This window comes from Carassius carassius, chromosome 4, assembly GCF_963082965.1.
Source record: "Carassius carassius chromosome 4, fCarCar2.1, whole genome shotgun sequence".
Taxonomy (NCBI): Eukaryota; Metazoa; Chordata; class Actinopteri; order Cypriniformes; family Cyprinidae; genus Carassius; species Carassius carassius.
In genome coordinates this window covers 15,256,014-15,319,739 of record NC_081758.1, presented here as the reverse complement: position 1 = coordinate 15,319,739, position 63,726 = coordinate 15,256,014, and the positions used below count along the sequence as shown (strand labels likewise).

At 38.1% G+C, this 63,726-nt stretch overlaps 2 protein-coding genes and 1 long non-coding RNA gene across 6 annotated transcripts; 2 read left to right on the top strand and 1 right to left on the bottom strand.

The window, feature by feature from the left end:
- Nucleotides 1-5,171: 5,171 nt before the first annotated feature.
- Nucleotides 5,172-6,372, top strand: LOC132129799 (uncharacterized). The gene is made up of 3 exons (XR_009428583.1): nt 5,172-5,723; nt 5,892-5,951; nt 6,124-6,372. It is a non-coding gene; the product is annotated as an uncharacterized LOC132129799 (long non-coding RNA).
- A 2,517-nt stretch (nt 6,373-8,889) lies between these two features.
- On the top strand, nt 8,890-31,069 carry LOC132137502 (hemicentin-1-like). Of its 4 annotated transcripts, none has more exons than XM_059547543.1 (19): nt 8,890-9,007; nt 11,460-11,641; nt 13,361-13,624; nt 19,642-19,793; nt 20,484-20,637; nt 20,742-20,931; nt 21,140-21,234; nt 21,330-21,516; nt 21,722-21,819; nt 22,396-22,549; nt 22,633-22,751; nt 26,230-26,625; nt 26,744-26,799; nt 27,038-27,164; nt 27,261-27,822; nt 28,635-28,795; nt 28,909-28,978; nt 29,081-29,279; nt 30,137-31,069. In XM_059547543.1, the coding sequence occupies exons 2-19, from the start codon at nt 11,527-11,529 to the stop codon at nt 30,560-30,562; spliced, it is 3,525 nt and encodes a 1,174-aa protein (XP_059403526.1). In that variant the 5' UTR covers nt 8,890-9,007; nt 11,460-11,526; the 3' UTR covers nt 30,563-31,069. The 4 variants fall into 4 exon arrangements, with proteins under 4 accessions (XP_059403526.1, XP_059403536.1, XP_059403520.1 ...); XM_059547546.1 differs by lacking the exon at nt 8,890-9,007 and having other exon boundaries at nt 11,260-11,641; nt 26,230-26,421; nt 26,512-26,625; XM_059547537.1 differs by lacking the exon at nt 8,890-9,007 and having other exon boundaries at nt 11,229-11,641.
- A 2,301-nt stretch (nt 31,070-33,370) lies between these two features.
- On the bottom strand, nt 33,371-54,296 carry LOC132137494 (prostaglandin G/H synthase 1-like). Its single transcript, XM_059547525.1, has 11 exons — nt 53,939-54,296; nt 53,758-53,847; nt 50,743-50,859; nt 49,878-50,018; nt 45,048-45,191; nt 44,675-44,856; nt 44,354-44,437; nt 43,081-43,327; nt 40,749-41,035; nt 37,809-37,956; nt 33,371-33,896 (listed from the first exon to the last, which is right to left on the bottom strand). The coding sequence occupies exons 1-11, from the start codon at nt 53,943-53,945 to the stop codon at nt 33,550-33,552; spliced, it is 1,794 nt and encodes a 597-aa protein (XP_059403508.1). The 5' UTR covers nt 53,946-54,296; the 3' UTR covers nt 33,371-33,549.
- Nucleotides 54,297-63,726: the final 9,430 nt, after the last annotated feature.

Genomic DNA, 63,726 nt, shown 5'->3' with positions numbered 1-63,726 from the left:
TCTCCATCAGTGACACCATCTAATGACCACTGACAACTGTTCTGTGTGGCTTATATCTGGGGTGCAATCCAAAATTATTGAAAAAAACTTTGCCTGCTTGATGTCATCCACTATAGCAGATATGATTTTGCTGCTCAACAAATCAATCAGCTCATTCTGCACATGATGGCCTAGGTAGCTGTTATGACTTGCTGTTCCTCTTTCGACACGGTTAAGGTGATCTTTCATGATGGGATCAAACCTGGCCATAAGTTCGACATCTTTGAGGAAGTTCCCATTTGATGGTGTGAACAGTGTTTCTGTGTGAACAAGTAATTTCGAATAACCAGTGACTGCACGATAGCAGTGAGACGTGTCAGCACTGCTCTCCATCTCACCCTTTCAGCCTCCAGAAGTGCCATCTCCTGCTTATCAATAGTTGTCCCACTTTTTAACCTCATTGACAGTTCCTTCCATGCTTTCATGCAATTGAGGTGTTCTGTACTGTTTTCATGTGATGTGAGATAATTGCTTGCATGTTTCCAATTTGCCATTCCTGCACTTGTTAAATTGATGTTCCTCTTGGAAAACAATTTGCAGCAGAAGCAAAAGAGGCTGTTGTTCTTAATTGAATAAATCAGCCAACTTCTTGCCATCTTTTCACCACTTACTAATGTCTTCTTAAAATATTGTTGGTGGCAACTTCTCCCATCACTCTCATTCATACGGAAAACAAAGCCAGGTGGCACCTTACTTGGTCCTCTGCGAACCAGCTCAGTCCGAAACCTGTCAGTCAGATGTGAGGGCCAGTTAGCAGGGTCGATTGACAGAGGCTCATCCTCACCAGTGGGGCTCAGTGGGGGTTCAGCTCCAGGCATTTCTATCAGACAGCATATTGGCATATTACTCAAAACACATAGCAGTGAAAAAACATAGTCCTACTCATAAATGAGCAGAAATATTACAATTACATTAAATTGCAGTTGTCCAGTTGTCTTGTAGCTTACATACACACACACACACGATATGCACACCTGAAAGCTCATGCTGGGGAGAAGTAGAGGCAAAGAGGTCTTCATCCTCAATATCAGATATTTGTGGAGACATATGTGTATCGGAGGAGGTGGTTGGCTCATCCTGACGGGTCGAGACCATTCCAGAAGAGGCCTGTGTAGCGGGGGAGGTTGTTGGCTCATCCTGACCAGTGGCAGAGGATGCTCCAAAATATTTTAGAAGTGCCCCTGAAATTGCAATTGAATTGCATTTGAAATCAAAAGACCATAGGATAATGTTTTATAAAGCTAAAACAGCCTGGGGTCAAATTGACTCAATACATAATAGAAGAGTTACATAAACATGCTCTTACACACTAAATGTCTGTCATTACACGCTATATCCTCCTAGACCCGGAAAAAAACATTTATTTATTGTAATAAATAAATATTACCCCCCCATGTCATCACATTGTTTAGAGCATAGAAACAAATGGTAAAAAAAATTATTGAAAAATTATATTTTATTCATGTTATGCTATGGTCACTGGGACTCAATTGTTTAAAAAATAAAATGACTTTAAATTATATGTACAGGCAAAAACAATGGGATTTTATTTTTTAATCACCAAAAACGTTTTGGGTTTCAGGATATTTTTCAACCAAAATTTGTATATTAATCTAACTTTCATGGAGGAACCATTAGCTCTTTGGTTACTGCCTCAATTTCTATGCATGACACACTTTTAGTTATGACTTGTATTCTTAGGAAACTATACTTAGCATACTGTGTAGCAAATAAATAGCAAATGTTCGTCTTTAACCTACAGATTTGAAAATGCTGTTGGTTATTTACAGGGCCTAACGTTAAACCAAATGATGGAAATGATAACTGAACTTGTAACAGTTTTATTGCAAAGCACAATATTATAAATTAGATCTCGTGATTGAGTTGAAACCAAATTATTGTTGTAAGCATAGCAAGCATCATAGCAAAAAGGCTAACAAAGAGTTATACCCACCACCAATTAACATTAGCCCTTCATTCATGAAATGGATACTGTAATCATACAGAGAGAGAGAACATAGTTGCATACCTTTATCTTTTGCTCGTTTCTCCTCTTCTTCTTTTCTTTTCGAAATTGGGCACCTGATGGCTTTGACCTTTTCTTCTCCATCTCTGTTTATTTGGCACTCGACAATCAACAGATTTCCCATCCCCCCAACTGTCACTCACGACCAGAAGTCAAGACTAAACCAATTCACCTTGATGACCGCATAATCGTTTTGTATTACCTAGTTTCATTTGCAGGAACTATATGCCTGTATTATAACATTATGAATGAAATGTGCGTTATTTGGAAGAAAGTCGAGGTGTGTGACTGATTTTAGCCTATTATTAATTATATTAATAGTGTGGATTCCCCCCCGCCCTGTCCATTCAATTTGAGAGACCCAGAGGTGAAATGTCGCCAGCGCCTCTACCCCGCCCCCTTTTACACTTCTCTCACAACACACAGCTTCTGTGCATGGTACATTTTCAGCAAGCAGGGGCGCCGGCAGCTGCAGGGAGCGCCAATTTGCCAATTCCACACACAGTGAAATGATATAAATGATGAAAAACCGTTTCGCGACGCAGAGGATTTTTTTTTTAATCTGCTCGTGCTGCCGCCCCCAATGTGTCACATACATACACATACATACATACGTACATTTATTCACTTAGCTGACGCTTTTATCCAAAGCGACTTACAATTGCCACATATGTCAGAGGTCGCACACCTCTGGAGCAACTAGGGGTTAAGTGTCTTGCTCAGGGACACATTGGTGTCTCACAGTGGATTCGAACCCGGGTCTCTCACACCAAAGACATGTGTCTTATCCACTGCGCTAGCACCACCCCGAAACCATGAAAAAATGACGCCCTGGGCGGCTGCCCGGTTCGCCCGTGCCTAAAACCGCTACTGCTGGGTCGGGCTCACGCAGAGGCGGCATTCGAAGGTTCGGGATGTCGTGCCTGTGAGGAGCTTCCCATCAAGATCCTTCGTGCAAGGCTGGCCGTTACCCGCAACCGTGGCCCTGTATCTCCTGCCTCTCCCCCGTCCGCCGCCGTCGAGCCGCAAACCGGGAGACTGCAGAGAGCTCCGTCGACGGATTCTGTCGAGGTACTGGCGTCAACCCAACGCCCACGCCACCCTCACATGGAAGATCCCCTCTCATACTCTGAGGCCAGTTACCGCCCTCCACTTGAAGCGCGGGAAATGGTCTCGTTTGGATATGACGAGGATGACGCCATGTCTACTAATGCCTCAGACCCGGGAGCGTGGTCCGAGGCCCCGTCTGAAGCTGCCCCCACATCGCTAGATGCCGAGCTTATGGCGATCCTCACGGAGGCGGTGGCAGATATGGAATTGGAGTGGACAGCCCCCAAGGAGCTGCCGTCTAAGAGATGGATGGACGGTTCAGCCAGTAAAAGAAATGGACACAGGAGCAATTTTGGTAAGTATTCTGATTAATTATCTCCCTTGACTCCCCAGGCTACCAAGCAGGCCACCTCCGTCATAGGCGGGACTATGGCAGCCATGGTGGTAGCAGAGAGACATCTGTGGATGAACCTGGTAGACATTCGGAAGAAAGAAAAGGCTTTCTTCTCAATGCCTAGATTTTTCCCTCTGAACATTTTGGTATTTCCGTTGAGACGGTGATCGAGAAGTTCAGGGAGATGAAGGCGCACTCCGCTGCTTTCAGATCCTTCGTTCCACGAAGGTCCAGATCTGAGCCCGAACCACATAGGGGTCCTGGCCTGTCTCGATCTGAGAATCAAAGACAGGCACAGAAGGCTAGTGTCGTGACTCGCGCTCCTCCTCCACCTGCAGGCAGGGGTAAGAGGAATCGTGGGTCACAAGGAGGTAAGCAGAACCTAAGGGATGTGATCCAGACAAGGCAGCATTCTCATCTGAATCAGAGTGATACCGAGGTATCTACTCGTTCCCTTTATGGATTTTTAACTTCTGCTTTTATCCTTCCCTTCCTAATTCCCCTGTAACCACCAGCTCTCCACCTGATCGAGGTTAGGTGGAAACCTCTCACACAACAGTCTCCTATGCTGGACCTATAATGTTTTTGGCTGGTTCATAGCAACCACCTTACTGATTGTCCGGATTAAAAGGAGGCGCCCCTTGAGAGGGGCTCCAGCGCAGGAGGGTGGGTAAGTATGTGACCCTTTCTGTGTATACTTGTGTATTAAATTGCTGGTGGTTATGTGTCTACTAATAAACTCGGTGAGTTTCCTTCGCAGTGCTCAGTTACAGTGTTTACTAAACACTTGTCAGCACCAGCCATCCGGCTTCATGTTCCGGTATTAGGTGTAATTATGGCTCGGTGTTCATCTTCAGTTCTCTCTTCACGGCAGTTCAGTCAGTGTACTGTTTGAGTAAATGAATTACTCCGGGATATTGGTATGTTTGAACTCAGAGGGAGTGTCAGCCACATTAAAAAAGGTAACAGCTTAAGTCATTTGTGGATTAATGCGTATTAGAGATGCGAACCGTTTAAAACGATTCCGTTTGATTTGGTGAACTGAATGATTCGTTCGGGAACCGGATATCCAGACTGCTTTGATTTTAACTCTCACAACAGACACGGAAGAGAAGACAATGCTGAATAAAGTCGTCGGTTTTGCTATTTTTGGACCAAAATGTATTTTCGATGCTTCAAAAAATTCTAACTGACCCTCTGATGTCACATGGACTACTTTGATGATGTTTTTCTTACCTTTCTGGACATGGACACACGTACACACAGCTTCAATGGAGGGACTGAGAGCTCTCGGACTAAATCTAAAATATCTTAAACTGTGTTCCAAAGATAATTGGAGGTCTTACGGGTTTGAAACAACATGAGGGTAAGTTATTAATTACATAAATTTGCTATCTGGGTGAACTAACCCTTTAACTTGTAGGGGGAACTAGTTTTCACAGTCCAGTTACACTTTTGTTTTTCTTTAGCAGAAATTTTAAAATGAAAAAAAAAAAAAAAAGTAAATAAATACATAACATATGTGAATGTCACATATCTATTTGTTGCAATTTTATACAATTAAAAATGCATTAAATAGTCTAAAACAGATCGCAGGGTGCCATTGTGACAACTTTCATCATGTGTGTGACTAATTGATTAATTTCCCCTGATGAGCAATAACAATGGATTTTATTTTATTGTATTATTTATATAGGGTATTTATACAGAAACAGACTTTTAAATTTGAAAAATATTCACTACAGTATAAACCAGCTTGAGTCTGCCTGAGAGTTGAATAAAAGGCCACTAAAGTACAACAAATCTGTTGAGACAAATGCCTGACATGAAAGAAGTAACATTTTTAGACTTTCACACCAGTTTTCTTTCACAAAAGTTTAAGAACTTGTCTCTATGTAGAACAGTGTAACATCTTGTATTGCAACCAAAATAAATGGTGCATGAGAACTGGATTGATTTCTAAATGCAGGCAGTAGCTCTAAGCTCTTTTTTGTTCATGGCCACACAATAATTATTTCACTGAAAGAATGATGTTTTCAATGCATCTGGCTCTTGTTTTGTTGGCCATATGTTTAATACCACAAATTAGCTTTTCGTATGAGCTTCAAGATACAATTCACACTCTGAGAGAGGAGAACGTGTACCTATATCACAGACTGAGAAAGCTCACACAGACTCTGCGAGAGCTGAGAAAACTTCTGGATCACTCACATGGTGAGAATAACTTAGCATTTAATTAACTGATGAGGACATTTGATAATATATATAAATGTATGGGCTAGTGTTTGTTTGTGTTGTAAAATCACATTTTATTTACATTTTGTTTAAAGATTTCTGTATCCATTTCTTTATTTTATTAAAATATAGTTTATATTTCCACAGAGTCTGCTGCGGATCATGATAGTGACAAATTGCATGCCTGGAATGAATGGATTAAGAATGGTAATATGAAAAGCTTTCTCAAGTTATGTTGCATGTGTGATGAACTGTTTTCTGACATAATGCAGTATATGATTGAACATGAGCTTAATCGTGTTGGCTTACAGCTACTTGAGTGTATCAAAGCATACTGGTCCTCACTCTGTTACAAACTAAGATACTGTGGTGTTTTTAGGTATCAGCACAGAGATTCGTCTCATGTTAGAACAAGCTTTCTGCTTGCCAGATCTTCATGCCAAGGCTGATTTATATTTCCTAGAAGAAATTCTTCTTGTTCTGTCAAGTCTCATTTGGATTGGGATTCTTCTCATGTAAATATGGTCATAATATCCTAACCTAACCTTCTTTTTTAACCTTTTTGTTGACTCCTTATATTCATCAGAAAAGCTCATGCTAATGGATTGCTAACATTAGTTAACTACAATAGTTATCACAAGCAGCACTTCTACAGCATATATGAATCTGTTCAAATTTTAACATCTACTAATCTATTTTTTTATTATTATTAAAAGTTCTATTTGCTAACATGAATTAATGCAAATAAAGCACAAATGTATTTTATTAAAAGTACTCATGTTAGCTAATGTAATGTTAACATATGATATAATATTGTAGGGTCAAAAATTATCAAAGACTTCTGTTTTCCTCTCCCAAACTATCTTGAGTAACAAAAGGGCCATTTGGCATTCCTGAAGGCACAAAAGTGCTGATATTGATCAAGGCCTGTAAGCCAACAGGGGTATACATCGGGGGTCTGCTAATTGTCAGCTTTTGCACAGTGGGTGAAGCTGTAGTCTGCTGATTGGTCAGTTTGAAAGTCTCACGTTTGGGTTTCAGTCACATGGTCAAGGAAGGGATAAAAGAAGACTCTTGCTCTGTCTCTTTCTCTCTGCTGGCTTTTCTTTGCTGGCTCTTTCCTCTGCTGGAGCTCTCTTCTCGGGGCCTTGCCCTCTCTCCCACTTTTTCTCCCTCTCTCTTTCCTTCTCAGGTAATATTTTACATATTGGGTACAATTAACTATATGTTTTACCATCCTTCATCTATTTTGTAACCAATTCAAGTGTAACCATAACAAAATTTTGTTATTAAACCTTTTCAATTATTAATTATGTGCTAACTAGTCTTGATTCAATATTAACTTTGAAATGCTACCTATTGCAATACAATATAGTCACTTAATAGCAACGCTCTCTCACATATTTAGCTATTATACCTGTGCTTATTTCCGTCATTGGTATAAGTGGCAGTGGGTGGTAACAGACTAGAAATGTACAGTTTTATGCGATCGTGCTGACAACGTTTCTTTAGTCCCTTGGCAAGCGTGAACCACTGTAGGGAAACCACCCTTACAATATTGTTAGGTGGTACTATATAAACAAATAAATAATGCTTTCACATTTTATATAATCATTTCAATTAAATAGCAATTTCACTGATTGGTCAGCTGACTTACACTTATGTGATATTTTACAGTGGGTTGTCTATTTAGGTCACAGAACTCTGAGAAACAATCTCTTGCCTGCTGGATTGGTAAAACTCGAGTGAAGCCTTGTTATATAATCATATATGATAAGTGTAAACAAAAGATGTTCACTGAAATGCCTGCACACACAATGCTTTATAATGGGTGCTCAAGAAATGAATCTTATTATCAATGTTGAAAACAGTTGTGATGCCTTTTTATTTCTTACGTTATCTACTTTAACATTCTTAAGTTTGGAGTAAGATTGTATTTCTTTTGAATATTTGGGGGAAAATAATAATAATTCTGTGGGGGGGGGGGGGTTAAATGTGTAAGCTGTTAAAATGAAGTCAAATGTGATAAATTAGTTTTCTTGTCATTTTTAGTTGATTTGTTGGACAGATGTGGATTTCAGATCATCAGTAACAGGTCTTTATGATTTAAACCACAGCTTTTGGTCTCAACAAAGATGTTTTGTCTGTTGATTCTGATTCATGAAGAGGTTGCTTCTCGCTGATAATTACTGTAGCAACATGAAATGATCCGGAGCCATTCGCAGACTTTGGGTGTTTGATGTTCCACACTGCAAATATCACATTAGCCAAAAGAATTGGCCTTTGTTCAGTTAATTAAAATCACCCTCTTGCATAGATTAGAAATCAGGCTATTTGTACTTTAATTTACATCTGATTGTGCTGAATTGATAAAAGAAATGAAGTTGATTTACATTTGCAAAGACTTGCTACATTTGCTCAAAACCACTAACTTTTTTTATATTCCTAAAATCTTGTCAAAACATGTACAGTAATTCTACGAAATTACTCCTATTATTAAAATTGTGTATGTCTGACTCATTATGGTTTACATTTAAGATTTTGCATTTAAAATCAGATTATTTATTACAATAATCTGATTTTAAAGAAATGTGTTCTATTAATGGATGGAACATGTTGTCCTTCAGCTTTCTTTGTGTTTTTTTTTTTTCTTTCTCTGATTTTTGAACCAGTTCTATATATGGAATGGAAAATTAAATCATTTTGAATCAGGTAATTTAATATAAAGTATATAAAAAATATCACTCTAATTAAACACATGCATTATAAAACATGTGTAATATTAAAAACCAATATTGTTATATGTGATAAGTATTTTAGTACTTTAAACAGAGCCTATGCTATAATATAATTGATAATGCTGTATGCAGCCAAACACACATACAGGTGTGAAATGATTTATGCCAATGTGTACAACAAACGCTATTAGACTTGTGGACACCTTTTATGAATAACCATTAAGGGGGAATTGGAACACAATTGTTCTCATTTTTCTCCAACTGCATGTTTTAGGTTTTTTTATTTGTGGCCTCATTCATTTTGCTCAGTGTCAGAACACATGCAGAGTGGTGCTTTAGTCCTCTCATATTGTTTGTAACGGTGGAGGGGTGGTGCTCTGCCACGGAACCCATCTGTGTGCTGTATGTGTGTCTGCTGCTCCATCATTAGATCAAGCCTGTTGCTTTGATAAAGCAGAAGACACACAAGTGCTCTCTGACAGAGATGCTGCACTGCATGAGGCTTGACACTTCTGCTCTTCATGGGTAAGTGCAGTATTTTTGCAATTGTTAAAATAATTATATATGCATAGGCAATGCAAAATAGTTACATTGATTTATTTTACATTTTATATAATGATGTATACAAACATAAATTTACTAATTTTCAATTAATCACGACATAAGACTTCTCTTGGTACTGTAAATCTAATGATTTTTCATGTGACAAATGTTGACACGCAGGTGCAGTGTGCACAACACAGTAACAGAAAATACAATCAACACAATTATGTATATACAACAGTATACAACAGTTTTTTTTTTTACCTTGACAGTGAACACAACTCTAACCGTTTACAGCTACACTGTAAAAAAAAAAAAAAAAAATATATATATATATATATATATATATATATATATATTATGGGAGTATGTCTTGCTCAAAAATAATTGAAAAATGGTTGAAAGTAAATTTTAGATATTAGAAAAGGATATTAATCTTTGTTTAGATTGAAAATCAATCAAACTGGTTAAAATGCTGAACAATTCAGTTCTATGAAAAAGTTTCAATATCCTTTGAGAAATAGTTTTTCTCACTGTCTGTCTACATGGTAAAAAATTACATAATAAAAATAATTACAAATATTCATAGATTAATAGTGTCAAACAGCAGTCATTATCAATAGAATGAACATTCAGTATACATAAGCAAATCTTTAAAATCAGCTGCTAACTGCTCAAATTGCAAACAAACAAATACATTTAGAGATTTATTTTAGTATTCCAGCTGGATACTTTTCTATATTTACATTTTTGAGAATGGCTGCAGGTGGATTCTGAATTCAACTAAAAGTATATGTTATCAGTCATTAAAGCTAAACTTTAATTCAGAGATTTACATAAATAGGTAAACTATGAAATGTTATTCTAAAGTTTTATTTTAATCCCCCCCCCCCCACATATCCTCATTTGACTCATGCCAGACATATTAAATTCCTTCTCTGTAGTGCTTAGATTGTATTTGTAAGGGGATCAAATATTTAATACTTTAATGAATTGCTAAACTGCTTCTTCATTTAATGGGGTGTTGTTTGGCTAAAGAAAACACACCCCCGGCTCCTGGCATTAGATCCCATTAGCTCACCCACCTGCTGTCTATGGGCCATCCAGATGAGTCATAAGGCTGAAGCACTCATTCATGGGATTTCTGTTTGCTCTTGAGTACTCACCTGCTCTCCCAATACTCATGTACCAATGTCATAATACACTGGACGGTCTAAAAATGTCAAAATGTATAACAAGTTATAAGCAGAGAAAGATGACTTCTATGGCATGTAAAGCATACACCTAAAAATAACTAATGAAAAAAAAAATTATAATAAAGAAAGAAAGACAAAGCAATAATAAAACAATGCCAGCATACTCTTCCTCCCATTTTTTTTCTTAATTTTCCTCTTAGACCATAACTTAAATTAATAAAATGCTAATAAATGTTTAGCAATGCTAAACTACCATGAGAATCGCCCAAATAGCCCCTCATGTTGAGGGCAGCAATGCTTGAAGTGTATAAACAAATACAAACTGGCCGAATGGAGCCCAAGGAACCAAGGTCTAATCATCTCAAGAAAGGGAACGAGGCAGAGCGCGTAATATAATTTTTTTTTTTTTTTTTTTTTTTTTTTTTTTTTACACATTATGTGTAAATCCGAAACCCATATTGAGTTATAATTTTGTTTTTTAAAAATTGAAGGACCGGAAGACTGCACTAAAACAGATGAAAACCTGTACCAAATTCCCACTGATTACTGATTTTTCCACAAATGTAAACTATGCACATTCATTCAGTTTAAATGATAAGCTTCTGAAGTCTAATTATGGATATCTTCACTATATTGAACTCATCTACTGTGGTCTCTGGTCTGTTCAGAGAAAATCATATTTACAGCATCATAGCATAACTCATTCCTCCCATGTACTAGGCATATTAGGGAAACAATCAACTAAGACCGCCCTACATGGACACAGTGGCAATGAAAGCTTATGTGATAAAGTTCAAACCATTCCTTATAAGCTTTCCCACTGATCCTCTAAGTACAAAGCGCCCCTGCTCTTTTCATGTTACGATCAGTAAATGGAGGGTTTGCTGCTGTGTGGTGTAAAGTGGCCAGTCTATTGAAGAGAGTAAAGAGATCTGTAGTATACAAAGGCTGGCTGTGATGATAATAGTGGTAATGAAACACAACCAAAATAGGAATATGCAGTGTTTGTGTGTGTGTGTGTGTGTGTGAGAGAGAGAGAGAGAGAGAGAGAGAGAGAGAGGGAGGGGAGGTGCTGGTGCACTGTGTGAGAGTTGTGATTTCTTTAAAGACACGCTCACACCAGTAAATGTTTTGATATGCACTACTTTATGCTTGCTATCTGTTTATCTTATCTTATGAAAGGCAGTTATGTTGAATACTGCATTTAATATGAGAACTTTGGACTTTTTGTTTTGCAGTGCATGAATGCATTTGGTCAGATGAGGAATTATGCTATGGACTATTATCTTAATTTGAAAGGCACAGATGAAGAGGGCTAGCATGTCTCGTCCTGTATGGAGCTCAGTTCAGATGTCCTGTTCACTCTGGCTCCTTCTGTCCTCTTCTATAAGGTTTATTAATCCAGCTGTGTCTGAATTAGGTGAGTGTACCTGTGTATTGTAGCTGCAAGTGTATTTCTGTTGTTTTGCTAGATTTTATTCTGCTAAACAGGCCTATAAACATGCATGTGTGCCATGCAAATGTTTTATACGCTTGCATAATTTGACAAAAGGCTTGACAAAACATTGTGCTGCTCCACGTGTAACCTAGCAACAGTGGACTTCAAACTAGCCCTGATTCCTCAAAGTGATCCCCATTTAAAATGAGATTTAATGTGCTGAAACATACACTGAATATATGGAATAACTGGTTATTACTTTGTAAACAGTAAGCAAATGCTAATGCAATATAAAATTATTTAGACTACAGTTGATGCATACATTGTGTTTTCTGTACTATATTCTAAGACATACAGAAGACACCTGACACCACATTAAAATGTGGGTTAATTTAAACAATTTAATTTAAACAATTTTATGATTAAAAAAGAAACAGAACAAAGTAATGTAAAGTGAAGTGTCAGGATCTCCATCTGGAGTGTCCATGAGATCCTATAGAGGGAACTCCCTCTTTAAACTGTACCATTGTTTCATGGACTACATCTCCCATAACACCCCATGCCAGGAACTGATTACCCCTACAGCTGTTTCCAGTTCACACCCAGTCACAGTCACACACACACACACACACACACACACACAGTAACACACACACACACACACACACACACTCACACACACACACACACACACACACTCTCTCACACACACACACACACACACACACACACACTCACTCAAGCAATCATGTTGGCTGTCATGTATGTTTTGTTGACCTTGGTTATTTTGTATTTGATTTGTCACCGGTAAATTGTATATCTGTTTGTATAATAAATAAATAAATAAATAAATATAAGGACTATTTAAGTTGCACTCATTCACATCCACATGGCAAAGTATTGTTTTGCTGTTGCGGGCTCTACCATGTGTTTTTATTTGCCACTGCCATTGCCTTGTTTCATTGTTTTGATAATTTGTTACTTTGGACTGTACACTTGGATTATTACCCTTGCCTGTTCCTTTGGATTACTCTTTTGCCACTGCCCCGGATTACCTTGTTTGCTGGATTGCAACCTTGCCTGTTTGACTACGCCTTTGTGTTGATAAAGCTTGCACTTGGCTCTGTCTAAAGAGTCCTGCTACAGATGAGACATATTTACACTTCTCTTTTTACTAATTGCTAGGTTAATGATATCATTTTTATTAAATTATGATTAATAAAATATATATATATATATATATATATATATATATATATATATATATATATATATATATATATATATATATATATATATATATATGTATATTCCAAGTAAATATGTGGAAACACATTGTTATGCAAAATGCAAGAAAACCTGCAAACATAATTATTTAATCTTGTTTTACACTGTATATTAAAACATCTAAAACATCTAGCATCTAAATTAACTCTTTATATCCAATTCAAAAATATTATTCAATATGTCTAAATCAGCCTGATTACATTAGGGTGCAACAACAAAAGTAATTTTTCAGAGCTGGTAAAAATGGCTCCCTGTAAAAAACATTTCACGCTTTACAATGTTTTTATAACAAATGTTGTTTACTTTATATCTCTAAAAAAACAATATATTATAATCTTCTTTAATTATTTTTACTTTATCACAATTGTTTCTTTATTTTATTTCCATGCTTGCACACTTTTCTCTTTTGCTCAGTATTTTCAGTGTTACCTGAAGATGGAGTTGGGATTATAAATATGTCTCTGATGCTGAATTGCACAGTGCTTGACTCTGGCCTGAAGGATCCTCTATCAGTGAAATGGGAGAGAGACAATGGAAGTCTGGACAGAAGGGTTCATCAATTGGCCAATGGCACACTTTTCTTTCCCTTCTTAAAAGAGGAAGATTTGGGAAATTATTCCTGTAGTGCAAAAAGAGGCAACAAACAGATTCAAACAACTGTCATGGTCAGCAAAGCATGTATGTATATTGTATACTCCTATTAATTATTGAAACAATAATAAGACATATGCTGTTAAAGGGATAGTTCACCCAAAAATGAAAGTTCTGTCATCATTTGCTCACCGTCAAGTTGTTCCAAACGGAAATCTATGGCAACCAAAACTGTTTTATTAATTCAAAATATATTTGCGGTATTTTGTTCAGCAGAAAAACAAAAGTCAAACAGGTTTGGAAAAACATGAAGATGAATAATTTTCTTTTTTAGGAGGACTATCCCTTTAATGGTTACACACAAAAACCTGCACACAGGACGAGTCAGGTGTTTAAACTCTTAAAAATAAAGTTGCTTCACGATGCCATAGAAGAGCTTTTTTGTCTAAATATTTCCATAAAGAACCTTTAACATCTGTAGAACCTTTACATTTCACAAAAGGTTATTTGTGTGGCACAATGATAAATGAAGGATCCAAAAGCAGAGATGAAAAATAAACAGTCTTTAATGGAATAATCTTAACAAAGGCAGTCTGTAGTAGAAGCACACAGAACGGGATCTTGAAATAATGAGCTGACTCCTGTCTGAGGATTAGCCAAGCAAGGCTTCCATGAAGCAGGCAGTAGCAGCACAGGAGTTGAACTCAGTCAGGTGAGCACCGCAGGTTACTCACTCATCGGTACAGCAGGAAACAGAGACAACAGGAAAACTCGACTGTTCCAGACAAAAAAGACAGAATAAACGTGAGTACAATTCTTAATTCAAACTAGCAGCAATACGAACGTGTGACATACAACAATAATCCGACAGAGAAACTACTAAAACCAACACCAGATAAAGGGTGAACACTCAGAGCAAAGTAGGAACAGGTGTCAAAGCAAATCAGCACGAGCGCTAATAGTAATGACTACCAGGTGAATAATGAGGTGTGTGTGTGTGGGTGTGTGTGTGTGTGTGTGTGTGTGTGTGTGTGTGTGCGTGTATGTGTGTGTGCGCGAGTATGCGTGAGAGAGAAGAGACAACCTGACTCATGACAGTACCCCTCCCTCAACGAGCGTCACTAGACGCTCGAAGAAGGGGCCTGGCGGGACCGATAAAAGTCATCAATCAGCGAGCGGTCCAGGACGTCCCAGGCTGGAATCCACCGCCTCTCCTCCAGACCGTACCCCCCCCAATCCACCCGAAACTGGTGGCCACGTCCCCGAGGGCGAACATCGAGGAGCTTGCAGACTCTGTAAATAGAGTCCCCCTCATCAATAGGAGGAGGGGGAAGGACGGGACGAGCGGGAGCACGAATAACGGGCTTAATACAGGACACATTAAAGACCGGGTGAACACGACGCAACTGACCGGTCAATCTAAGCTTAACCGCGACTGGACTGATGACCTTAACGATAGAAAAAGGTCCGACGAAACGAGGCATGAGCTTGCGAGACGTCTCCTGAATAGGGAGATTGCGGGTGGACAACCACACCCTCTGACCGCAAATATATCTGGGAGATCTAATTCTGCGGCGATTAGCGGCCCTACGAGTTCGCTCCCTGGTCTGACATAAAGCAGCTCTCACCCTCCTCCAGGTACGCTTGCACCTTTGAATGAAAGCCTCGACAGACGGAACTGAAACCAGCGGCTCTTGTGCTGAAAAAACAGGCGGCTGGTAACCGAGACAACTCTCAAACGGGGATAACCCAGTGGCAGACGAAGGAAGAGAATTATGGGCATATTCAGCCCAGGGCAATTGCTCGCACCAAGACGCGGAATTCTGAGCGGTGAGACTACGCAACATGCGACCAAGAATCTGATTGGTCCTCTCGGCTTGCCCATTGGTCTGTGGGTGGAACCCTGATGACAGACTGGGGGAAGCCCCAATCTGACGACAGAATTCCTTCCAGAACTGAGAGGTGAATTGGGAACCTCTGTCAGACACAATGTCCAAGGGAAGACCATGGATCTTAAAAACGTGATTCACCATAACCTGCGCAGTCTCCTGAGCCGACGGTAATTTAGGAAGCGGAATAAAGCGCGCAGCTTTAGAAAAACGATCCACGACGGTGAGGATGACCGTATTACCAGCCGACGGGGGAAGCCCCGTGACGAAATCCAACGCAATATGAGACCAGGGACGCGAGGGAATGAGAAGTGGTCTGAGGAGACCCGCCGGAGGACTGTTATTAGACTTGGTCTGGGCGCAAATGGGACAAGCCGCAACAAACCGACGAATATCGCGCTCACGAGTGGGCCACCAAAAACTCCGACGAATAGCAGCAAGCGTACCTCTAACCCCGGGGTGGGCGACTAATTTAGAAGAGTGACCCCAGCGAAGCACCGTCGAACGCGCAACTTCAGGGACATACAACGTTCCCTCCGGAGCGCGGGGTGGCCTCGAGATGCGCGAAAGTGCACGCTTTACCGCCTGTTCCACTCCCCAGACAGCTGTCCCGACCACACAGTGCCGAGGCAAAATCACCTCATCGGTCGAGGAGCCCTCTGAGGAGTCAAACTGCCGAGAAAGAGCATCAGGTTTGAGATTCTTGGAGCCGGGTCTAAATGAAATAGAAAAATCAAAACGATCAAAAAATAAAGCCCAGCGGGCCTGACCGGAGTTCAAACGTTTTGCAGAGCGAATGTACTCCAGATTGCGATGATCCGTCCAGACGATGAATAGAACACTCGCTCCCTTTAGCCAGTGTCGCCATTCACCGAGCGCCAGACGGATCACCAAGAGCTCCCGGTTACCAACGTCGTAGTTACGCTCCGCGGGCGACAGACGGTGGGAGTAAAAAGCGCACGGATGAACCTTGTCATCCTGGGAAGAGCGTTGCGACAAGACAGCTCCTATCCCAATGTCGGAGGCGTCGACCTCAACAATAAATTGACGTTCAGGATCAGGAGTGATCAGGATGGGTGCGGAGGTAAAAAGCCTCTTAAGATGATCAAACGCATCCTGAGCAGCCTCTGACCAAGCAAATCGAATCTTGGACGAGGTGAGAGCGGTAAGAGGAGCGGCAACCTGACTAAAATTACGAATAAAGCGCCGGTAAAAATTTGCAAATCCCAGAAACCTCTGGAGCGCAAGTCGAGACTCAGGAACCGCCCAATCGAGAACTGCCCGGACCTTATCAGGGTCCATACTAATCCCCTCTGCAGACACGACCGAACCAAGAAACGTAACCGACTGCGCATGAAAGACGCACTTCTCAGCCTTAACATAAAGGCGATTCTCTAAAAGACGCTGCAAGACACGACGAACGTGTTGAACATGTACCTGGAGAGATGGAGAGAAAATTAAAATGTCATCCAGGTACACAAACACGAAAACATTTATCATGTCTCTCAAGACATCGTTCACTAACGCTTGAAACACAGAGGGGGCGTTGACCAACCCGAACGGAAGGACCCGATATTCAAAGTGACCGACAGGGGTGTTGAACGCAGTCTTCCACTCGTCCCCCTCTTTGATGCGCACTAAATGGTAGGCGTTGCGCAGATCTAACTTAGTAAAGATCTTTGCGCCCTGTATGATCTCGAAAGCCGACGACATAAGGGGCAAGGGGTAACGATTATTGACCGTTATGTCGTTCAGCCCTCGATAATCGATACAAGGACGCAAAGACCCATCCTTCTTCTTGACAAAGAAGAACCCTGCGCCGGCGGGAGACGAAGAGGGAACAATGATTCCCGCATCAAGAGACTCCGTAAGATATTTCTCCAGAGCCTCTCGTTCGGGCGGCGCAAGGGAGTACAGTCTACCGCGCGGGGGCGTTGTGCCGGGAAGGAGATCGATTGCACAATCGTACGGACGGTGAGGCGGTAGAGAAACCGCCCGGGAACGGCTGAAGACCGCCCGCAGATCATGGTACTCCTCCGGGACCCCAGACAAATCATCAGGTTCCTCCTGAAAAACAGAAAGAGAATAAACGGGAGTAACAGCAGAAACCAAACAATTAGAATGACAAGATAATTTCCATGAATGAATAGACCCCTTAACCCAATCTATCTGTGGATTATGAAGAATAAGCCAGGGATGTCCTAAAACAATGGGGGTGAAGGGAGATTGAAAAACATAAAAAGAAACAGTCTCCTGATACCGTCAAACTAACCGGACTGGTGACCTGACGAACTGAGGTGAGCTCTCTACCATCCAGGGCAAAGACAGATGTTACATCAGTGAGATCGATCAGAGGAATCTTGAGTTCACGAGCCCACCTCTCATCTATAAAATTACCCTCTGCCCCGGAGTCAATATGCGCGAGTCCAGTAACAGAGTGACCAGCCCAACGAAGAATAGCAGAAACTGTGGTTCGAGACCTTGACGATGAGGAGATGACAGAAGCGCTCACCAGTACTCCTCCGTCTACTGGCGAGCCTTGGCTTTTAAACCGCAGGCGGAAGCAAAGTGGCCGGCCATACCACAGTAAAGGCACAAACGGTTCACTATACGGCGCTGACGCTCCTCCGGAGAAATGCGCATGCTCCCCAGCTGCATGGGCTCCGCGTCAGGCTGGTTTCGGACGGGAGTTGCAGCAGAAAAGGTCTCACCAGAAGTGGGGAAAGAGCGAACTCGTCGTCTTTGCTCAAAACACTTATCCAAATGGATGGCCTGGTCGATAAGCTGATCGAGGTCCGTAGGCGCCTCTCGCGCGTAAATCTCCTCCTTCAGGTCTAAATTCAGTCCCTCTAGGAAGCGAGCGATTAAAGCAGGTTCATTCCATTCACTAGTGGAGGCAAGGGTGCGAAACTCAATCGCAAAGTCAGCTACCGATCTTCTGCCCTGGCGAAGAACAGCAAGCAGACGAGAAGCCTCACTGCCGAAGACGGACCTGTCGAAGACCTTCAACATCTCCTCCTTAAAAAGACGGTACTTCTTGCAACATGCAGACTCAGCCTCCCAGACCGACGTTCCCCACTCGTGTGCTCGTCCCGTGAGGAGAGAGAGAACATAAGCAATGCGAGCCCGGTCCTCCGCGTACGTCTGGGGCTGAAGTGAGAAGACAACCTCACATTGAATGAGAAACGCTCTACATTCCGTTGGCTCACCCGCATAACAGGACGGATTGTTGACCCGTGGTTCCGATGCCAGTTGACGACTCTGAGACGCGGCTGATTCCTCGCGAAGATGATGTAAACGAGCAGACAGATCGGAAACCTGGGCTGAAAGGCTCTTCATCGCCTCATGAGCGGCGACCAGCTGTTCCTCATGTCTGCCAAGCAAGCTCCCCTGTATCTCGACCGCTGTTCGGACCTCCTCTGCTGGATCCATGCTCTGCTCGGATTATTCTGTCACAATGATAAATGAAGGATCCAAAAGCAGAGATGAAAAATAAACTGCCTTTAATTGAATAATCTTAACAAAGGCAGTCTGTAGTAGAAGCACACAGAACGGGATCTTGAAATAATGAGCTGACTCCTGTCTGAGGATTAGCCAAGCAAGGCTTCCATGAAGCAGGCAGTAGCAGCACAGGAGTTGAACTCAGTCAGGTGAGCACCGCAGGTTACTCACTCATCGGTACAGCAGGAAACAGAGACAACAGGAAAACTCGACTGTTCCAGACAAACAAGACAGAATAAACGTGAGTACAATTCTTAATTCAAACTAGCAGCAATACGAACGTGTGACATACAACAATAATCCGACAGAGAAACTACTAAAACCAACACCAGATAAAGGGTGAACACTCAGAGCAAAGTAGGAACAGGTGTCAAATCAAATCAGCGCGAGCGCTAATAGTAATGACTACCAGGTGAATAATGAGGTGTGTGTGTGGGTGTGTGTGTGTGTGTGTGTGTGTGCGTGTGCGTGTATGTGTGTGTGCGCGAGTATGCGTGAGAGAGAAGAGACAACCTGACTCATGACATTGTGGCAAAAGAAGGTTCTTCAGATTATAAAAAGGTAAGAAAGAGATGGTTCTTTAAAAAACCTTTGACTAAATGGTTCTTTGTGGAACCAAAAATGGTTCTTCTATGGCATCGCTTGAAGAACCTTTTGAAACACCTTTTTTAAGAGTGTATTACAAATTGTCATTGATTGTAATGTCATTTGTAGGCCTGGAAGATGTGTTCTTTCACCCTCAGTCCATGAGAACTGAAGAGGGACATGATGTTTTCCTTCAGTGTGTCTCTGGTGATAGTTCTCCCCCCGCTCAGATTTCATGGTTAAAAAACGGCAGAATTCTCACCAAAGGAAACCAGATTCAGGTACAGAACCACAAAACACCTAAATCTAGAAGCTACACACACTGGTAGCCCACCCGATGAGGACTATAATTAAATAACTTACAATCAAAAGCTGGTTTTATTTTTACTATTTTTAAAACATTGATCTGAAGACTAATCTATATTTACAGAGTAAATTTACTTTAGTTTACTTAAAGTTATGACAAAATGCTATATTTTTTGGTGATATTTTTCCTGTTAAAGGAACAGTTCACCCAAAAATGATAATTTGCTGAATTTATTTGCCCCCAGTCCATCCAAGATGTAGATTAATTTGTTTCTTTATTATAAAAGATTTGGAGAAATTTAGCTTTACATCACATGCTCACCAATAGATTCTCTGCCATCAAAAGGAAAGTCTAAACAGCTGATAAAAACATAAAAATGTAATTTCTGGGTGAACTATTCCTTTAAAATCTCTAAAAGTCTTATCAAATGAGAATTTGGCTAGTTGAAGAGGGTTGATAATTAGTTAAAATGATTGGTTAGTACAGAACTAGACTAAATAATTCATGGCACTCCACAACTCCACAAGACGACTATGACTAATGCATGGAGATTGTGGGTCTTGTGCAGTCAGATCGATAACTTTTCATCAAAAGTAGAAATTATATAGGACTCTGTGATAAGTTTAATAATCTTTCATTGCTAAGTACTAAATATTACCACTAGGGACAGTATGGAGGAGGGAGTCAAAGGAAAACTTCTGGCACTTTGCACATGACTAACATCACCAAAGCAGACCAAGGAGTCTATATTTGTGTCACCCACAATCCCCTGCTCAATATAAGCAAAGCAAGTCAAGCAGCAACTCTGACAGTGCATGGTAAGATGGAGAGATACAACTCAGATATATTTTGCATATTCAACTCTGACTCTGGCTTATTACTGTGGTATATGAATACAAGTGTCTTTGTGTCTATTTCACAGAATCCATTGAAGATGTAAAGATTATTGAAGGCCCCCAAAATGTCACTGTACCTGTTGAAATGGAAAGTGCAATGCACTGCTTTGTTGAAGGCTTCCCCATTCCCACAGTTCAGTGGTTTAAGGATGGAAATTCCTTACCCAATTCTTCTAGATGGGATCTGCAAAAGGATGGACAACTGCTGATTTTTCAGTGAGGGTTTTCTATGGCAGATTATGAATAAAAAAGTGTGCAATTACAACAATAAAATACATACATTTTTTTAAGAATAAATGGGTTCAATTAAATAGAGTCCTATGAAATATACAGCCATTAATACATGCATATTTAAAAAATACCATTCAGTTAAATACTTACAATAAAAGACATTGTGAAAGCAATGTGAAAATCATGTTCTTAGGAGAGTTTTGTCAGAAGATGAGGGCCTGTATTTCTGTGAAGCTCGCAATGAGAGGCAGAAAGTGATATCTGAACCAGCATACCTCCTTCCTGCAGGTACTTCCTTTTCAGATGAACCCACTTTCATTCCAGGGGGCAGCTGTTCACACCTGTCCTCTATTTAGCATATCCTTTCATCTCTTTTCACACAGTTATGGATTGGAGCTTTGTTCTTGAACCTGCCAACCTAACAGCGAGGAAGGGTGAAGCTGCGACTCTTTACTGTAGGCCTCCTCACAGCAGACCCCAGGCTGAAGTGTCCTGGTTTAAGAACAACAGACTCCTCCAGACAGGACTGCATTATACTTTTGATAATAATGGAGACCTGGTCTTCCACAGGTGTGTTGTGTGGATTTGTTAGTTTTCTGTAGTTCATTCTTATCTGTCCATTTATGTGCTCTGTTTTTGCTAAACTGTGATGTTTGTGTATGTTTGTGTGCATGCTCATATTTGAACTTGCATAGTACTATCTGTAAACTGAATCATGCAATAAGAGAAAACAGTCAAAATGTATGCATATTTTAATTGTGAGTCTGTCTTTCAGTGTACAGGAGACAGACAGTGGATTGTATTTCTGCACAGCTTCTAATTCACATCTCAAAAGAGCTATCACGTCCAAAACAATCTTCCTGGATGTTCTTGGTAAGGAATTATTTGGCCTTCTTAACCCACAGATCTGTCAGATCCTGATTTAGGTGTTTTCTGAGAAAGGTTTATGAAATCATAAAAAACTATTTATTTATTTTTTTGCCTACTGAAATCAGGCTCTGACAGAATCTGCCGAATGACCATGTAATTATTAATGCAGAATAATTTGTAATTAATAATCATAGTTTATAAATTTGTTAAAAACTGTGGAGAGTACCCCACTTCTCTTGAAATAACCCTGAGTATTTAATAAAAAGCTTGAAAGGGTTAAGTGTGAATTTTGTAAATAATGTTTGTTTAAATCCTGTATAAAAGTTATATGATTAAATTTCTAGTTTTTTTTAAGAATCATATGATTTTAATCAATTTATTAAATTTAATTTGTAATTTCTACTAAAATGTCCTGAAACACCTGTAGTTTTATAATGGAGAGATGGAAGTTAACTAATCCATAAAACCCTGACTTAAAAAACTGACTGGCTGATCATTTGTGACTTGTACTCTTCATTATGTTTGCCCAGCTCCCATAATTATATTTTTTTCTATGGTCAATCTGACCTTATTATTCAGAACCTCCATCCGTGACTATCTGGCCAACTGAAGTGACGTCTCCTGTAGGTGCTAAAGTGACGATTGACTGCCAGGTGTTAGGACACCCTGCTCCTTTTATCAGGTGGTCAAAGCAGGGCCGGTCTGTCCAAACTGGAGGCAAAATTATAATGGGGTATGTTTTGCATGAAGAGTTTATTAACTATAATTGTAGTTATTGTTTAGCAGGTGGTGCATGTGAATTCATTTTGTTCCCAGGTTAAGAAACACAACTCTCTACATTTCATCAGTGAGAACGTATGATGAAGGACATTACACATGCACAGCCTCCAACACACTGGGTCATGATCAGAAAACTATGACTCTTCGGGTTGCTGGTAATCTCCCTTTGTAAAAATACCATACTAGCAAAAAGTACCATGAACTAACATTTCATGATATTCTTTGAAATAATAGGATGTATAAATACACTTATTATTATGCTGATCATTTAGTTCCATGGGTTTCTTTTAAGAAGTGATCTAACTTCCAAATAGATCATAAACTCATTCACATTTTGTGTGGCAATGTAAAGTTATGGTCTATTAAAATTGTACTACTAACACCTCTATCATAAACATCATACTATTAATGGGTACCGTGGAGCTAGTTGGTAATCTTAATTGCGCCACACACAGACATCAAAATTCAGCATGCAAAACATAACCATGGTTGCAATCAAATTAATTTGGTAATAAGGCTCTGAACATTAAAAAAAATGACAACAAACACTGGCAACAAAACTGGCAATTAAAGCTGGAAATTAGTAAAACAAAGTCATTGCTAGATTTTTTCATGCTTCAAAGCACTCTGGGAATCAGCATATTATTTGTTAAGTCACTTTTATTTATATAGCGCTTTATATAATACAGATTGTGTCAAAGCAACTTTACAGTGTTAAACAGGAAAATAGTGTGTCGGTAATGTAGGAGGACATAAGAAAACATTTTTTTTTCAGTTGAAGTCAGATCATTGATTTATTGATGTCATCGTCCAGCTCAGTTCCGTTCAAATAGTGTCTGTGCAATAAAGCTGAAAATATTGCCAGAAATTAAGTGTCCCCAACCAAGCAAGCCAAAGGCAACAGTGGCAAGGAACCAAAACCATCTGAACCATCTGTGACCGATATGGAGAAAATAAAAACCTTGAGAGAAACCAGGCTTAGAAAGAAGGGGGGGGGGGGTTTCTTCTCTGGCCAGACAAAAAAGAAAATGATGTGGCTTAATTCCAGACTGTAACACAGGTCAGATTGTACAGAGGTCTCCATTGACATTCAGGGCTGTAGAGGTTGTCTCTAAGTGCTCATCCAGCATCTACTCTGGATACGGACTGTATCTGGTGGCTATGGTGACCTCGGAATAAGGATGAATCAGACTAATATTAGCGTAGATGCCTTTCTTCTTATGACGTAGCAAATACATTGGGGGTTATGGGAAGTTTTCCTGGTTCTGGTTGACCTAATTAATGCAGCCTAACAATCCTTTAACGGATTTGAATATTAGAAATGTGATAGTCTGTTATGTGAATGTCAAGTTAAACAGATGGGTCTTTAATTTACAAACCGAATTCCGGAAAAGTTGGGACGTTTTTTAATTTTTAATAAAATGAAAACTAAAAGACTTTCAAATCACATGAGCCAATATTTTATTCACAATAGAACATAGATAACATAGCAAATGTTTAAACTGAGAAAGTTTACAATTTTATGCACAAAATGAGATCATTTCTATTTTGATTTCCTCTACAGGTCTCAAAAAAGTTGGGACGGGGCATGTTTACCATGGTGTAGCATCTCCTTTTCTTTTCAAAACAGTTTGAAGACGTCTGGGCATTGAGGCTATGAGTTGCTGGAGTTTTGCTGTTGGAATTTGGTCCCATTCTTGCCTTATATAGATTTCCAGCTGCTGAAGAGTTCGTGGTCGTCTTTGACGTATTTTTCGTTTAATGATGCGCCAAATGTTCTCTATAGGTGAAAGATCTGGACTGCAGGCAGGCCAGGTTAGCACCCGGACTCTTCTACGACGAAGCCATGCTGTTGTTATAGCTGCAGTATGTGGTTTTGCATTGTCCTGCTGAAATAAACAAGGCCTTCCCTGAAATAGACGTTGTTTGGAGGGAAGCATATGTTGCTCTAAAACCTTTATATACCTTTCAGCATTCACAGAGCCTTCCAAAACATGCAAGCTGCCCATACCGTATGCACTTATGCACCCCCATACCATCAGAGATGCTGGCTTTTGAACTGAACGCTGATAACATGCTGGAAGGTCTCCCTCCTCTTTAGCCCGGAGGACACGGCGTCCGTGATTTCCAACAAGAATTTCAAATTTGGACTCGTCTGACCATAAAACACTATTCCACTTTGAAATAGTCCATTTTAAATGAGCCTTGGCCCACAGGACACGACGGCGCTTCTGGACCATGTTCACATATGGCTTCCTTTTTGCATGATAGAGCTTTAGTTGGCATCTGCTGATGGCACGGCGGATTGTGTTTACCGACAGTGGTTTCTGTAAGTATTCCTGGGCCCATTTAGTAATGTCATTGACACAATCATGCCGATGAGTGATGCAGTGTCGTCTGAGAGCCCGAAGACCACGGGCATCCAATAAAGGTCTCCGGCCTTGTCCCTTACGCACAGAGATTTCTCAGTTTCTCTGAATCTTTTGATGATGTTATGCACTGTAGATGATGAGATTTGCAAAGCCTTTGCAATTTGACGTTGAGGAACATTGTTTTTAAAGTTTTCCACAATTTTTTTACGCAGTCTTTCACAGATTGGAGAGCCCCTGCCCATCTTTACTTCTGAGAGACTCTGCTTCTCTAAGACAAAGCTTTTATAGCTAATCATGTTACAGACCTGATATCAATTAACTTAATTAATCACTAGATGTTCTCCCAGCTGAATCTTTTCAAAACTGCTTGCTTTTTTAGCCATTTGTTGCCCCCGTGCCAACTTTTTTGAGACCTGTAGCAGGCATTAAATTTTAAATGAGCTAATTAAGTGGATAAAAGTGTCAAATTTCTCAGTTTAAACATTTGCTACGTTATCTATGTTCTATTGTGAATAAAATATTGGCTCATGTGATTTGAAATTCCTTTAGTTTTCATTTTATTAAAATTTAAAAAACGTCCCAACTTTTCCGGAATTCGGGTTGTAGATTTAATTTGACAGAATATGTCCCGAACAATGCTATGTAGATTGTTCCAGAGTTTGGATGCTAAATAAAAGGATCTGCCACCCTCAGTTCGTTATGATTGATCTAGGTATAATCAAATGGCCTGAGTTATGAATTGACAGCGGACGTGAAGGACCATAATGTGATAAGTGCTCATTTAAGAACTGAGGAGCTAAATCATTCAGGGCTTCATAAGTAATTAGCAAGATTTTAAAACGAATACAATGTTTAATAGGGAGCAAGTGCAGTGTTGACAGAACTGGGCAAACACAGTCACTTCCTGGTTCTAGTAAGAACTCTGTCTGCTGCATTTTGTACCATTTGTAGCTGAGAATATACTTAAAGTGTTTGGAAACTAAGACTTGTTTTAGGTTATTTACCTTTACATTGTTTACATAATTGTGGTTTAATCAGCCTAAGTTATTGGAACATTAAAAAAATAATAATAATTTGTTTTAATAACTGTATATTGCCAGTGTAACTCAAAAAAAAAGTCAAGTTAACATAACTGATGTTTATCAGTAAGGTATGAGGTTTATTTGCTTAATTTTTAAGGCAATGGGTTTCCTCTCTTTTTTAAGTAAAGTCAACTAATTCTCAAAATTAGATCAAATTTGACATATCTTCTTGTTTTCAGTGAAACCAGTCATTGTTTCCTTCGTTGCATCGCTCACTGTCTCAGAGGGATCACCTGTTAGTCTCCCTTGTCGAGCTGTTGGAGATTTTCCTGTCAAGTACACTTGGATTAGAACTGCATCGATACAAAATTCACCAAAACTGTCTGGTTTAAACTCTCTGGTCTTACTCCCACAACAGATACACATTGATGGTTTGTTACATTTTGGACAGACTGTGGTTTTACCATTTTTTTCTTGTATGCCATCATTTTTGATACTTCATTTTAAAATGAATTTTACAGATAATGGGACATTAGTAATCTCCAACATCCATCGGTCTGATGCAGGAGCGTATCAGTGCACTGCAGAAAACAGAGTCGGTCAGGATGTGAGAAGTGTCATCATAACTGTAACCGGTGAGCAAATGCAGGAGAACTATGATTGTTTTAGTTCTCATAGCTTCAGTCAATAAACATCAGTTTCATGTTTGCACATCTTGGTTTTATCTAACCAGCCAAATGCTCTAACTTAAAGCTGACTCTGATGCCCCAGCTGATAAGGAAGCACAGAGTGAAACGATTATGCCCCCTGTGAGTAATGCAATATGCAGAGATAGTCATACTGTTCCATCCGTGACATTAGCCTCACAACACGTGACTGACTCTGTCATTGTTTTGTGAGTACTTTGCCATTTCCATTAACATTATCCACCATCTTGACCATTTTCATTGGTTTAGTTCTTTAAATTGGTTGAATGATACCTTGCAATACATGCATCTGTTAAAAAATCATGGATCTAAGATTAGTTGTTTTCTTCCAACCTTGCAGGTTCCAGAGAGTGAGCAAAAGCTATTTACTAATTCCCTTCCTTACGGTTATGGTTCCTTTCCTCTGAGTAATAGAGAGATAAATGAAAACATTCAACAAACAACTGAAGATTATACCAAGATTTCCCGTAAGTCCTTCTTCAATAAACAACAGTATAATAGCACATCTTAGAGATTTTTCTTGCAAAACTAAAAAAAAAATGTTCTTTTCTCCCTTGGTGCAGAGTTATATGCTTTTGTGGAGGACTCACCAACATACCTGAATTTTGAATCTACCCAAGACACTACAGAGTTTATTTCACTGAAGCCAAGTGGCATTAGCATAGGACTTATTGAGAAAAACAAACAGCCCATTCAAACACAAAAACCAACCCCTGTGCCTATCAAACCTACACCATTTCCCCCACTCAGAGATACTTTTTTACAGGATGCACGTCAACATATCCAAATAACAGAGCAGGTCACAAAACCTCCAGTAACAAAACCAAACACAAACATCCCTTTCCCAGCAGACCTATATTTCCATACCCAGCTTAAAAAAAATCTGAGTGTTTCCGTGACAAGTGCCCAGTCCTTTAGTGGACAAACTCAGACTACAGGTTTAACTTTAGTGGAAGTAAAGAATTTCTCTGCCTCGGCTCCTGTAGAACAGCATCAGAATCAGAGTCAAATCATCAAGCAGTCTGGAAATACCAAGTCATCAGTGACGAATGACACAGAACTTGTTGAGTCACTGAAGAAAAACACCTCACAAGCCCCTAGGAGGACCACTGACAATAATAACAGGTTGGTGATCAAATGAACCTCTTTGTTAATGAGCTTCTCAGTTCTTTTGCCATTTACAGCAGAGAAGAAATCGTATATTTCCTAATATTAATATTATTATAATAATATATAATAATATAATAATATGAAAAGTCATTTATTCACAGTAACCTTTTAAACAAAAAGCCATATTTCTTTTCATAATTGTAAACACATTGAATGTGACAGAATTAGATATATTTCTGTGTGGGCTCTTAAAAAATCGTGACACTACCTTTTTTAGACCTATGTGTAACACAGGATGGAAGACAGTTAAACTGTGTTTTGCAATTTCAGAAGAAAGCAATTCTTTTAGGAACTTGTATAGATTTTCTTCTTGGTTTAAATCCAAGATGAGCATTGATATATATTTGACAGCTTGAAATGTGACAACTTTTTGTCAGCAGTGCCATAATACTTAAACATGTTCTCACGAGAATACATGCGTGAAAAAAAAAATCATCTTGTTCCTTTTTTTTATTATCTGAGAAATTGCTGAAGCATGCTGAAAGTGTTTGGTTTCAGGTTGGTTCCTTCAGGCGATGTATTGTGAAATAATTAACAATGAACACAAAATTACTGACGTTCACCAAAACACATTATTGCACTGCAGAGAAATGTAAGACCATCTGAAATTATATTAGTATCTTTATTGATTTTATGATTTAATTATGGTATTGCTGCAATGATTAAAAGGTATTTATCATTTTTCAGTGTCCTGAAATAATTCCTTCTCAATAAACTATAATGGCTTCTTTGAGCTTTTCCATATTATATTACCTTCTTTTCCTCAGGGAAAAGGAGAAATCTCACTCTTGGTTGCCTGTGATTGAGAAGCATGATATTCCCATTGTGGTTGGAGTTGGTGTTTCGTTGGCATTCATCTTCATTGCCATGACCTTTTACTCTCTGGTTCAGAAAAATGATCCTGCAGCTGTACCGACAGGGAGGGCAGGTGATATATCATTTATTTACTAAAAACAAACCTTGATACTCATTTTACTCTCAGCCTGTGATGAGTTCATAAATAAGATGTTCATGTATATATATATTTATTTTTTCTCATAGCTCTGAGGGGAATATGTGGGCCTTGCAGGCATGGGGAACATGTTGCAATGGAAACGACATATGATAACAAGTTAGTCTTGTTGAAAGCATAAAAAAATCGTAGAATGCCTGTGTCAGCGTTGTATTAATTCAATAGTAGTTGTGTAACTTTCTTAATGGTGCCACATTTTAGGGCATTTGAAGATGATAATTTGATGGCTGTTATTGGGCAAAGCCCCAACACATCGGAGACAAGAGCGCTCCCAACAGAAGCCAGCCCATCCATCTTGATGATGGAGCCACCGTCTGATGATGTGCAAGAGTGTGTCCAGTCCACCCAGGGCCTGCCAGTAATTGTGGAGACTCACCCAGAGCCCAGACAAGAGGATCAGGTCTGACCCTTCGTGGTGTTTTTCACCTCTTTAACTAAATTTATTCCAAACATATGAAGGAGAATCTTGATACCTGACATCGAATGTCTCTTATGCTCACTGAGACTACAAGGCTTGATCAAAAATACAGTAAAAAAAGTAACCAACAGCTGGTTTCTATTTAAGTATGTATTTTAAAATATCATTTATTTCTGTGATGGCGAAGCTGAATTTACAGCAGCCATTAGTCCAGTCTTCAGTGTCACATGATCGCTCAGAAGTCAGTTCGATAGGCATTTCTTATGATCAATGTGGAAAACAGTTGTATTGCTTAATATTTTTGTAAAAACCATAATTAATTTGGCCAATTCAAGTGTCTTAGATGAACAGAAAGTTCAAAAGAGCAACGTTTATTTGAAATAGAAACCTTTGTAATATTATTTAACATCTTTACTGTCACTTTTGATCAATTTAATGAATCCTTGCTGAATTAATTTCTTAAAAAAAATAAAAATAAAATAAAAAAAAGCTAAGTTTTAATGAACAAAAAAGTTATCATATGATCTAAGCGCATGGGTCATTCTAGCAGGTGTTTTTTTTTTGTCTTTTATGGAGCTTATCAGCCCCTGCTCATCATTCACTTTTGTTTTGTGGAACAAAGCAGCATGATCAATCTTCAAAGTTTTTCCTTTTCTATTGAATTAATAGATTCATTTTGAAATGAATAGTTTTATTTCTACACATACAGCACTGTAGTCTAGGGGACTCCATCCAGACATAAAGAAGTCAGTCTGTGGGTCAATTCACAGCTATAAAAAGCAAAATTTATTTATTTTCTTTTTAACAACTTCTAAAAACTTTTTTTCATTCTGAATTAGCTGGAGACTATATTTGAGGAGGGGAAGGTCACTCCCTCACCACATTCTGACATTCAGCTGCAGTGCATGGAGGACTGGAGGAGCAGAGAATTTGACCCAGGTCAGGATGCCCCCTCACCTCCTCCAGCCCATCCAGCACCTGTCCAGGGGGAGAGCCTGCGCTCATCCCTGACTCTCCAGACCAGCGATCCCTCCTCAACTCCTGTACGCCACAGCATCAATATCTCCCACGGTTTCTCTCCCCTCCTGCTGTCCCATTGTGTGTCCCTGGGCATGACCTCTGTGGCTGTGGATGTGCACTTCTACCCTTCAGGTCCCTCAGCAGCCAGTCATCCTCCGTGCCCTGTCTTTGGACCTCCAGGCCAGCAGGTGAACACCAGGCTGGAGCACGATCTGTCTGCACCCTCTGCTAGCCACAGTAAATAACAAGAGAGTGTGAAAAACATTGAAGTCATGAGAAAGCTCTGTTAAAACGCTTACTTCAGGCAGTTAGGATAAAGATGGTGCTGATGCTTTATTGTCCCTCAAATTTTTTTTTTTTTTTTTAATGATTGTCATATTTCCTATGATGTCGTTTTAATGAAAGGCAGCATGAGCTCTCATGGAGCCATGCATTAGAATGGCTGCATCTGAACTGAATTTGCTACTTTCACAGCATGTACTGAATTTGATTAGAAATGATTTTGCATGCCAAATCTGCCATACTGCCAGACAGAAGAAACAAAACTATTTATATGAATATAATCATATATAATGTCTCACACAAGAAAGTCTGGTAATGTCCTTTTACTGTCTTTAACCATAAATTATATGGCATTTCATATTTCCGAAACCCATATAATTATTTTACAGTAAAATTGCATATAATGCAATGTTAAATCATTGGTAAGGTATCTTACAATTAACCCATTAACAGGTTTTTAGCATAGCACTTTTTTTCTTACAAATGTTTTTTTTTTTTTGGTGTGGCATTAGGAAAGGTCAATATGACTAAAAATGTTTAAAGATTTTTCAGTCTTTTGGCAAAATTTGATAATTGTATTTGATATAAATATTTATGAGTTAGCTTTAAAAACTTGTATTTTCTTATTATTATTGATATGATTGATTGATTATATATATATATTTTTCAAATCAAAGGAACACTTTTTTTTCCAAACAGCTATTGTTCCCAATTTGATTAAAAATGTTTAAGTATAGTTTGAATAATGGAGTTATTTAATATTTAATATATCCACCAATATATAGAAACAGCAATACAGTATTTAACTTAATACATTTTTGTAAGAAATTTTAACATGTGACAATTGTCATGCATTCATTTACATGTATTGATGCCAACCTTGAAATCTTAAAGAGCCCCAGCCTGAGTTTTTGTGGTCCGTATGACTACAACTTTAATAATACTGCACAGAAGGCAAGGATACATATTCAGACGCAGGGAACAATTGCTGGTAACAATTATCATTAGGTTTATGAACACTGTCTTTCCTCTAATGCCAAGGAATTTATAATACTGCAAGTATTTAAGAGTAATTACATGTATATATTAATGTATTTCTGAAATAAGAAATGACTTCTACAAACCTAGCTATAGCATTATGTAAAATATTGTTGAAAAAGGTCTCCACAGTACTGGAGATGGAGAGTAAATGCAATGGGATAATAGAACTTAAAGTTGTAAAAATGTTTTTTTTGTGCAACATCTCGACTGTTACTTCCGCTTGTGCCAAAGGTTAAACAACCTTACCATTAGTTATTTCTGTGACTTGTATTGTTGAAAATAATCTTAAAATATTGGGAGTATTGTACTTCATGGACAACCAACTGTTGTATTTTGCTTTTACATAGAAGTAAAAGTTACAATTAATAAAACTAAGTCTCCACTTTTTGATGTCTTTTCACAAGAAGCTGAAACACAAGTATCATATTATTTACATAATTTTATTCAGAACAGATCAAAACGTGATCGATTAGTTACTTTATGTGAAGTGTTATAGTATTAGTTAATGGCCACAAATTAATGATATTAAGTTTGCTGGAAATGGTAAAGAATCATATAACTGTACAATTTAATCATTTTGTTGTAAAATAGAGGATTTACTATTTTATTTCTTTAAACTTCTTATGTAAAGGATCAGACATACAGGTAGATACAGGTACATTTCAAATCTCATATTAATGGTGCTACAAATGTATATATTATGCTTGGAAAAACATGAATATTATGAGGTTACATTTATTCATATCAAAGATCATAAATGTATACAACATGAACACTCTGTAACAACAACAACAACAACAACAAAAAATAACTTGCCAGCACAGGCACAATTCAGGAAATAGCATATTTCAAGTTGAACAGTGCATTAGAATTAAAAAATCTCCATAACAAAACAGATTTGAAGCAGCAGATACAATGAATTTTTCAGCATCATAAAATGGACGGAATACATATATATATATATATATATATATATATATATATATAAATTAAAGCTAAATGTTCATTTGGCCTGTGATGGGCTGGTCATCCGTCCAGGGTCTTTCCATGGGATACGCCCCTACATAGAACAAGGGGTTTGGAAAATGGATAGATGGTTGTTGGGCAATACGAGTGCCAGTAAACAAAGTAAAAAAAAAATCTATATTACTGGATCATCCCGATGATATAAGGTTACAACCATTTTTTTAGGTAGCAGTAAATCACCAACCTTTTAGTCAATCTAACTGATCCTTTGTTTCACTAGTTCACGCGTACATATAATTAGCTGATGTATGGTATGCATATTTGACGTGCTGTCCGGGGAAGGGCTCCGAGCTCGGGAATGGCCCGAACCTAGAGTACCCCCCCCCCTTCCCCATCTATTTATAAAGTGAACTCGAAGTGAGGAGATGGGGTGAAGGAGGGATGCTGATAAACCGTCAGCGATATTTATACTATGGGATTGATTACTTGATTATGGTCCACCATAATGATTATGGTGTCGATTGGGCTAAGTATCTGACGCGTTCCTCCCGAATCTTGTTAATAAAAACATCATTAAATTCCACCCCTTTTGAGATTATCATAAATAGCATGATTTTCAGTTAAATATGCTTGTAAAGCAGGCAGGAATGTACTGTGGCATTGTATTATAAAATAATAAAAGCTGGCAGATGGCAACAGTTGCTTAAGCAGGATTGGTCTGTAATATTTTTATGGTGTAGCTTAGCAAAGGGTTAATTAATGTTAATAATATTGTAATACTATGAAAATCCATTTTTCAGTCACCTTGTTACATATAATTACCCTAATAATTGTCATTACCAATTCATTTCTGATTTACAAGATAATTGTTTTCATTCACATCTGTAAATAGAAGTCAAATTTTTAAACAGTGATTTTAAACAGATTCCAGAAGTACACTGTGTTAAAGTTCACCGTGAGATGTCCTCTGGTGTTTGTAATCTGATGGAGGAGTATGGAAAGATACATACGGACACCATTTTGTATTCAGGCAAACCAATTTCTTCAAAGTAGCAGAGTTTACTATATCAAAACCTGTCTTCCCCCCAAACGTACTGGGCTTCCAGTACTCAGGAGAGCAAATAGGATTTCCCATAAGGCCTTTTAGGGAAAATGGGGCCCCCATTTCTACCATGCTTTCGCCAAATATCGCACCAGGTCGTGTCTTCTCTATCAAAAGACCTGGGTAGAACTCCAGAGCATCAATATGACCATACAGTTTCTCTAGTTCTTTAGCCATCTCTTCTTCTCCTGTAAAACATAAAAACATAAACATTAATGTGGCCTGGTGCAGTAGTTCATATGTTGAGTGAGAAAAACCCACTCACATTTTGTAAACATGATAGGAATAGTTCACCCAAAAATGTAATTGAGCTGAAAATGTATTTAGCCTCAGTAAAGTAGATGAGTTTAACTCTTCATCCGAACAGATTAAGCATTGCTTACCAGTGGATCCTCTGCAGTGAATAAGTGCCATCAAAATCAGACTTCAAACAACTGATAAAACCCACAAAAATCCACAAGCAATCTACTTATTTTTAGTCCATCAATGTCAGAGAAATGCTGTGTCTTTGTAAGAAATAGGGGAATGGTTCTCTGAAGAAAATCGAACAGTAAGGTTCTCCAACCGGTTCGCCACACACTTGCACCGCGTTTCAGCTTAAAAATGACAACTCATCTGTAAAATTGTTTATTAAAAATAACAACACAAAAAACACATAAAACAGTTTTTTGTATATACAGTAAATGTTTGTTTCTGTCGATGGATATGATTTCTGGCTTCCCAATATATAATGACAATGATGAAAAAAAAAAGATGTGGACAAACCTGTCAGTGTTTGTTTAATGCAAGTGCCGTATGCTGAAATATGACCTGACATTGATGACGTCATCACCCGGACACTGACAGCACATGCACACATGTGAGACATAAACATTATGTTTAAACTTAATTCATTAAAGCTGCCCCAGTTTAAATATTAAAGAGCTAGAAGATGCTAATGAGAATTTGTGCAACCCTTTAGAAGATTTGTGTGCACGCTCATCCAAAGCACAAAACCCGCATCTCAGAATGCCCGCAAATATTGTTGATTGAATGTACAATATCAGTGTACTGCTTGATGGAAGAAACTGTTCCTGTGTCTGGTCGTTCTGGTGCTCAGTGCTCTGTAGCGTCGACCAGATGGCTACAGTTCAAAGTGGGAGTGTGCTGAATGTGAGGGGTCCAGAGTGATTTTACTGGCCCTTTTGCTCACTCTGGATAAGTACAGTTCTTGAATAGAAGGGAGGGTTGTGCCGATGATTCGCTCAGCAGTTCGGACTACCCTCTGTAGTCTTCTGAGGTCAGATTTTGAAGCTGAGCTGAACCAGACAGTTACTGGAGTAGAACTGTTTCATCAGCTCCTGTGGCAGGTTAAACTTCCGCAGCTGGCGAAGGAAGTACAAGGGTGTGGATGGTTGTTTGGAGAGGTATTCAGGATGGGTTTCAGGAGTTGTGAATGGTGTGGACAGTTGTTTGGAGATGTGATCAGGGCATGTTGCAAGAGGTGTGAATGGTGTGAACGGTTGTGTGGAGAGTCGTTCAGGGCAGGTGATGGGTGTTCTTCTTGCAAACCTGCAGTAAAACTCGTTCAGATCATCTGCCAGTCGTTGATTCTTCACAGTGCTGGGGGATGATGTCTTGTAGTTGGTGATCTCTTTCAGATTTTTCCACACTGATGCTGAATCGTTGGAAGTTAACTGAGTCCTTATATTTCCCAGAACAATTCCTCTTTGCCACTCTGATCTCCTTTTCCAGTTTACATTTAGCATGTTTATACAAGACATTGTCCCCCTTCCTGTAAGCGTCTTCTTTGGCCTGACGGAGCTGTCTTGCAGTGAACCACGGTTTGTCATTGTTGTAAGTTAGATGAATCCTGGTAGGAATAAACATATCCTCACAGAAACTGATATAAGATGTTACAGTCTCTGTGAGCTCGTCCAGATCGGTGGCAGCAGCTTCAAAGACACTCCAATCAGTGAGGTCAAAACAAGACTGTAAATCCTGCTCTGCTTCATTAGTCAATCTTTTTACAGTCCTTAATACAGGTTTAGCTGATTTTAGTTTCTTCCTGTAGGACGGTATAAGATAAACCAGACAGTGATCAGAACGTCCCAAAGCTGCTCGTGTAACACAGTGATATGCATCTTTTATTGTGGTGTAACTGTGATCCAATATATTACTTTCTCTTGTGGGACATGTGATGTGCTGTCTGTATTTTGGCAGTTCACGGGAGAGATTGGCTTTATTAAAGTCATTTAATTTATTTTGTAACTTTAATAAGGAATAATCTTGAATTTATACAGTCAAATATGCAATGTTATTTTACATTTGATTACTTTATTCAATTTCTTTACCTAAGAACTGTTAGTCCTACCTAACATAAAAGCGCATCCGGCAACGCCCGTGTTAGCTTCTGATGAAGTGAGCGCATGCAGGGATGGAGGGAGCATGGCAAGGAGACGCAGTGTCTCGTTCCCTTGGGGAACCATGGTTACACACATAGGGACGTTCCCCTTCAGGAATTTGGGCTGGGAACTTTGGGAACGAGAATACCCACTTGTGCCATACTAACATTCCCTGTCTGGTGTGTATCTGCCAAGCACATCAAGACGAGAGAAATTGGGACCCAGGGGTAGATGTCAGGTCCAGGTTGTAGAAGCTGACAAATGTGTGTGGACACTCTGCGACACTCTGTTTCTTTTCAACCTCCTCAGAGGAAGATAGATTAATTGTCTGGCTCTCTTTCTTGGGGGAAGAAACAGCAACGCATGCATCCGAACCCTGAGAGTGAGCCGTGGATTTAGCGGGTGAGGACCGAGATAAAGAGGATCCCGTCTCAGATTCAACTAAACAGATTCAACTGATTGCCTTCAACTAAATCAACTTGTGATCCCCATGACAATGCCTCGGCAGCAACGGGACCAGAGCAAATGGGAAAGCAAACTTTAATCGAAGATGGCTCCACTCGAGAGCTGATCGTGCATGCCAAGATAGCATGGACAGGGAGGAACACATTGTCTGAAGTGCTGTTCGCTCGCCAAATTATTAGATTTTTCTCCAGGATCATATCCAGGATCCTCACTATCAGCACTGGTGACCCCCAAGGTTGTGTTTTCTCCCCACTGCTCTTCTCCCTATACACCAATGACTGCACCGCTAAAGACCCCCCTGTCAGCTCCTGAAGTTTGCGGACGACACTAAAGTAATCAGCCTCACCCAGGATGGAGACAAGTCTTCTTACAGACAGTAGGTTGAAGAGCTGGTTGTCTGGTGCAGATATAACAGCATGGAGCTCAACACGCTCAAAACAGTGAAGATGATAGTGGACTTCAGGAGAAAGCCCCTGCACTCCCCCCACTCACCATCATGAATAGCACCGTGGAAGCAGTAATGTCATTCAGGTTTCAGGGCACCACAATTTCTCAGGGTCTGAACTGGGACAATCACATTGATTCTATTGTGAAATAGGCCCAGCAAAGATTGTAGTTCCTTTGCCAGCTGAGGAATATACTGTATGTCTTTCCTGTTCAGACAAGATGAAACAATTTCGCTGGAGAAAGCAATATTATGGATAGAGGACTGGTATTTTAATCAGAAGCAATGACATGAAGTTAAATAGATCTTAATGATGGATTAGTTAATGACAAACACAAAGCTTTTCACTTCACAAGATGTTAATGGATGGACCGGAGTCATGTGGATTATTTGTGGATTCTTGTGATGTTTTTATCAGTTGTTTTGACTCTCATTCTGATGGTACCCATTCATTGCAGAGGATCCAAGGATGAGCAATTGATGTAATGCTAAATTTATTTTTAAAAATCTGTTTAAATGAAGCAAAATCTAGATTTTGGATGGCATGATTACATTTTCAGCAAATTTTCTGTTTTGGTATAATCCAAAAATCCAGACTTGACCCAAATTTTCAGCATGTTCTCATTTCTCTTATAACAACATTAAAAATAATGATCAGCTACATTCAGAACCTCTTAAAAAAGACACAGTCAACAGTGAATAAAAAAAAAATCACAAGAAACTCTTTACAGGCAACAATGATGATGATTTTTCTTCCCTTGTGATTTCAATTAGAAAATTAAGCTTTAAAAAGGGGAAAACAATACCTGTAAATTCTGAGAAAGATGTGTAGGGTTTCAGATTGAATCTCTTGCGATATTCATTAAAGGGCTGAAGTCGAAGCTCCCTAGATTCAATGATGACCCCCTCAGCTACTTTGCGCACCACTGGATGAATATTATGACCACCTCCAATCTGTCACAACACAAAGAGATTTATGATTAAAAATACAAAAAAATCATTAGTGAAATTATACAGTATTTTAATCTATGAAAAATTAGTAAACATTTATATAAAAGTGCTCCTATTATGCAATTTTTAAGGTTGCAAATATTGTTTTAGGAGTCTCCTAAAACAGGTTTACATGCATGCAAGGTCAAAAAACTTTAGTTTTCTCAAAAAGTAGATTTAATTTTACCTAATTTCTAAATGATTCATAAATGACTTGTGTGAAGCAGTTCAAAAAATCAGTCTCTCTAAACCCCTCCTTTCCGTGAGTGGCAGCCCTGGAGACTTGTCAATACACAGAAAAAATACGGTTATTTAAGGTTATTATTAATATAAGGTTATTTTATTTTAAGAAAAATAATCCTTGTGAGTACAGAGTACATATTTTATGTGTAGTGGACAGCACATTCCAGGGCCCAGTTTATTGTGGGGCCCCTCTCTGAACACAATAGTGGACATAGGTTTACAACATTTTGATTGGATCTTGGTGGACTAACATAAGCAAACTGTCCAATGGCATCAGATAAAGATGCCAGGACATCAGCCAGACACCTCTTAGACGGCAAGAAGAAGATCTTTGGTACAAAACCCAGGAAGGACAGGACTTCCTATTGGTCAAAATGCAGTTTCTGCCCTTCACCCACCAACAGACTGATTCCTAAGGTTTTGGCCTTTGACCACCATAAAAATTCCTAAGGACCTCTGGACATAGCAGCAGTGGGTGGAACAAAGAGGGATTACAGAGTTCCATCCAAATTTATTAATAACTATGTTCTCAAACCCTAAACTGATGCAATCTACAACACACACATCTTATACTTATTTAGAGAAGTAAGTATTCTCAGTGACAGCGACATGTAGTGCAACCTCTTACACAAACTCAACTGTTAATGGACAAATGAATTCATGCATGAAAGTTAAATCTTTTTCTATCATGTTTGTGGTTAATGTGTTCCTAACATTGTCAAAGATATGCTGGCTGTGGTTGGTAAGTGAATAATGCACTGGTAAAGCTTTAGCTATGCTTTTATAAATGTGTGTTTGGACTATGCAAATAAGTCCAAACACCCCCCCCCCCCCTGACAGATATGTGGATCACATACAAGGTTAAGATGGCGATGGGCGAGTGTGAGAGGTTACATAGAAATGAAATATTTTAGAAGCGGAGCGGTGTTTCTGATCAGTGAAGTGAGGAGTGGAGAGATTATTGATAATCTACAGATATTGTACCTCTGACAAAGCAACACCCAACATAATCACTTGCATTTTATGCATCTTATGCACTTTATTCCTTCATTTATGGTATTAATTTACTACCCACATAGCAAACGGACTTGGCCCGTGGCAATGACGGCACGGCGGGGATCCGGCAAACAACATGAGGGCCGATTGTTGGTGGGAGGAGTGTGGCCCAGATCAGTCCAGTGATATGTGGCCCAAATCAGGCTAAGATCTGGCAGCATATTATGTATCCCATGATAAACAAGATAAATACAATATTGCATGATAATGGTTAAATGATCACATACATTTTAATGTACAGTGTAGTATTGTTTAAATGTAGTCTTTGAAATGGCAAGTCAAAACAGAATGAAAAATTATCATTTCAAAATTAAGCAAATCAGTCAAGTGCATTAAACTGCACTTAATTATAATTTTATTAAATTTTATATTATTATTCTTTGTACAAATAATTTTAGAATCCTTACATGAAAAGAAAGAGAGAGAGAGTATTTAATCATTATCATGTAATATTAATTTGGTTTACTATGGGACACTGATCTATAATAGAGAGTGGGGGCACATAATTTTTATTAGTATGCTGTCATGAACAAGCATTAAATAAAATTATCATGAAAGTATTTTATTTTTATTTAAATCCTGTATCCATTTGATGCTTGGTGTGAGGAATAGATCCAAATTCAAACCGCATTCATTCTGCGTATCTCCTTCCTCTCTAGCTATAGTAACAAGTTAAAAATGTGCCGTTAAGAAGTTTTACAACAAGTTTTACGGCAGCGATATCAAACGCTCATTGGCTCTCGTCGGTTTCGTCAGAGATTGTGACATGCTGTGTTTCCGGTGATGCGTGTTTTAAATGACAAAAGCTTTATGATTAATTACATGTGTCTATCTGTTACATTTCTCTTATAGACTGTATACTTTATACACTCACTGTTTATTGGTTGATTTGTTCTTCATAAAAATAAATAGAAAAACCAATGCAATACATTTTGTTATTGCACAGTTACATGATTTATAGCATTTTAAGTCTGATTTTCTATTCAGTTTAATGTACTTTATTGGCATAGATTGTGTGTACATTAAAGCATGTCACAAAATGAATAATTTTGATAATATTAATATACACAGTAATAATATGAAATATTAGAATTGGGCTATATCAGGTGTGGCTCAGATTGGGGGATTCTGGTTTACTTAAGGCTGAGAATTGGCACCAATAATAAAACCTGTTTTGGCCCAGATCAGGGCCAGCTAAGGCTGATTAACTGGCTGAGTTTTGGGCCGGTTATGGCCCACATGTGGCCCTAGTCTTTAATCCAGTTCTGGGGCACTTCCGGGCCGTCATTCTTTGCATTACTTGGGCCGAGGGAAAAGTCATTGTGTGGCCTGGATCTGGGCCAGAAGACATTTGCTATGTGTGGGTAGTACAATAAAAGCTGCCATGGATTTCAGACCTTCAGCCATCAGTCTGAAGGTCTGGCTACATGAGACTGCATCCCTCATGGTGCCATTACCTGTCCTGCCGGTTGGGTTGAGAAGGCCTCCACCAACTTCTCCACCCCATAGTGGGTGAGGATAGAGGTGTTGAATAGGAATTGAGGGTAGTGAATCTCTTCTCCAGCGATGTGGAAGCTGTCAGGCATGAGCGGGTGCCAGTGGTAAAGCTGATTGAACTCCACAGCGATGCGGTTCTGGTACTGGAACTGTGAGGTGAACAGCAGCGTAGGATCAAAGTGGAGCTTCAGCCGGTAACCGCTTAGATGCTGCACATAGTCCTCGATTACAATACGAATGGTCTCACCTTGATTTAATTGAGTAAAAAAAATTGCATTAAAGTTTTTATTGAATTAGTAAACAGTGGAAAACCCTACAGTAGATGGAACAGCATGTTTTTCAGTTTTTGAAAAAAAAAACCCATATAATATAATATAATATAATATAATATAATATAATATAATATAATATAATATAATATAATATAATATAATATAATATAATATAATATAATATAATATAATATAATATAATATAATATAATATAATATAATACATTCATAAAGGAATAAGGAACCAGGGCTGGAGAAAATTCTGAATTTAGGCTTTCAATTCATGAGTTCCACAATCATATTATGTAATGTTTTTAATAAAACATATTATATAATAATATATTATATAATAATTTTTTTTATATAATTTAATATAATATAAGCGTATATAATTATATAATTTTTTATAGAACTTTACATTTAAAAGCAACACTTATAACAATAAAAAAATGTAATTCTAATTGTAATTACCGGTAACTGGAATTTAAATGGCATTCTTATTTCAACTATAAGCAGGGATGGGTAGTATTTCAGATACATGTATTTAAAATACGGATTTGAAATACAAAAAAAGCAATTTTGTATTTTAAAGCCTTCAAAATATTTGTATTTAAATACATTTAAGATTAGTATTACTGTATTTTCAAAATACATAAAGTATTCTGTGTTAGTTAACCTCTTTATCAGGGTGGTGATATTTTGCATCACTCTCAAAATATAATGCTGTCAGAAATTTGGCCGTGGCACAGTAAGTTAGTGAACCAGGTTATTCCAGTTTAAAATGAACACAATTACTGAACACTGATGTCTTGCTACAGTGGTCATATAGCAGTACAATATCTATATTTGTCTTCCTTGTAGCTGCTTGTAAAAGTATTTTGTTGTATATTCATGAATTTGTTGGCTAACAATCAATCACATTTAACTTATCTGAACTGTATAGTGATTTTATCCTATATTGTAAAATTTGTGTAATTTGAGAGTAGTCATTCAGGTCGTGCATGCATGGGGAAGAGACCGGTCTCCAGAGGAGAGGCGCGTTGGGCTTTTAAACAGCGGCGGTGATGGGGCTCCATTTCCTTCAGGTGTGCCCCATCACACGCCACCAGCCCTGACTCGTCCAGCGCCCCTCCTCTCACACACCCACTCCAGTCGGGAGCCCGGTGAAGCCAGTCATTGAGTTCTCTGAGGGGAACATGATCCGCCTCCACGTCTTTCGTGAAGACATGGGGAGACAGGGGCAGCCCCGTGGGCAGGGCCTTGCACTGATATGCCCGTCCTTCGAATGCAAACCGCAGAAATGATCTGTGGTGCAGAAGGATCGACACATGAAAGTAATAATCTGCGTCCTTCATGATGAAGTCATGAAAATACATCCACAAAAGCCACATCAGCAACTTTAATGCCCAGACACATGAGGCAGTGATCGTGACCATCACCCGGCACCAGGTAACAACCGCATCCAGAAATGCATGGGTAAGGAAGTGCCTTACTGCCAGCACCAGAAGCTTCTAAGAGCGTGTTTAACTTGTAGCTCACTTGAAGATACTGGAGGGAGCAGAACGATGTTGTCGCTTGGCTCAGAAGCAAAAAAACTGGTATGCATTGTACCTGCTGCCTTCTTATACTCACGCTGTGATCAGCTGAAGCTGGATGCAATAATTGCATGCCAATGTGCATTGGCTTGTTTAGTTTACAGTAGAAGTAGATTGACATTTTCACATTTATTTTGTGTATTTTTAAAATACAAAATACTGTATTTGTATTTAAATACATCTTTCCACACAGTATTTTGTATCTTTATTTTAAATATTTTCATTTATGTATGACCATCTCTGATTATAAGTACACAAGTACATAATTTTCTATGTAATATATGAATATAATTATATAAGTATTCTCTCGACATAGTTATTGTAATATGCCCATTTCTATATTAATTATCGTAACAGTCAAATATTATATAATCTAACAGTTCCCAAGCAAAAGAAAAATTAGCAGGATTTTAGGAAATCTTTACCTATAATAATGAGCCTGGAGGTCTGAAACAGCTGCTCATCCCCCCAGGTTGGATGCTCTTGTTTCAGGATATCACACACACGGTTGTGCTCACGCAGCCACAAGGTGGCATACATACTGAGACCCGGCAGCAGTCCATACACTTCTTGCCCAATGGCTAGCTGCTGCTCTGGCGGGACAGATGGTGGGTAGCTCATTTTGACCGGTGCATCTAGCACCGTGGGGGGGTATATCTCACCACTGACCACCTACATCAGTGCCAAACAGAAACATCATGGTAAAATACAGATTTGTTTTCTCTTATCACTTTGTAATAATCTTCCAGAAATAATCAAATAAATGCCATAATTTTGAACTTTCTATTCATCTGAGAATCCCAAAAAAAATTAATCATACTTTCAACAAAAACATTAAGCAGGACAACTGTTTTCAAAATTGATAATAATAAGAAACATTTATTGAGCAGCAAATCAGCATATTAGCATGATTTCTGAAGGATCGTATGACACTGAAGTCTTGAGTAACGGCTGTTGAAAATTAGTTTTGCCATCACAGGAATAAATTACATTTTAAAATATATTAAAACAGAGAAGTGTTATTTAAAATTCTAATAATATTTCACAACATTTCTGTTTTTATTGTATTTTTCTATTTAAAAAAGCAGCCTTTATGAGCAGAAAATACTTTTTTCAAAAATCTTAAAAATATCAAGCCCCTTTTTTAAACGGCAGTGGCCTGTCCTGAAATTTTGGTTTTGATTAGTATATAACTATATGATCACACTAACTTATCACACTAGACTCACTATAACTAGACTGAACAGTGTGCAATATCTTATATTACATCACCGAGGCTTAACGAAAACCACATGTTCACACCCACAATTCTATGAGGTTATCCGCAGAAGGAAACGCTTGCACACATGAAGTGAAATGAAGCAACTGAAAATGTACAGGGCCCCATTCATGAAACACAAGCAGAAAGAATGTGTATATAATTTGTAAAACAGGTAAATATGATTTAGTATAAACTTTTAGTTATATTATAAGAACAGGTAAAAGTGAGGCTTTATTATGAGCTGCAAGCAGTCTTAACCTGAGTGATCCACTGTAATGGAAAAGAATAGAATGACAGATCATAATTTAACGTTTTACAGATGATATATACAAATGATCAGAGTGACATATCTCATGTATTTGGAGACATACTCAGCCTAGCAAGTGTCACCACTGATGACTCTAAAGCATGCCTGACATTTAACTGGTGAACGGTACCTGGTACTTCAGCTTCCCATCTCTATGCAGTCTGAGGTCTAGCTGGCGTTCAAGAGTGTCTCCATAAATGTGTCCAGCATCCACCTAGTTTTCAATATGCATTTAAATACAGACATCCTAATAAGATTATGCTGTACAAAACCTAATTATTCAAACATGTTTAGTTTTCACTACATACACTTTCAGGAAAAAAAGTTACAAAACTGTCACTGGTGTGATACCATTTCAAAAGATACTATTATGTACTTTTAAAGTATTAACATGTTCTTTTAAAGTCTTGGTATGTAGATAAAATGGTAAATTGCAAAAACTGTGTCTCACCCCATGAGCCAGACCTTTTGTGAACCCAAGTCCAACACGGTTGTGAGTCCTGAAAAACTGGTGTGTGAAGTGCTGAGCGAAAAATGCGAACATCAAATTTGTTCCCTGAGGGTCCGGTCTGAAATTCTTCCTTAACAGGAACTTATCTACCAGAAGCTTGGGGTCTGGAAGCTTCATTTTTCCTGAAAGACACACGGAATGATTTTACCACAGCCTCAGAAGACAAGGTATTTCCGGTGACTTCGGTATTCTGATATACTTGAGAGTATTTTAGTATCGCTTCTTATGAGGAAAAATGCATTTTCAGATCATGTGTCCTTCAGAAGGAAGAGGCACCACTGATTTGGAGTAAACTTTGATTATAGTTTCTTACCTTTGGCTCCCAATGGCTTGGGGCAGTCCTGAGGGACCGGTGGAAGAATTCTTGTGTAGTAGGTGATGTTGTAATATGCTTCCCAGTTCAAGTAGTCATATTTGGAATTGTATGTCGGGGGACTTGGGATTAGGTTGGCTCTTACTGTGATGGGAAAGAATATTCAAAAACACCATCAGACAAAACAATATCTAGAAAAACACAGTGGAACGAAGTCCAGAAATTATGCATTCATCTTAATTGCTGTCATATATATATATATATATATATATATATATATATATATATATATATATATATATATATATATATATATATATATATATATATATATATATATCATATATTTAGATCTTAGTCAACCACTACACAAAAAACCTTTCCTATTTAATATGGTTGAAAGCCAACAGCCTAAAACATCAAGGTTTGTTACTGACTCTGGATTTATTACACATTTACCTTCCCATCTATGGGTCTACAGCCAACAAGTGATTTGCAACATAAAAAATGCAGCAACAATATGAGTAAGCATTGCATAATCTTCTCATACAGCTGTGGTTCTCAAAATGAAGGAGGGAGGTATTGTAAGGGAGCATGAGAGACTCCTAGTTTCCAAATTTCATTCAATTTCACACATTTAAATATATGTGTTAAGGATACATGCAATAGATGAACCAATAAGGTGTGAGTGCAGTGTCTTCTGCTTTGCCTTCAACTCCTTATTTGGTGTTGAATGCACAATTCAGTTTTTTTAGTGAATGACAAAATTACATTTCAGTCTGTTTTCAACATAAAGTAATGCATGCAAATCAATAACACATGGGTTACTTTTATAGTACCTTTATCAAGTCAAGTCACCTTTATTTATGTATTCCTTAATATAATACAGATTGTTTAAAGCAGCATCCTCTCATCCCACATCAAAACATCATACAGGTTTGGAGAGAGATTAAAAGGAGATGTTTCTTATTTCCTATCTTTTTCCTTTCTTATTTTTTATTTCATAATTTATTATTGTTTTTTTTTTTGTATGCAACACAGACAATATATCGTAAATAACAAAATGTTTTTATGTTTTATTCATTTTTAATAAAATAATGAAAGGTTATACGCCACTAAAACAACAAAATAGTGAAAACTGGAAGAACATATCTTTTTATGTTTTGTTATTCATTACAAAAAAAGTAGGAGCCTCTTCATAGTATATTGCTTTTTTTTTTTTTACTAACCTTTAAAGTAATCATTTGATACAATATACCTACACTTATATATTTCCCACCTCAAAAGCAGCAAGTATTTTTCAATACAACATGAACACAATAAGCACATTATACCTAAATATATATATATATATATATATATATATATATATATATATATTTTTTTTTTTTTTTTTTTTTTTTTTTATGTAAACACATTGTAGTTAAAGACAGCTATATATACAAATACAAAGTGGAAGGAAAATGTTTTTCACACAGCAGGTATTCAATAAAAATGTAGCTAATATTGTGGGTAATATGGAGGCATGTAAAAGTTTTACTACTTTAAAAGGGAGGCATCAACAAAAAATTTAGAAACACCACCACGCCTCTAGCCTTATTCTGAGCCAACATGCTCTCCGTTTTTTCCTGAAGCTATACCTAAGGATAGTCAGTAACTTGGCTCACAGAATGAATTCTTTTGGCCCACAGCAGTGTGAAGGACATGAGGAATTTGAGGGCCTCTTGCAGAGTACATGAGCATAGCCATGGCAACTGTCGGAGGACTAATTAAAGTGAACACATGTTGAAATGATAGCCTCCTATGATACTGATGTATCTTGCCACTACATTTACATTACATGAAGTTTAACCGACTCTAATGTCTTAACAGGAAGACATTACACAGCACCAACTGGGAGGAAATGATAAAAAAGGGGCAGTACGTTGGAAAGGGCCACTAAAAACAAAGCGTTGACTGAGTAAATAAGGGAAGGATGCTGAGTTAAAGGAGAAATCCCCATTTACAAGAAAGAAAAAAAAAAGGTCAAATTCATTCAAACCCAGCCATTTGCTCTGACAACCACTGCAGAGTATGATAAAAAAACAATAATCGCAAACCCTGGTCAAACACACCGCTATCTGAACTATATCCAAGCCATTTCGATTACAGAAAATTATGCCAAAGCAAAGAAAACAGACAACATCTTATCTACTGACCAAGACTTCAAACCAAAGACTCAGCCAAAGACTTGAATTTCTTTACTGATAAAACTTTGATGTTTACAATGTTTTTTGATGATTTAACTTATTCTCCTCTTTCCCTAAACAAACTTGAAGACCACGCTTACGAACAATTTACACTGACTAATGTTAAAGTTGGAGTTGCATCACCTCAATTCAATGCATTTCGCCATTATACTATCCTGGAAATGATTTAGCATTTGCATAACCCTGAGGTCAGTGGGTTTTCAGAATAGTTTTTTGGTTAAATTGCTGAAATAACGTCTTTAACACAATAATGGTTAACACAAGCTCAACACATTTTCATTTTCGTTTAATTGTATGACATAAAATACAACAGTAATGTCCCACTTGTGATTTTTGTGAACAGGTAAACTCATCTAAGCCACTTTTACAACCTTGATATGTTTATAATCATGCTCTTTAAAACTATTCATACTGATTTCTGAATTATACAGGAGACAAACTGAACCTAACAATAAATATGTACCTTGTTTGCCATCTACTAACAGGCATTATCCTATTTATGCCTGTAATGATAAATAAACATGAACAACATTATGAATGTGAACACTCAACTCATAATGAGCAGTGTTGGGGAGTAACTAGTTACATGTAACGGCGTTACGTAATTTAATTACAAAATTATTGTAACTGTAATTAGTTACAGTTACTACGAAAAAATGAGTAATTAAATTACAGTTACTTATGACATTTTTAACGATTACAAAGGGGATTACATTTGAATATTTACACACATCCACATACAGATTTAAATGATTTCTTTCCCAAATTGCACTGACTATTCTGAGACATACCGCCCTAATAATTTCCGGGATGCGGAAATACAGTCTGGTTCGTAGAATCCCTTCATAAAAACTAAATGCCTAACGCGGACGGAATATGCCACATTTTGGATGACTAAATCAAAAGTAGGTCAGTACAGTTGAATCAAAACATGACATGGACTAGTGTCTGTGAATATAAAGCCCCAAAAATGCAATAGCTATATGACTTGCACATTCTGCCTGTCTGTGGAAATCAGGCGCGGACTGGACACCGGGAGAACCGGGACAATTCCCGGTGGCCTGGCAGCCGATTTTGCCCCACTAGTTAATATCATTATTAATTGCCTGCCGAATTTACTAAAGCGATCATTTGCGAATCCGCCATTTGATAATTAAATCTCTAATAAGTCATGAAGTGTTAGTCATGACTCGCGCGCTCTCCGCGCCTCCGCCAAACGGTTTGGATCAGACTCAGAGTAATCAATGAGAGAGAGAGAGAGAGAGAGAGAGAGAGAGAGACAGAGAGAGAGACAGAGAGAGAGAGAGGACTGCTGGAGCAGAGAAGCAGAACTCCTGTTCAGGGTTTCAGGTCAGTTTCATCTGTAAAGATGCTTTTTTGTCTTTGTTTTTTTTATTTATTTAATCAAGCAGCAGCACGTTGCTCATAAGTCATCACTCAAAATACTATATAAAGGACATCATTATTATCAGTTGTAATGTTACAGTAGGAATTTATCTGAAAAAAAGTCCGATTTTGTTATAGGTTTAGGGGGAGCTACGACAGACAACAACACAACCCTTACAAAAATTTACATTTTAATATTTAACTATAAATCCAGAGAAAATGGTTACTATTGTTTAAATGTGGTAACCAAAAATGTAAAATTAGTTTAAATAAATACATTTGTAAACTAATTTTACATCATTTGCAAAAAAACAAAAACAAAACAAGGTTATTTTACTTTTATATAGGCTAATAAAAGCATGGTTAATTTTTGTAAGGGAAAAACATGACTCGTGTACAGTATTAGGATTTTTCTATAAAGATATTGTTGTATTGTAGAGTATTATATTGTAAAGTATAGTTTTGTTCAATCTTGAGTATTAAAGTCATGAGAGAGATGGATAACAGGGCAAAATAAAGAGACTGAAGAGAAAAATAGAAGTGAAGGTGCCGTTCAGGAAAGAACTTAAAATTATTTTGCATGTCCCCAAATTAAAGATTTAAACCTTTTTTTATGTCAGGTCCATACAAAAAATAGTTTTGTCCATGAATTTGTTTGTATGAGTTTGAATTTTCCAGTCTGAATTTTTTTCCCAGTCCACCCCTCATGGAAATTAATGGCAAAGACATGGTTTCATTTACTACACATAGGCCTACTGAAGCTCGCAGTGTTTAAAACCTCTGCTGCCTCAATATAAGAGTACACGAGCACATAAACATAATTTCTAGAACTGCTCTGTGTCACTTCATGTGCATTTTACTTATTTTGAGAAAACTATCATCATATACAAAGAGACAGCAGTTTAAAAAAACACCAATGTTTCAGGAGTTTATTACACAGAATATGTCACATGCTTATTAGATAACTGTATTTAAGTTGATGTATATGCTTTTATTTATTATTCTTTAATTTTCACAAATTTAGAAAAGTAATCAAAAAGTACTCAAAAGTAATTAGTTACATTACTTTAATAAAATAATTGAAAAAGTTACACTACTATTACATTTTAAACAGGGTAACTTGTAATCTGTAACCTATTACATTTCCAAAGTAACCTTCCCAACACTGATAATGAGTATGTGTAACAAAACTAACCTGTTAACACTTTGTGCATGAGCCAATCCCTGAGGAACGTCCTGTTGATGATGCCCCATAGCCAGTCAAAATTGGTGAGGATGTAGTGGACAACATTAGGACTGGGCTTCAAGAGCTGAAAGACTCGAGACCAGAACTCAGCTGAAGAAGAAAACAGGTGGACAGTGTGTGTTTTAATGAATAAAGAGAAAGTACAACTGTCTGGGATTATGAATCACCCTACATTAATAGCAATATATTAGACATATGTATGAGATGTCCTGGAATTCTTTTGAAATATTGTACGCAAACTGGGATGAAACTAATTAAGCAATCTCATTACTCCAGAATACAAAGCTATTTTATAACACAAGTGTCATTGTTTTTGTTTTTTTTATCTTTTACTTAACACAATCATCCTACCGCAACAAATAGCTTATGGCAACTTCCCTGGAACTTTCTGCAAAGCCTTTCATTGCGCCAGTTCATTTGTGCCAACAAGTTAAGAGAGACAGGAAATATAATTAGAAAAAAAGAAATGGAAATGGAGACAGACTGTGGGAATGTCTGACAATGAGGTGGGGGTTTGTGAGAGAGTGAAAATGACTTAGTCCTGAACCTTTCTCTCTGCCGGGAATATGCTGGCACAGATGCTGGACTGTGTCTCTACAGTTGTTCTGTTTAAATAATTCAGCAAATTTTACAGTGATCTTTGTACCACCATTATGTATATACAGCTTGACATATTACAGCTTTACATATTAAGCTGATGAAATGTCAGACTTAATTGTTTTTAAGGCAAAATATTATAATTAGCTAAGTTCATATTTTCCCATCATACAGTACAAACATATAATCGGACAGAGATAAAAGACAAAATACATACGTATAGTGCAATTTTCTCCATAGAAGCCTGTTCTGGTGCAGTCACATTCGTATCTGTCCAGGCCATATCGAACACAAATCCCTCGGTTTTGACAAGGGTAATGGCAACAAGGATTCACTAAACAAGAAAACAAGCCATAATAATACAGTCAAAGTTGTAAAAGGTTTCAATGGTGTTTTGACTTTAAATTGTTACATTAACATCCTCCCCAGAATTCCCTAAAGTACAGGTCCTTCTCAAAAAATTAGCATATTGTGATAAAAGTTCATTATTTTCCATAATGTAATGATAAAAATTAAACTTTCATATATTTTAGATTCATTGCACACCAACTGAAATATTTCAGGTCTTTTATTGTTTTAATACTGATGATTTTGGCATACAGCTCATGAAAACCCCAAATTCCTGTCTCAAAAAATTAGCATATCATGAAAAGGTTCTCTAAACGAGCTATTAACCTAATCATCTGAATCAACTAATTAACTCTAAACACCTGCAAAAGATTCCTGAGGCTTTTTAAAACTCCAAGCCTGGTTCATTACTCAAAACCGCAATCATGGGTAAGACTGCCGACCTGACTGCTGTCCAGAAGGCCATCATTGACACCCTCAAGCGAGAGGGTAAGACACAGAAAGAAATTTCTGAATGAACAGGCTGTTCCCAGAGTGCTGTATCAAGGCACCTCAGTGGGAAGTCTGTGGGAAGGAAAAGTGTGGCAAAAAACGCTGCACAACGAGAAGAGGTGACCGGACCCTGAGGAAGATTGTGGAGAAGGACCGATTCCAGACCTTGGTGGACCTGCGGAAGAAGTGGACTGAGTCTGGAGTAGAAACATCCAGAGCCACCGTGCACAGGCGTGTGCAGGAAATGGGCTACAGAGAAGCAGCACTGGACTGTTGCTCAGTGGTCCAAAGTACTTTTTTCGGATGAAAGCAAATTTTGCATGTCATTCGGAAATCAAGGTGCCAGAGTCTGAAGGAAGACTGGGGAGAAGGAAATGCCAAAATGCCTGAAGTCCAGTGTCAAGTACCCACAGTCAGTGATGGTCTGGGGTGCCATGTCAGCTGCTGGTGTTGGTCCACTGTGTTTTATCAAGGGCAGGGTCAATGCAGCTAGCTATCAGAAGATTTTGGAGCACTTCATGCTACCATCTGCTGAAAAGCTTTATGACCTGGCACCTGCTCACAGTGCCAAAACCACTGGTAAATGGTTTACTGACCATGGTATTACTGTGCTCAATTGGCCTGCCAACTCTCCTGACCTGAACCCCATAGAGAATCTGTGGGATATTGTGAAGAGAAAGTTGAGAGACGCAAGACCCAACACTCTGGATGAGCTTAAGGCCGCTATCGAAGCATCCTGGGCCTCCATAACACCTCAGCAGTGCCACAGGCTGATTGCCTCCATGCCACGCCGCATTGAAGCAGTCATTTCTGCAAAAGGATTCCCGACCAAGTATTGAGTGCATAACTGAACATACTTATTTGAAGGTCGACTTTTTTTGTATTAAAAACACTTTTCTTTTATTGGTCGGATTAAATATGCTAATTTTTTTAGATAGGAATTTTGGGTTTTCATGAGCTGTATGCCAAAATCATCAGTATTAAAACAATAAAAGACCTGAAATATTTCAGTTGGTGTGCAATGAATCTAAAATATATGAAAGTTTAATTTTTATCATTACATTATGGAAAATAATGAACTTTTATCACAATATGCCAATTTTTTTGAGAAGGACCTGTATTTCACTACAGAATTCCAAGCATAGTTTAGATGCGAGATTATATCTCAAAATTACGCAATCGTCATTACAAACCTCAAGGCAATTGCATCATGTGTTTTTGCAACTCTGAGGATGATTTTTTTAACTAAAAAGATTTAATGGATTAATGTCAATAGAAATAGATGATCATGTAACCATGACTGAAATGTCTTGAACTTCGCACTAATTTCTTCATTAACTACCAGCCTTGTACAGTAGTTCATTAAAATACGGTTTTGAATATATTTCTCACAATATCAGTCAGTCGTTCTCAATAGAAATGAGACAACAGTCTTCCCCTGATAAGGCTTATTCATTAATACAAGTGACATCATATCTTTGCTCAAGGATGTCAGTGGCATGCATGACCCTCTTCACTTGACAACAGTATGACAGACACTACCCGAAAAGAGAAGAACGTTGAATGAAATGTGGTTAGTGCACACAAACTACACCCCCTAAAAATTAAACTCTGAGTAGAGAAACACAACCATTACAGGACAAAATTTTAGGACAACCACTAGCATATTTATTTCTTAATCCATTTACCAAACAAAAAATCCCTACAGTTTATTCCAGTAAACTCAACTATGTAAACAGAGAGGCTGATGCAAAGATAATATACACAACTTTCTAACCAAGATCAGACTTGTTTATTGCAGCTTACACATACCTCCACGAGGATGAAAGGAAAAGGGGAGTCATGCTGGATGGAGAGCTCTGCGATTACGTTTTTGCATGCTTTAACGCTTATAATAATACACTTTAATAAAACATAATATACAGAATAATTCGCTGCTTATACTCATATTTTACTCAATGCATTGTTGAGCCTTCAGACGTAGGCCTACATGCTTTAATGCTTAATTAAATGCTTATGCAAAAATAAATGCAGTTCGTTTTTTATTAAAATAAATAAATAAACGGGACAATTAACTTGAGAGAAATCCTGAGGAATTAAAATCACCTCTAAACTTCCCAGAAGCATAAAAATGAATTTACTTAATATACTGTACATATATGTACTTATATATGCACTGATATCTTTAAAAAAAAAAAAAATAATAATAATAATAATAATATATATATATATATATATATATATATATATATATATATATATATATATATATATATATAATTTTTTAAGATATCAGTGCATATATATATATATATATATATATATATATATAAAATGAAAGCATTTTTAATTGTATTTTTATGAATAGCTAATAGATATGTAGGCTACTTACCAATGTTTGATGAAGTTGGGCTTTCTTCACCTGAACACAAGGAAAGACTCAGCGGCAGGATGAACGTCCACTTCAGTATAAAGCTAAACACTACAAAGCGAAATATCTGATAGGACTTGTCACAAAAGTTGATATAGATTATATAAAAATTATAGAAGTACTGAAAATGTTCATTGCTCACCTTTCATTTTAGTTTGGAACAGAACGAATATGAGTAGACTGCAATTCGAATGCACAAAATTCTAATTCAAAAGTGGTGTGTTAAAGAAGGAGAAGACTGAAAATAAATAATTCCATGTCGTTTATCTTCACATGAAAAAGACAGACGCTTGCCAAAGTCTTGTCGTGCAAAGACAGACTCGCGGAGGCTTTTTGGCAGATTGGTATGGAAAATAAAACGACTGAAAGGAACTTCAGTTTTTTATAGTGGCACCAACATGAAACACTAGACCAACTCACGCTCGCACCAGAACAAACTCACGATTTAAACCACAATGCAAAATAGAAAAGGATGTAACAGCCATTCAGTTTGGACAGCCAGTTGAGAGGTAGAAAAAAAAACCTTGTGCGCCACCGTGTGTTTGAATCTGCTGAGCAAAACCAGACGCACTTATATAACGCGGCACTCCAAGTAAAGGAATCAGGGTATCTTCCGTCCATTGCGTTTAACATAATACTCATGAAATCGCATCCTAATATGACTTAAACAACATCTTACACATGCATTGCTATATGGTAATGCGCTAAGCTGACTGAGACTTGTTATAGCACTTGCTGTTTTGTTTGATTGCTTTCATTGTACTTATTTGTAAGTCGCCTTGGATAAAAGCGTCTGCTACATGACTACATGTAAATGTATCAACAAGTGTATCCATTTATATTACAATAATTACAATAATAATGACAGGTTTCGTTGCTTATTGTGAATACAGACAATGTGTTGAAAATATAGCAATACCAATTTCATCATTTTGTAAATGACACAGATAAACCATGCATTTCTGTAAGGTCATACACATTAAAAGGGAAAAAGCGAATAATATTCAAATCACTATGCGTCCTGTTCCAGCAGGCAGGTGATTTTAATAGAGCTCGGTTCAGAATTATTGCTCACCATTCTGGCTGAAGGCCCTGTAGGGGGCTGAACTTCAGGGAAATGGGATGGACACAGAAACTACCCCTTTTTTTTCAAAGGAAGAACATGGCATGAATGTAAAATTGAAGGACGAGTTGGGCACTGAGACTATGCCTGATTAAAACTTGTTCACACATCAGTTTTGGAACTAAATAACACAATGTAAACTAGCCTACTGAAAGAAATATCTCCATTAAATGGCTGCTTGAAAAAACATTGAAATTTGGACCACAAATAAAAAGCCTCCTTAATTCTTTCAATCTGACTTTTTACGATCTCTAGCTGCTCCACGACCACACCCTGACTATTTTGCTCCTTCAGGGTAAGTTTCTTATAAATTACCCTATTGTAAATTATACCTGCACTTCCCTAACTCAAAATCACAAAACAGCTAAATTGGAGTCCTTCAGCGCTTCCAGCTGGTTCAATGTGCTTCTCCAGCATTGATCAAACCATCTAAAACTCCTGCACTTCAAAATCTAACAATTTATTGCCTCAGCATGGAAATTCACTTCATAATGTAATTCCTGAAAATACAGCAGCTCTTCTCAAAACACCATCATATCTGTAGATGTTTATTCAGCGCGACAACAAGGCCTAACAGAATACTGTTGAATTCTAAACGAGTTTTAACAAAAATTATTTTTCAGTCCCATGTGTTTAGGAATAACTGACTCTAATAAACTATATGTAAAAACAAGTGCTTCCCAGGATGCACTTCATGTGTTTACTACACTTTTTTACACATTTCCAATATAAATTCCTGCATTTTCTTCAATGCATGTGTAAAAATCATGTAAATATCACTTACACAAACAATAAAAAAGATAGATAGATAGATAGATAGATAGATAGATAGATAGATAGATAGATAGATAGATGGATAGATGGATAGATAGATAGATGGATAGATGAATAGATAGATAGATGGATAGATGAATAGATAGATAGATAGAAACATAGATAGATAGACAGATCAAATCAAATTCATCATGTGCATCTTCCTTCAGGATTGCCTGAAAAGGTAAGCATGACTGCAGAGCGTTTTCCAACAAAAGGCAGCTCAATTCTTCTGGTAACAGATTGCACATTCCTTTGTTCCTGATATAACATGCGTTTGCATGTTTTTAACACTGTATTTGTAATATTCTGATTTGGCATCTAATGCTCACAGGTTAGTCATTTCAACTATATGCAAACCAAAAAAAAAAAAAGGCCTTTTTCACTATTTTGCTCAAACACAAAGGCATTGAATTCCCTCTCTGCTTTTTTTTGATGATGGCCTTATTGACTTTGACTGACAGCGAAAATGTACTGGCTGTCTCCAGTCTGAACATTTCAAGTCATCCTATATGGTCTTTCTCTGTATTATATTGCACATGATAACAATTCTGAAAGGCTTAGAAGTTAAGAGTGTAGTAGATAATTCTGTCATAATTGGACCTGTTTTATATAAGTGTAGCATTGCCTCCATATTCAGCATCAATGTTAACTGGTGGCGTTTGATGACACCCCAGTCGCTTCAAATGTCTTCTTGCACGGAAACGGTAAGTAACTGAAATTAATTAGGCTTAGGTTTTAATTTTTAAGACATTTGATCACCAAACCAGATAAAATATAGTTTATTATGAAATAAATTAGATTTATTCTAAATAGCCTATATTTTTCCAAAGTCATCGTCGAACCCTCACTGTCGGAGTTTGAGGGAGAAAGGGTCAGTTGGCAGTTGGCATCAAGGTGTTCATCGCCATCATCTTTATTCATATGCACGTGCTGCGCGACGGAAATTGTGGACCCACAAGTGCTAAAGGTGTTTATGGAGCTCGCAATGACGGAGAAAGAAACATCAAGAATAGTTATAATGATTTTATTTAACAAATTTAATATTGCTGCAATAAATATGACGAATAAAAACATGTTTAATGTGATATTTAATGTTATTTCTTCTCGCAGGTGAATGGATTAACGTGGCATCTGAAATGTTAGCAGTGCTCTGTGTGCGGAGAGTCCTTGAGTTCATCAGAAAAAAAAAGATTTTCTGTAGAACGGATTATAACAAGTAAAAAAAAAAAAAAATTCTAAAAGGAAAAAGGATTCATTTTTAAATGAATGATGCTTTTTAAAATGCAGCTAGAGTTACAGCCTGTAACCGTTGAATGACACTACTGAAGAAAATTGAGTTCAAACTCATAAAAAAAATGTAAAATAGATTGTTACAGGTTAAAGAGAAACACATAATTGTTCTGACAAATGCCATGATTACAAAAATGGTGAAACGTTTGTTACCAGCAACAAAATAAGTTTTTTTTTTTTTTTTGTATTTTTGGCATAAAATGTGCTCGATGTGACCTTCAAGTCAGTGCAAATGACTGGGTTATATCATCTCGCCTGCTTCGCTTGCTTTGTCTGCAAAAGGCAGCTTTCTACAGGAGAAGAGGTCGGCTTTATGGAGAATCAAGTTCTCTGTCACTTTCACTACGACACAATGCTGCCAAACCTACAGATCATGTCAGACAATGGTAATTTTGATTATTTCTTGGAAATGTGTACACTAACAATCTGCTTTTGATTATTTTGTATATAATAACTGAAAAGGAAATTAAAACAGTATCTTACATGTTAACTAGAAACAACCATCTCTAATATACTAATATGAGGGACGTTTAAAAATGAAAGGCTATTTGTATCATAACAGGAAATAAAATGCATTTGGATGGAGCCTTACCTATTCAATACCTCCAAAAGCCATCAAAAAGACCTTGTACATCATTCACCTCAGAGCAGCTACAGGTACACTTTTTCTCCACCTGTGATAAAAGCAGTCTAAAAGTGGACTGTACATACAGAATGGGCTTGCATGTATATTTGATTTATATAGATTATGCAGACCCACTTTATTCAAGACAAGAACCCTGATGCACAGTCACTGCAGAGGCTGGCAGACATGACTGGACTAAGCAGAAGATTCATACAGGTACAGAACATTTATAAGCTGAAGATTATACAGTTACTCATTAGATTTTAGAATTTAAAACCATGTAACCATATGTACTGAATTCTTGTAGGTTTGGTTCCAAAACTGTAGAGCCAGACAGAAGAGGGACCCACTTCATGACAGCATTCCTCCATTGGACAGATACCAGACCTCTGCAATGCCCTTTCTGTCACATAACCAGTACTTCTTGCCCTCAGGTAGACCTGAGACTCACAGAGACTGACCACTATTTTAGCATCACTCTCAGAACAAAAAGGTAGGCTACATAACTGTCACTGGGCAGTACCCATTTAAAAAAAAAAAAAAAATACTAACATACACTTAAGGTGCTGATATGTAGTTTAATGTACTAATATGTACCATTTTGGGGTAAGCTACATTTTAGCTTTTGTATCTTAGGTTTTGGTGATAGCTTTACAATTGTATACCATCTTTCAAAAGTTTGGGGTCAGTTATATATAACTGTGGTCATTTTTATTTAGCTCAGCATGGAGCTTATCAGTCCTTGGTAGAGCAGCTAGTAATCAATTAACTATGGGTGGCAAGTCACAGATGAAATTGCAAAGTCTAGATGTGCAAAGTTAGAGACATTTCCCAATAGACTAAAGGCAAAAGACTATTTTAAAGGAAGATTCTTTTCTATACCCCCCCCCCTCTCTCTCTCTCTCTCTCTCTCTCTCTCTCTATATATATATATATATATATATATATATATATATATATATACGTATAAGTTACAGTATTTGAGACTGTATAATATTTATAAGCGATGGAGTGGCTTAAAGGTATTATATGATTGACTGGAAATTAGTACATTATGAAAAGGGTGTCTATTTAATAATACTGAACACATCTGTATTTGACAACTTTAATAGTCACTAGTATCTCTGGTGCCAATTTGATGCCGAAAGTTGCTCCAAACAAGTGAGATGGATCAAATGAACTGTGAAAGACTGTTACTTGGTTGGGTTTAAGCTTTCCTAATTCTCATGCTGAAGTGTGTTCTATTCATCTTTAGTTTTCACTTGCTACAAAAAAAAAAAAAAAATTCAAAAACTTTCAAGTCTCATTGCTTAAAATAGTGACCGTTTTCTGACAGCTTAATGATATTTCTTTCATTGCACTCTAGCAATAATTGTCAGTTATCTGTCAGTTCACCAATATAATCCAGTCATCAGGGTCCTTTGTTCACCCATGTTCATTGGTATGAAATAATTATAAAGGAAGTTGAAGGTCTCCAATTTTGTGTGTGTGTGTTTAATGGCAACCACAGTTTATCAAATGTCCAATCAAATAATGACCATTAAACTATTCATCCAGTGAGCAATTCAACAAGCGGTAACAGGCATTGAATACTGCATGATGAATTGATTCACTGCACTGTCCATTAATGTCACAATTTCTTGAAATAATCTCAAATTGTTGTATTGATTTGGAGACACTTAAGCTTTACAATAATTCACAATGGCCAAAAACGATCTAAAATGGCTTGTCATTTCTGGTCATTTTGGGTCTTTTCTTTCCTGCACTTAGACCATGTGTTCAAGTCTCAAAAATATATAGCATACAATACTATTCAAACATTTGTGGTCAGTAAGATGTAGTCTCTTATGCTCACTAGGGCTGCATTTATTTGATTAAAATACAGTAAAAAACTTGTGTTTTTTAACTATTTAAAAACTATTGTTAAATATGATTTCAGTTTCAAATAACTGGTTCCTATTTTAATGCATTTTAAAATGGCATTTATTCCTGTGATGGCAAAGATACATTTTTATCATCGTTATTCCAGTCTTCAGTCAGTGTCCTTCTGAAATCATTTTAATATGCCGATTTGCTGCTCAAGAAACATTTCTTACTATTTTCAAAACAGTGCTGCTTAGTATTTTTATGGAAATGGTGATAAGTTGTTGTTTTTTCTCAAGATTATTTGATGAATAGAAAATTCAGAAGAACAGCATTTATTTGAAATAGTGGTGTCAAATCAGTTAATAATGATTATTCTAACTTTACATAATATATGTGTGTGTACTGTGTGTGTATATACACACACACACACACACACACACATATATATATATAGAAATATATGAAATAAGCGAAAGTGTCCCAACTACTGCCCAAGATGACCACTGATGACGATGACACAGCCGCCCAGGAGGGCTGGGAGAGCAACGACTGGGCGCGTTTGGTCGCCCCTCTCCTCACCGGCGAAGCTCAGCGGGCCTTCTTCGCCCTGCCGACGGAAGTGGCAAACAATTTTCGGCGAGCTGAAAAAGGAAATCCTGTCCTGGTTGGGGCTGCCCAGCACTTCCACGAATGGGATTATAAACTCCCCCTCCCAGCCCGAGCCCAGGTGGCTGAACTGTCCCGCCTCGCGCGGCATTGGCTGCTCACCAGAGAGCCCACGGCTGCCCAAGTTGTAGAGCGCGTCATCGTGGACCGATTCCTCCGAGCCCTCCCCCGGACTCACCGCCAAGCGGTTGGGATGCGGAACCCTACCACCATAACTGAGCTGAACTGGCGGATGCTGCCCAACAGCAGGACACCGGGGAGCAGTCGAGGCCGTTTCCCCGGAGGGTGGTCCAGGAGCGGCGCGCGCTGGAGGGCACCTTGCGACCAGTAGCTAGGCCGGCGGCTCCCTCCCCGAAGGATGAGCCGATGCCCACAGCGGACCCTGCATCTCCCGCACAGACGTGACTGGCGGGCTATATTGTACACTGCGACCTGCCCCAGGGGGCACCAGAGGCAGAGGTGAAAATTAACGGCCATCCAGTCCAAGCCCTCCTAGACTCTGGCAGTGCGGTTAGCTTGGTGCAATCTCGCATCCTCACGCCAAAGAAACCTTTGGACAGCGGGAGAGATGGTGAGTCCCCGGCTGTTGAAACTAATCTCTACTATGATCTGTTCCAACAGGTGAATGGAGTCGGCTCGTTTGCCCAAGAACAACGTGAGGATGATCGCCTCAAACATTGCTGGGCCCAAGTGCACATGGTGGAAGGTAAAGAGCTAAAACCGGGGCCCCATCCTCTCCCGCATTTCATCATCTAAAATGGCCTACTCTACTGTGTCGCATAGCGAAGGGGGGAGGAGAAAACTTTATTAGTGGTACCCCGGACAAAGACGGAAATGGTGCTAGAGTTGGCTCACTCGCACCTAGGGCTGGGTATTGTTCAAAATCTTTCGATCCGGTGCCAATTTCCATACCTCAGTTTCGATACCGGTTCCTAACGATACTTTTTCCGATAACATATGTTTTCAAATCCATTTCGACATCAACACAAATACATTAAACACAAAACTTTTATTTTTCGCCTTAATTAAAACAAATTCTGGTAACACTTCACACTCAGGATAACATTATTAATACAACTGGTTGTGTTTTTTTTGGATAGGGTTGCGCCAGCAGACACTCAGGATTGGTATCAATCCTTACTTGGCCAAAATTAACAAAAAAAGAGCAACCTTTTTGCCACAATATGAACATATTATAAATAAATAAATAAATAAATAAATAAACAAATGATATTGTGTACAGGCTAATATTGAACCAACTAAAATGCAAAGGAATGTAAAAAAACCTTTTTAGTGCGAAAATCAAACTGTATTTGTAGCAAACCCTTAACAATAAACCCTGTAACTGCTCTGTGGCACTCATCTTGTCTTTGCGTGGACATTTTCCCTCTTGCTGCCAGTGTGAAGGGATTGGCACCTGCTGGTATTGTCTTCCTATTCCTAACATTAGGGTAGACCGGTGCAGAGGCTAATGTGAAAGGGGAAATAACAGCGCTAACGCTACAGCAACCGACTAGCAGCACAAGCTAACATACATAAAGTGGTAGTCAACATCATGGGGATGCATTCGGTTTAAGTAGTAAAATTCAGGGCGGACTGGGACCAAAAAGTGGCCCTGGACTTTGGCCCACAACAGCCCACCACATCATAATGCAAACGCCCCTGTTTTGATGTCATTTATTAATAAAATATTTAAGTATACAGTTTGGGGATTTTAACCAATAGGGCAACTGATCCTCCGTTGAAAAAAAAAAGACCAGCAGCTGTTCATTTAGCGACTCATAGTGAGCGATACATGCTCATCAAGACACAAATTCTTCTAGAACTCACACTTTGCATTCAGTTAACAGATCCATACGAATCATGCATGAAATAGAACTTTATAAACTCAAACTATAGCTTTATGTGCTGGGGCCCGTTCTTCGTACGTCGCTTATTACATCCGAGATCAAATGACACATTCAAGATGATATCATCATGCTAATCATGATCCGGCTAATTGGGTTCTTCAAACACACCTGTTGTGTATGATTAGTATCGCTGGATTGAGTTATCTAAGATAATTGCGCGTTCATGTTTTGGCTTAAAAGGGGATATGTATCGATACTCGAAACCATGATCAGCAGTGCAGCGATTGGCTGGTGGCAAGACAGCAATGTAATGACGTCATATAATTTAAAATGACACCCGACGAAAAACTTGACAAATTTCTGGACTTTTATAAGGAAACAGCCAAGCAAACAAAACTACGTAAATGTTATAATAGATACATGAAACAGATAATAGATGCATGTTTTTATTTTTTTAGAATTTTTTTCATGATTCCCAATTATTTATATTCGCAATTTATAATAGTTGTACACTCTTTACATTTTTATTTCAATGTAGAAATTATCTATTCATTTCATTTTATATTTGGACAGATTTTCTTACGTGACAGCATTAATGAAAGTTTCTTAAGGGTCAATATCATGTTATCTGCATCTCCTGCACTCCATCAAGCCACTCTTATAATAGCAGTCATCACTCAAAATAATGCACGACTCTATTGTCTGTATAGCATGTGTGTAAGACTCTAATACAATTATGAAGTAATAATATTATGACAAATAAATATTTCAGTGAGTAAAACTGGCTGTTTATAGTAGGCTGTTATGGACTACACAGCATTTTTCTATTATTTTTAAATAATTTTTTTAATGATTATTATTTTAAATTATTTTTCCTGGATCAGTACGATACTCTTGTAATAAAGTAGCGGTGGTAGCAGACATATTTTGAGTATCAGTTCTGGTTGAAAAGAAGCGATCTAATCCTGTTTACATGAAATAAGCCTGCTCCCGAGCAGGTTTAAGCTTACGGACCTGTTGCTATGACAGCAGCTCCGGGATGAGCTTCGAAGAACCAAACGATCCAAGATCACGCCAAATCGTCAACATTCAAATCCAGCTAACTGAGTTAGCGACGTATGAAGAACGGGCCCCTGTACAGATGAACTTGAAGTCTTTATTTATTCGAGATCATCTTTGACTCTGTAATTGAGAATGAGGAGTCACGTGCCGATTTGGGTTGATTTGGGAGGGGTCTGAGCCGGTCGGCCATGACGGCAGGATACGCTATCGGTTGCCAGGGGCAATGCCTTCAGAACTTCACAGAGGCGCGACTAAACATTTCAGAGATCTTTAATTTTTGCGCATTTATTTTGTCGGCGGAACAGATCGAGACGGATCTACGAATACGAGAAAGAAAAGGAAGAAAGTAAAGCATTGCAAAAACATAAGGCGAAAGAAAGGGGACCTTACAGGAACAAGCTCACACCAAGCGCAAAACAGCGGTGTTTGGAGAAGCTCTCAGGCATCCAAAATATCGACCCATACGAGCTCCCTGCAGCGGAACAGAGACCTGAACCATTTACCTCTGTGCACACATCCCTGCTAACACACGACATACCAGTTACGTAACGTATTGGTAATTTTTGGTAATTCCATGACTTACCAATTGACTATGGAAGGCCAAAAGGGCCAAAACGTGTGAAACTGTCGCG

Excerpts from the sequence above, each read along its gene's own strand:
- LOC132137502 (XM_059547543.1), top strand. The coding sequence starts at position 11,527 with ATGAAGAGGGCTAGCATGTCTCGTCCTGTATGGAGCTCAGTTCAGATG. Across the intron at positions 13,625-19,641 it reads TGTCATGGTCAGCAAAGCAT|GCCTGGAAGATGTGTTCTTT; the intron begins GTATGTATATTG and ends TGTCATTTGTAG. Across the intron at positions 22,752-26,229 it reads TATGACTCTTCGGGTTGCTG|TGAAACCAGTCATTGTTTCC; the intron begins GTAATCTCCCTT and ends TCTTGTTTTCAG.
- LOC132137494 (XM_059547525.1), bottom strand. Across the intron at positions 50,019-50,742 it reads TGGAGAAAATTGCACTATAC|CTGAGTTCTGGTCTCGAGTC; the intron begins GTATGTATTTTG and ends TTTCTTCTTCAG. Across the intron at positions 44,438-44,674 it reads CAAAAGGTCTGGCTCATGGG|GTGGATGCTGGACACATTTA; the intron begins GTGAGACACAGT and ends ATTGAAAACTAG.